This window comes from Schistocerca gregaria, chromosome 6 (assembly GCF_023897955.1).
Source record: "Schistocerca gregaria isolate iqSchGreg1 chromosome 6, iqSchGreg1.2, whole genome shotgun sequence".
In the NCBI taxonomy this organism is placed as follows: Eukaryota; Metazoa; Arthropoda; class Insecta; order Orthoptera; family Acrididae; genus Schistocerca; species Schistocerca gregaria.
The window spans coordinates 10,974,977-11,047,065 of NC_064925.1; the positions used below are offsets into that span (position 1 = coordinate 10,974,977).

At 43.1% G+C, this 72,089-nt stretch overlaps 4 non-coding genes across 4 annotated transcripts; 3 read left to right on the forward strand and 1 right to left on the reverse strand.

The window, feature by feature from the left end:
- Positions 1 to 27,303: 27,303 nt before the first annotated feature.
- Positions 27,304 to 27,378, reverse strand: Trnas-cga (transfer RNA serine (anticodon CGA)). The gene has a single exon. It is a non-coding gene; the product is annotated as a tRNA-Ser (tRNA).
- Positions 27,379 to 27,679: 301 nt separating this feature from the next.
- On the forward strand, positions 27,680 to 27,754 carry Trnas-cga (transfer RNA serine (anticodon CGA)). Its single transcript has one exon. It is a non-coding gene; the product is annotated as a tRNA-Ser (tRNA).
- Positions 27,755 to 27,979: 225 nt separating this feature from the next.
- Trnas-cga (transfer RNA serine (anticodon CGA)) lies at positions 27,980 to 28,054 on the forward strand. The gene has a single exon. It is a non-coding gene; the product is annotated as a tRNA-Ser (tRNA).
- A 225-nt stretch (positions 28,055 to 28,279) lies between these two features.
- Positions 28,280 to 28,354, forward strand: Trnas-cga (transfer RNA serine (anticodon CGA)). The gene has a single exon. It is a non-coding gene; the product is annotated as a tRNA-Ser (tRNA).
- The last annotated feature ends 43,735 nt before the right edge of the window (positions 28,355 to 72,089 follow it).

Genomic DNA, 72,089 nt, shown 5'->3' on the forward strand with positions numbered 1-72,089 from the left:
GAGTATACCGCAGACCCTGCTGCAACAACTTGCTTCGAGTGGACGTCAGAGAGCGAGCACCACAGACCGCTAGATGAGTGAGGAACCCTCGTAGGCCTGATGAAAGGAAGCCTCCAGGAGAGGGCATTGCCTGCTCTTCCGAAATTTCCCCCGCGTGCCGTGATTAATCGTGTCGCGTCGTCCAGGCCAGTAAAATGTATGTTCCTGCCTGGAAGTTAATCGGGAGAAAGATAAGTTGCTCCCTTTCTCCTCCTCTGCCGGTATTCTCGGCAGCTACCAGCTGTCGCACCGCAACGACAGAACTAGAGAAAGAGAGGAAGAGAGACAGCCGGAGAGAGAAATGAATGCGCCATGAATAAGGTTGAGGTGAGGGCATAAACTTTATGAAGAAGTCCGACGTTAAATTTGATCCATAATGGACAGTGCGTACGAGAAAGTGCAGGAAGGCGGGACCTTGCAGCTTCGCTAGGTGAACAGAATTTCAGCTGTCTGTACTATATCATGACTGACACCGTACTGCAATGAAAACTACGTGGTGGAGCGTCCAGGCATCTCATTTAATGAGGACTGTGTTAGGTCAGGCTGTAAAGTGGTTTAGAAGAGTGTCACAGATTTATGCAGGTGGTAGTATAGAACAAAATGTGCAGAGGCCAACGCCTTTGAAATATGAATTGTTTTACTAGAAATGAGTAGTGCATAGTATTCAGTGGTTTAAATTAGTCAGGATTCACTAATGCAGTGACCTACCACAACACGCTCGTGTGGACAAATGCAAATCCTCGAGTAGTCATGGAGGTGGGTCTACACTGATAAACGCCCAGGGCGCGCACTTCATCAAACGTAATAACAGGTGCTGGGTGTCACCGATTTCTGGGTGATGAACTACCAGTGCTACTGGAAAATGTTTCCCTGGCTTAAAAACGACGACTGCACCCCACGCACAACGTGTCCACACCCCATTTTCTAGGGATCAGGCGACTTTGGTTGAGGTCCATTAGCGTGGCCTCTCCGTTCACTGGACCTGAATCCGTTTTCTGGCCACGCAAACATTTAAGCGTACTGGAGTGCGCCCAATCCACCGACGAAATCTATACGTTACAGGAGAGTGTGAACAACGCCTACGATTCCCATTCGTGAAGACGACGGTTCAAATTCTCGTCCGAACATCCTGCATTAGGTTTACCGTTATTTCGCAAGATCGCTCCAAGCAAATGGCGCGATGATTCCTTTTAAAGGGCACTGCTGATATCTTTCCCTGTCCTTCTCTAATGAACTCGACGTCGACAGAACGTTAACCCTAGTCTTCCTCCCTTCCTTCCTTACTAACTCGTATTACTCAATCAGAATGAAGCAGTGTGTCTTTCAAACGGAGTGTATTACACTGGGAAAAAAGTCTAGCGGATGGGTCAGGATGTGCGACAACTTTATGCACCACTGTTTACAGTGTCCTCCATTTAGTAACAGACAGATGGGAATGAGAGGATAGAGTAGCCCGTATGTCAACAGGTGATTGTTTCCTGACATATCATTAGTTTAGCTTTTCCTCTAGTTTTGACCAATAGTAATATGTGACATCAGTATTCCAAAGTAATCTCGTTTCACCACTATGTGTCAACAGTGTGAGTTCGAAGGCAGTAAGGTTGTAGCTATGCGAATTTGTGTACAGTTCCACTGCTGCCGGTGTTTTTACAAAGTGGTAACGGCGGGATCAACTTGACAGTTTGTTCTGGTGGACGTAAGACGTTTTATGAAGAGAAGAAATACAAAACAAACCGTCAGATTTTCTTAACCACTGACGAAAACTTCGTTAAAAGCGGAGATTTGAGACCGTAGGCTAATATGGGAGGACATGTGGTTCTGTATTATTGTTGTTAAGAAAGTTTTGAAACTACCGAAGCATTGCAGTGTAGCAAGCGAGTACGCCAGTAGTTGGAGAAGAAGTAAGACTTTCACAATCTCAACCCCACAGGCTGAAAGCACCTTGTCTGACGTAAAATCGTTTATTACTTTGTGTCGACAGTGGAGTGGATGTAACCAACGTGGCGGCAAGGGGAAGAGGAAGGGTGAGGCAACTGCTATTCAAAATTTTCTTCAAAAACTGCACACTGGTCCTGTCTAATCTCAAAACTAATTCGCCATTCACCACGAAACTAATATGGTTGTCTGCCCTCACCCCTCGCCCTCTCACCCTTAACATACATCCGTGGCTCAGACCACGAGAGCACAGTTGACCACAGCTACCGGACTTACCGTCCGTTACCGGCACATAACGTCATAAAATAGGATGATAACCAAGCATGTATCAGTTTAATAGTGGCTGTGTTATACATTTTTTAAAGCCATCTGCCAAAAACAGCTTTCACACGACGTATTCGTACGCGGATCGACAATCACTTGCATGCCACAAAGAAAAAATAGTCTTTCATCGGTTAGAGTAGCTTAACCATTGGTTGAGAGCGACAAAGGCATTTCTCAAGCACGCTACTTAAATTATTAAATTAGCTGGACAATATACTTTATGAAACTTCCAGCCAGATTTATACTGTGCGCCTGATAGAGACTCGATCTAGCTACCTTTGCCTTTCGCACGACTCAAAACCCGTCCTCCCACCTTTACTTCCACCAGTACCTCGTATCCTAACTTCCAAACTCCACGATGCTCTCCTGCGAATCTTGCAAGACTAGTTAGCACTCCTGCAATATTGTCCTCGCAATATTCTTTCTTCCAGGAGTGCTAGTCTTGCAAAGTTCGCAGGAGAGCTTCTGTGAAGTTTGGAAGGTAGGAGACGAGGTATTGCCACAAGTGAAGCTAAGAGGACGGGTTCTGAGTTGTGCTTGGCGTAGCTCAGTCGGTAGAGAACTTGCCCGCGAGAGGCACACGTCTCGGTCCGGCACACAGTTTTAATTTGCCAGGAAGATTCACATCAGCATACACTCCACTGCAGAGTGAAAATTTAATTCTGAGTACTCTATATGATCAAAAGCATCCGTGTCCACCCCTGGCCTGTAACCGGCCGTTTTGGCAAGCGGTTCTAGGCGCTTCAGTTCGGAACCGCGCTGCTGCTATGGTCGGAGGTTCGAATCCTGCCTCGGGCATGGATGTGTGTGATGTCCTTAGGTTAGTTAGGTTAAAGTAGTTCTATGTCTAGGGGACTGATGACCTCAGATGTTAAGTCCCATAGTGCTTAGAGCCATTTGAACCATTTGAACCTTGGGCTGCATAACAGCTTGAACTCTGCTGCCGCGCGGTATTAGCCGAGTGGTCTAAGGGGGTTCAGTCATTGACTGTGCGGCTGATCCCGGCGGAAGTTCGAGTCCTCCCTCGGGCATGGGTGTGTGTGTTTGTCCTTAGGATAATTTAGGTTACGTAGTGTGTAAGCTTAGGGAGTGAAGACCTTAGCAGTTAAGTCCCGTAAGATTTCACACAAATTGGAAAATTTGGAACTTTGCTGGCTATTCTTGGGTGCGGTGTCTGAATGTCTGTTAATGAATGTTATCCCATTCTTCTTCAAGAGCCGAAACCACACAAAGCAGTGAAGTTGGACGTTATACTCTGGAATGAAGTCAACATTCTATTTCGTCCCAAAACTTCTTCATTGCTTTTAGGTCGGGAGTGTGGGCAAGCCAATACCTTTCTGAATGATACTATCTAGGAACCACTGCCTCGCCGACGCTGCTTTATGACAGGTTTCATTGAAATGCTGATACAGACCAGCGTTGTCCCCGCTGTGTTACTCTACTGCAAGCACTACACAGTGTTGTAAAATGTTTTCATATCCTTTCGCTTCGTCGTTTTCTTAAGCGTAATAATGAGAGGACCAAACCACTACCACGAAAAACATCCCCATACCATAACACAGCCTCCTCCACACTTAATTGTTGGCACTACGCATGACGGCAGGTAACGTTTTCCAGGCATTCGACAAACCCAAACCTTTCCTTCGGACTGACACAAGGTGTTATATGCGGCGTTTGCAGTCATCCATTGTCCAGTAGCATCGCTCTGTACTCCACCACGAGCACAGCGTAGCATTCACTAAAGAAATATAAGGGTCATGACGAGTTGCGTGACCAATGTAGCGCATTACTTTTAAATCCAAGGCTGGACTGCTGGTAGCACTTTGGAACCACCGAACGATTCTTTCTTCCGATTTCACGAGATTATTTGTATCACCCCCAGGATGCCCACTTCCATTAGCTATATGAAGTCCGTCTAGCCTTGGTTTAACTGTGCTTGTTTCTTCGAGTATCCACTTGACCACATCACGAAAAATCGACTCGGGTAGCTTGTGAAGCGTTTAAATGTACCTGACGGACCTGTTACGCAGGCTACATCCAGTGAGTGGTCCACCACGTTCCAAGTCACCGAATTCTCTTGCTCGACCATTTCTGATGCTGCTTCTACTTCCCTACTCGCAGCAAAGTATTCGTCGTGATATCTAACGGTCAGTTCCACATTACACAGTGTGTTCGGTTACCTCCGATCAGACAGTGTGATATTGCATGGCGTGGAGAATCGTTTAGCTAGTGTACAAGTGGGACACAGTATTCGCTTCTGCGTACTGCCATGAACCGGCTATGCTCTCCATCTGGGACGTCGTGAGCTATTTTATGCAACGCTTGTCATGTGATATTGAAACGGGCACATTAAATCACCCGGAATTTTGGTAGGATGTTTGCTTGCTTGCGCAGTCTCTGCATAGTTATAAATTATACCATTCTTCACATTTGTTCACTCGACATACTTAGGAATTGGGCTTCGTGGGAACAAAGTTGATTCGTTGTTCGCTATCACGACGCAGCTGGAATACGTGGGAAGCTGTATCCATTGTCTCTTCACTCATCCGTATCCATGAGTACTATATAGCAGTGCTTTATCACTCATTAAATATTATGGGCGTTGTTATGAATTTGGTATCATTTTTCTGGCTTTTGAAACTGTGTGGGCTTGTAAGGTCACGTGTTCCATTGAATGTCACTTGAATATCGGATGTAAGACATTATATTATTTTACTGCGTAATATATACAAGCTTTTTCAGCTTTCACATAATTTGCTAGTCCTACGAACTCGTTTCCCACTCCTCTGATCTTTGATTAAATTCTTACGTAAGTACAGTTAAGAACCACGTTCTCGATAGATTCACATTCCGTTTCATGACACTTGAACAAGGGGGAGAATGATCTGCCTCCAGCAGAGATATTACATTATTTTTTAATTTTCAGTCTAGATTATAAAACACAGTAGCAAGCTTGCAGTTGACTGCAATTTAGAGGCATCTTTAATGAGAATGGAGAAGAAACTTGATCAACGAAAGGGAATGGTGTCTGGACTAAAAGGAATGGAGGAGAAAATTACTGACACGAGGACGGACATAAAAAGTATCGGTGGTCAGGTAAATGAGATGTGAGAGAAATACAAGTCATGGGCAAATAAACTCTCGGAAAACCTACGGAAAGTAAACACCAAAGCTATGAAAGGTTTATAGATTGCACATGATGCTAAGAAGACGGCAGAGAGCGCTAAGACAGTTGCAAGTTTCGCAAGACGAGTAGCAGCTGAAGCATCGAAATCTAGTAAAAGCATAGGATTGCAAAGATGAGAGGCAGTGCTCAATTTGAACAACAAGGTCGAAAGCGTTGAAAAGCGGCAAAATGACTCGGAGCAGCGCATCGACACAACATTACGTGAAGCCACGGATTATTATGGAACAGCGGCCATGGACAAATTAGAATGTGATTTGCGCAAATTAGGGACTGGTTCTGAGGTAACAAGTGCAGCTCCAGCGAGCGAGACTAAAGTGGCCCGGACTCTCCTTTCGTCCAAATGGCAACAGGAAGCGATCAACACGCGTGTGGAGAAGAAACTGGAGGAGGCGCTAAGGAAACAAATTCAAATGCGGCCAAGCACGAACGCAACAGACGGATAACTGCATAACGTTAACAGCGAGCACAGTACATGGTGAGATGATCGTCGCAGTTTCTCGAGGCCGGGGAGGGAGCACAAATGAGGGGACGTCGAACGAGGACACCTAAAGGTCCGATAGTTTCTGTAGGGCGGAAGTTGTCGTCGAAACGCCATTTGAATGTCAACATTTCTTAGAAGTCCCAAAATTCTAAATTTTACGAGATGAGTGCAATTTTACTCACCCACGCACTTGGATATCACAATATGACTTTTCTTTACCTCCAAATTGGCCTTTAAAATAAAATACAAGCTGGACTTAATTTGCGGACGCTTGCAGGGTTAAGTTGCGGAGAAAATGCGCGGAATGTCAGCAACGTGTAAGAGTTACCAGGAGTTCAAGGACAGCTTCCTAAATATCTACTGGTCCAAGGCGACGCAAGAGCGCATAAAATACGAGGTGATTGTTGGCAAAGATTTCGAGAGTTCAGGCTAAAAAATGCCAGTCAAGTTCATTGATACAATGATTGTCAAGAACCAGTATCTTGACGTACCAGTCAAATCGTTCGTCATTGTTACACCAAACTTCCGTCAGCATATCATCAAGTATTTGTTGGCAGGTGTAATGTGGAGCTCAGTACTTTCCGCCACACACTTTACGAATTAGAATACGCATTCAGAGCAGAGAATATCAGAGAACACAAAGGAAAGTCTGACAGATGCGTCGCAGGCCCTATGTCGCGTCAACAATATAACCATTACAATAATAGGAACGGAAATGCGCGGAATGGAGCTCCTTAGGGAAACCATTAACGGTCGGGATATTTCGGGAGTAATGAAGCTGAACAACGAAGAGACTGGAATGGAAACCGCAATAATTATGTACTACTCAACAGAGGCTGGAATGGAAGGAGGAATGAAGGCTACTGTCCACAAAACAACTGATGGTGAAACCACGGCTGCGGTTTCAATGGCAATATAAGATGGGCACAATTGAACAACGGAGGAAACGGAAGTGGGGCTCAGATCCAGGAAATTGAGAATCGGGGATTGAACCCAAGTCGAGGGGCACGAGGAAATGACAACCTACACCTCTGACCTCCTTCAGTAGCACTATGAATGGCAAACAGCCGCAGCAAATGCTATAACTTATACCTAAACATGACAAAGCTCAATCAGAAAAATTTTACACTAAACACAACAATGCAGATAGTGTAATAGTCGTTGACAGCCGAACATAAGCATAGTAGCATAAATTTTGTCCAGTTATAATAGTTTTACACACAACAATCATTTCTTAAGATTTTCTTTGTAATTCCACCATAGTAATTAGCATAGCAACTTCTCACATAACTGCTAGTCGTAAGAGTTGGCATTTTTAGAATTTCACTGTACAAGTATTTCTTCGTAACATGTAGCAAGTTTATAAATGTACGGTTGGTCATGCTGAATCAATTACAGTTATTGAGAGTAGAAATTGAAACGTGCCCTTTGAAAAATTATACACGACTGTGCTTAAACTGACACACAATATCTTCAGCGCAACGCAATCTGACTTCCAAAAATCCCTACGAAAGAATGGCCCCGACTAGCATTAACCTATACGTTTCACAAATCACTTACCTCACAAAAATCTTCGTTACTCGAACTACTGCAATACAGCGAGCGCCACTACTGCCAGCTAACTAAAAGATTCACTAACTACTGATAGGCACAGTTAGCAAATGAAAGATTTTAATGGAGACCAAACAATGTATTTACCTTTATAGTCATAATATATATATATCAGTTCATGACACCAATTCTTACAAATTTCAAAACTCCGCCATCTCTCTCCCCACGTCCACCACTGCTGGCGACTCACCTCCAACTGCGCAACGCTACGCGCTGTTAGAATCCAGCTGCCGCTGCCCAACACTACAATGGCAGACAACAATGCAAACCAGCCACAGACTGCACGTGGCACAGCCAGTGATTTTTATACAGAGCGCTACATGGCGGCGGCGTTACCAATTAACAAAAACTAAACAGCTTACTTACATAGCCCCCATGCTCCCCACAAAAAAATTTACAAATTGTTTTGAGCAGTGACCAATACAGATTTGAAATTTTTTTCATAATTACAATAACAAAGAAATGAAATGCACACACTTATCGATACAATGTTGGTCAAAAGCTAAAATTTTCTCACAGTCCATAAAGACAGTCCTGATCATTCATCAAAGTAAAATTGCAGTGTTTTTTTTTTTCAAAGTCTAAGTAGTAAAAGAAAATGCACACGGAAGTAGTGGATTTCCATGCAGTCTTGAAGAAGTAGTGTTGTCCTTCCAATGGAAAGACAGTGCTGACTCTTGACATGCAGACAGGTAATGGGCCACAACAGAGCAAACCCACAGCAGAGTCAGTCGAAGTTTTAAAGAATATTGGTAGGTAGGTCATCACAGAGTAGACCCATTGTAGTCCTGGTAGAGATTACGGTTTTTGTGGGCCACCAGAGGTGCAGACCCACTGCAGTCCTTGTAGAAATAATGGTATTGGTGGGTCATCAAAGGTGTAGACCCACTGTAGTCCTTGTAGGGATGGCCAGCAGCCATCTGTTTGACTGTGCAGGCGCACAATCACCATTGAAGAGTCTTGCTGATAATATAGCAAGTCCATAACCACCACTTGTGCACTCGCAAAAATTGTTTTTGAAATGTCCTTAGAACCAGCAATACTGTTATCCAATCCCTTATTGAATTATTAATACACGTGCAAACACTATCAGTCCCTACTTCTCACATATTGTCCATATACTATGACCAACAGAAACATGTGCAATGAAATGTAATTTACAAGTTACATAATTTGATGAACTGGTGTCAATTACAATTTTATAACATAAGAATACAATAACAAAGGACAAAATATATCATTAAAGAACATAATAGTACAGATAACATTTGCTGTAATACAGGCTTTACAAAAGAATCGAAATAACAAATGCATCAGTGTCACAAAATTTACGACATAAGTACATACATAAAAGATCAGAATAACTTTTGAAACATCAACTTCACACAGAGCATTAAAACAAAACACAATGTATAATGTCTGAACATATTTACAAAGAAAATAACACAGTATCTGAAAAATTCTACAACATAAATCTTATTAGCTAAACACATAAAGGCAGGAAAAAGACAAATACACAAGGGTACATAAACACATAGAGGGATAACACAAAAGGAAAGGACAGGGTTTGTTTTACTGCAGTATTTTGCATAGAGATCTCCCTTAGATCATCATTATTCCGAAAAAGTCCTATCTAAACCTGCTTCCTGTATTCTGTTCACATTCTCTTTCAAAAATAGTTTTTCTCCACTGTACACTACTTTCTTTGGCCAAACCATTTTCTTATAGCTTGTCAATGCATTTCTTCCAAATTATCATAGTTAGTTTCTTATATAGTCTACCCCCTCTTAAGCTAACTTAAATCTACTGAGCTCAGGTGATTAACTAAGGGATGAGGCAATGCAGCAACACAAAACAATTTACACAAACAGCAATGTTAAAAAATGGAAATTGGCAAAAAAAGGAAGCAATATTACAACTAATATAAGGCAATGCGCAGCAAACAAGAAGAATAAATCAGTAATAAAACTGGCTTAACCTAGTAATACAAAGTGACATTCAGTAGCACTATGAATGGCAAACAGCGGCAGTAAATGCTATAACTTATACCTAAACATGACAAAGCTCAATCAGAAAAAATGTTACACTAAAGAAAACAATGCAGATAAGGACAATGTCTATTCACATCTTAATGTCTACGCAATTAAAGTGGTGCACCACAAAAATGTATTGTAAAAAAATATTACCATGTACTTGAAAAGACAATTCTGTATGCAATTTCTGTGAAGGGAAATTTCTTTTTGTGCTACTTCGTTTTTTTTTAAGTACATCATAAAGTTATTATTTACTGGATCTTTAGGCATAAAATATTTATATTAGTACATCCATAAAATTTATTTTAACCAATGCTTCAGTGCAGTTAGAAACTAGATATTAAACAAAATGAGTAAATAAATGCATAAAGCATGCCACAGGGCATTTCTCTCAACTAGCAGGACAATAGCCATGAAATGTTTCTCGTCGTTTCATTAGTCATTTTAGTAAATATCATAAATTAAGAGCTCCACAGTGTAATCATATGTTTTCAAGTTTGGGCGTGTAGTATTTGCGATGCTTTCTACAAAGGAATCTCAATAGTGAGGATAATAGCCTCTTTTTTTTTCTCCACCTGTGCCTCTGACAGGCACACACTAATGACTTTCTTTTGTCAGGTGGTTGTCACGCAGCTGGGTGTCCACGACGCATTACATGCAGGTGGTCACTTAACTGTCTTATCGAAATATTTACGACACCAGTTTCCGCTACAGTGGCAGGCTCATATAAAAAAAAATTCACAGGTCAAGAATTTGCGTTACAAATCTGTAGAAATAAAATCATTTAAATATAATAGTGTCCAAAAAATTTTCGCCAGCATAGTGATACATTCACGAATATACACTCATTTCATAACTTTTAAAGTACGATTCTCGGTTTCCAACATCCTTTTCCATAAACTAGAGTTCCTAACCACTACCCATTATTCCTTACCTTATTCGTCGACACTTCTTCAATATTTCACCATAACAGATACGTAGCATAATCAAATAACTCATACAGCATCAGCTTATTGATCATAAACATACCGCAACAGCATAATACACATAGTCATCGTAATAATAACATCATAATACCTCAATCAACTCTCAAAATCGTCGTAGCTTCCTCCAATATTTTCAAAACCTAAAAAAAAATTCTCTGCTCATGTCAAAAGTGTCATCTGCCTCAAACGTACTTTAACAATCATGATCCCATACCAAACACATATTCAAAGCTCTCATAGTATCACAATAGTTCTGAAAAAATATGAACATTTCACAAAGTACAGACAAAATACAATTTCATTAGTTTGAAGTTATCCAACGGTGTAATTACATAACATCTGTCACTGATGTAGTATAATAAATGCTTGTCTCTCTCAGTTAAATGATCAGATAGCTGTGTAATTTATGTGTTAGATAAATATGGTACCGATGTGTACAGTTGTATAAGCAAATACCATATTAGCTAGGGCTCCTTGTGCTTGCCAAACACATGGTACACAAAGTAAGCGTGTACCCCCTGAGGATTAATGTAATTATATCCTCAGGTGTTACAGATTACAACAATGGAATGAAATGTATCATGGAAAACTTTCTTTGTAATTCAAATATGTTGAAAAATAAATAGTTTAATGTGTGTCCTGTAGCACTATATGTGCGTCTTGCTGTAAGAAAATCTCTGCGGAAGTGTCGTAGTTATTGTCCTCTGAAAGCTAAGTTCTGCAGATGTCAATGTACTTACCTCATGATAAACGAAATTGAAATGCTTTGCGTATAGATATCTTAGTTATTACGCTTATTGCCATGATGAAGTAAGTACTGTACTGTACGTATTGTTGTGCTACAGAAAAGGCTGTCTCATTGTAGCTATACCACAAACGTTACTACTAAAACAAGTTTTACTTTCCAGAAAAATTCAGAAAAACTGTGCAGATATAAAACAGATAAACTGCAAAAGCAACATTGTAAATTGTCACTCATTAGTAGCGTCGTGATAAAATCGTGCAGCTGTCACATAAACTAACCACTGTATCATCTGGTATCTCACAGAAAGTACTTTAAATCCAGAATGTACTTTCAAGTAAACCAAAATGTTGCATTAAAATCTCATTAACAATACTGGTAAATGTTCTAAGTATGTGAGCCTTATAGTCGTTACGTAATCGTGCAACTAACAAGCAAGAATGTACACACGAAATAACACAGTGATGTCTGTTCACTATAACAATGCACTCGTAAATACTGACTAAATATGTTCCGTAGGTTCTAGACTGGATAGTGAACTTCAAAACATTGTTGCATGTTAACAGTTTCTAAGTGTGACAAAGCATACTAGAAATGTGAAGTGAAATGTTTTATGGCAAAGAGAAAGTTAAAAAGCAGATTATCTTTCAATAAACGGTCTGTCCCAATGCTGATGCTTTCTGTGACAATAAAGTCTGCAAAGCTTATTGAGTTCTTTCATAATCCGTTCAGACGGGTTACAATGTGGTGAGTACAATGAAATAAAAACAGATTTGATTTTATGGTTACGAAGCATGCGTGACCAAACAGCAGATCTGAATTGCGGTCCGTTATCTGAAATTACTTTACTAACGTGTCCAACTTCACGTAAGAAATTTCTAACAAAGGCGTTGGATACAGACGGAGTGAAAGAAACAAATTTTGAAGTAAGTTCAACAGCGACTAGAATGTACGAAAATCCATTAGATGTTCTGACAAGCGGTTCCAAGAGATCAACAGCAGCAAATTCTTTTAATTTAGAAGGAATGATAGGAAACAATGGAGCACGATGAGAGACAGTAGATGGTTTCGCCTTTTGACAAAGTTTACAAATAGACAAGACTCTTCGAATTCTCTTTCCCATATTGTTAAAATAACAAGTCGTTCGAAGAATATGATAACATTTTCGTGGACCAAAATGTGCATAGCTGAAATGAATGTACCAAATGAGCTTATTAACAAAATCGTCTGGAATGCAAAGTACCCATAGCTTGTCATCAACAGTGCATCGTTTGAACAGTATGTTGTTTCTAACCAGGTAATAATGCCGAATCTGTGTGTGTGCCTTTTCATGCCATTTACTTTTGATGTTTTTCCCAATCGGATCTTTATCTTGTTCATGAGCAATGTCCTTTAAAGATGTGGTGATTAAGTTTTCAAAGGCGACTTTCTGGATGTAAAGAATACTGAAATTTCTCTCGTGGTTGCTTTCTGTGTTACTTTTCTCAAGCCCAGCCGGTGCGCGTGACAGTGCGTCCGCAACAATGTTCTCCTTGCCGGGAATGTAGACTATTGTGAAGTGGAATTCTTGCAGAAACAATGCCCAACGTTTTAACCTGTCATGATTTAATTTTGAAGACATAAGAAATTGTAATGCATGATGGTCACTGTATACTTTTACGTGCTTACCATAAAGAAAGAAACGGAATTTGTTAAATGCCCAAACGATAGCTAAAGCTTCTAATTCAGTAACGGAATAATTTTTTTCAGATTTTGTTTGCACTCGGCTAGCAAAAGCAATGGTTTTCTGAATAGTAATGTCATTTTCTGTGGCTTCTTGAAATAAATGGGCACCAAGACCGACTTTAGAAGAATCTGTGCTAAGGCAAAAATCTTGTGAGAGATCTGGATGAGCTAGTATTGGCGCGTTAAGTAACGATTCTTTCAAAGAATTGAATTCCAACTGTGCTTGTTCGTCCCAGTTCCAAATAGTATTTTTTCCAGCGAGAGAACAAAGTTTTGGTGTAACTAGAATTTGCATATTCAGAAAACGACGGTAAAAATTTACAAGACCTAGAAAACTGCGGAATTGTTTTTTTGGATGGAACTGGAATGGCTCTGATTGCCTCTAACTTTTCAGGATCCGGCTGGATACCTTCAGAAGAAATAATATGTCCCAAAAACTTCACTTTTGTCCCACCGAATTCAGACTTTTCCAAGTTAACTGTAATTCCAGATTCTGCAAAAATATGTAACACGCTGTTGAGGATGCGATTATGTTGTTCCCATGAGGCTTCTGCTATCAGAATATCGTCCACATATAAGGTGATGTGACGTTTTAAGAGCTCAGGTAATATGAAATTTAGCCCGCGAGTGAATGCTGCCGAGGAAATGTTCAAACCAAAAGGAAGTCTCCGAAACTGATAACAAACGCCGAAACAAAGGAAAGCTGTGTATTTTCTACATTCTGGATGAAGTTCGATCTGATAAAAGCTGGATCTGAGATCAATGGAAGGCAACACTTTTACACCATTAAAATTTTGAAGAAGTTCTTCCAACGTTTGCGGCCTGTCTGTTTCAGGAATAATGATAGTATTGATTTGTCTCGAATCTAACACAAGCCTGATCGATCCATTTTTCTTCTCAACAACATGTAATAGATTGTTGTATGAGCTTACTGCAGGCTCAATAATGCCGTCGTCAAGCATAGATTGTATTTCTGTTCTAACACGGTCCCTATAATGTGCTGGAATTACGTATGGTCTAACACAAAATTTAGTATGCTCACGAACACGAAATTGGTATTGAAATCCCTTGATTGTTCCTGTTTTGTGAGTAAAAACTGTGGAATATGCTTGTAAAATCTCAAAAAGGTCCTGCCTATCAGTGTCATTACAATTCTCAATTGTTTGAATTTTATTCTGAATTAACTCATTAGTTTCAATTGTGCCGTCGATGTCATCCCTGTCAGTACTTGCAGAGCGACTGTTAGTGTCTAGTTCCGTAGAAAATTCCGAACTGTTGTCTATCAGAAGGTAAAGCCGATTAATTTCCTCGTCATGGTTTGAGAGCCAATCTTCAAATTTCAAAGCTATTGACTTACCTTCTTTCTCTAAACTTATTTCAGCATCGTGAAAGTTTAAGATTACTTTGTATTCATTCAAAAAGTCTATTCCCAGTATAATTTCCGGCGACAACAATGAAACAATAAGAAAGTTCATAGAGAAGCTGTGGCTCTGACAAAAGAATTCTAAGTTGGTTTGTTGGCGTACATCTACACTTTTTCCAATGACTGCACCTTGTAATTTAATCTTGCGTGACGGAAGTGTGGGGCAATCGTTCGATTTGTTCCATTTGCTAAAAGCTGTTTCACTAATTACTGAAATGGGACTGCCTGAGTCAAGTACTGCCGTAAATTTTACGTCATTTACAGTAATGTGAATCACAGGAAATGCAATGTTGTTATGTTTTACGTCGTGTTCCTGGAGTAATTTGTCCCTAATGTCTTCCATTTTAACGGAATTACTAGCTACAGCAGCTGCGTCGTCAGTTTCATAAGTACGTTTTGAGGCTGCCAGCGGTATGAGTCATTGCCTATTGTGTCTTTGTTGGCGCGCGTCGTTATTGGGATTTGGAGACCTAACTTCTACAAATTCACCTTGTCGAGAGGGCCCTGCTCTGTTTGATTCCCGCCAGTTCTGCTGCAATTCAGGTCTGTCGTTACGATCATATCGTCTGTCGTCATGTCGGTAGATTCCATAGTTCCTTTCTTGTCGGTCACGTGGTGGAGAATTTCTCTCTGAATCGTAACTGCGCTGGACCGTTGCGTCTAAAGTTATTCTGTCTCCCTTGATAGTAATTATTTTTGTTCCCATATTGTCTGTTTCTCTGATTGTCTGTGTGATAGTCATTACCGCGGAGAGGTGACCTTTCCCTGTAATTATTACTACTCTGCCAACGGTTGTCGTACGGGTGGTGTGTGTTTCGGTCACGATTTGTATTGTGAGAATAGCCTTGTCGTGTCCAGTTATTATTTCTTTCATCGCGGAATTGCGACGGATGTGACCTGTAATTGTTGTGTTCCTGTTTTCGCGTTCCGCGATTGTCAGTGTCAATTTCTAATTCTTGTAAGAGTCCCTGAAAAGCTTCAATGTCGTCTTTGCAACGGCCTGCCAAAATAATATCCGTAACTGTTCAGGCAATTTGATTAAGCAAATGTGGATGAGTTCTGACTGGCTGTATGGGTTTGACAGGTACTGATTCTTGTGCAACATGTCTTCAAAATATTTCACAAGACTGGAAAATTCAGATTGTTCGAAATGTTTCATCATCATGATGCCATGTTTTACTCGGTCTTGTGTGGCTTGGGACCAATATGCTGAGAGGAAGGCATGGTAAAATTCTCCTTCACTGTGGCAATCGTGAATGACCGATCGCATTCTTACAGCTGGTTCATTCTCTAAGTAGCCACACATAAATTCTAATCTGTGCTCTAGTGACCAGTTGGGAGGAAAACAATGACAGAATTGATGGAGCCATGCTTGTGGATGAATGTCGTTGCCAGAATTCTTAAATGTTTTGAATTTCGTGTAGTAATGAACAGCTTATAGTCAAAATCATCGTGTCGGCGGGTCGCGTATCGGTCATTGTTACGTCGTTTCGGCGGTTCAATCTCAAAATTCGGTGTACTTTGCCAATTTCTTTCATAATCTCCAAAGTGCACTGTGTTGTTATTTTGTGGTAGTTCCGTATTCTTATGTCCCTCTTGCCGTATTGGAGTGCGAGTGTCCTCTGAAATACGTAATTCTTGTATTACCTGTGTCAACTGATCTTGTACTTCCCGGATTTCTCTTTGGTGTTGCGTATTACTTTGATTCTGATTTTGTTTGAATTTCCTAATTTGTTCGAACTCTTCTGTGTCATTAAAGACTACCGTTTTTGTGTCATTCAGATTATCATCTACCTTCGTAGATAAATTAGTGAACTGATCCGAAAGTTCGGCTACTTTCTCCGATAGTGAACACATTTCCTCAGTGTGTTTTTCTGAACCAAGTTTCAGAGTGTCCATTTGTGTTGAAATCGAATCTAATGTGTCCTTTAAGTTTTCCTGAGTTCTTGCAAGTTGCGTAACCGAATCGGTGGATGCAACTGAGTCCATTTTAGCTTGCAAGGTGTCGTGATTTTCACGAACAACAGTTTGCAATTCTTTTATGGCTGCTTCGTGATTCTGTAATGAGTTTTCATGCCGCGAAAAAATAGGTTGAAAATGCTCACAAATTTGTGTTTTTACATCATTACAGATTTTTTGACATTTGGATTCAATGTTATGTAACTCAGTAGTTAAATCTTCACATGTTTGTTCAAGTGTGGTGTCTAACTTCCGAAGATTATGTTCCATTGTGTCCAACTGTTGCTGTGTTTGTCTCTGATTTTATTCCATTGCGTCTACCTTTTGAAGGTTATGTTCCATTGTGTCTAACTTTTGAAGATTATGTTCCATTGTGTCCAACTGTTGCTGTGTTTGTCTCTGATTTTGTTCCATTGTTTCTAACTTTTGAAGCTTTTGTTGTGTTTGTCTCTGATTTTGTTCCATTGTGTCTAAATTTTGAAGCTTTTGTCCCATTTGTTGCATTAATTTTAATAACAATGCACTGGTGTCTGAAACATGTTCCTTAGTGCTATTCGGCAATGCATTTGAATCGGCAATATTCGCAGTTTGAAAAACAGAAAATGTGTCTTGATTTATTTGAGAAAGCAGTGAGGACGCAAAACCTGAATCTACAGTATTTGCAAGAATGTGTCCTGTCATTTCGGAATCCTGAGGCGAGCTGTTGCCGATTGATCGATCGATAATTGTTCCCTGTTCACTATTTGTTTCACTGTCTACACCATTGTTTGCAGCTCGCTCCATTTCCCTATGTACAATTACCGGATTACTACTTTGACATTAGTTAATCCATTACATGGTGGCGCTAACACACTGCTTTCGTCTTCACTATCATTTCTCAGTTTACTTTGGAGCCTAGTATTACGTTTTTCACACGCCATTATAGTCACAATATTTCACACGACAACACAAAAAAGCACAATTTGAAGAGAAAAACAAGAAAACACATTAACATAACATTGAAAATAATATCTCGTTAATTGGAAGCGCAGCTGCGAAATACTTGGTGCAGATCTACATGCATGCCCCAACTGTTTCACTGTACAACAATGAAAGACTGCAACTACGAAGGAAATTCTCTCTATGATTACGCGCTAGCAATAAACAAAAGCTACACTAATTACACAAACTACAAGAAAAAATCAGAAGATTCCAGTAAAGTATCCTCGGCTAAGGGTCGACATATGAAACGTGCCCTTTGAAAAATTATACACGACTGTGCTTAAACTGACACACAATATCTTTAGCGCAACGCAATCTGACTTCCAAAAATCCCTACGAAAGAATGGCCCTGACTAGCATTAACCTATACGTTTCACAAATCACTTACCTCACAAAAATCTTCGTTACTCGAACTACTGCAATACAGCGAGCGCCACTACTGCCAGCTAACTAAAAGATTCAAACTACGGAAGTCACTAACTACTGATAGGCACAGTTAGCAAATGAAAGATTTTAATAGAGAACAAACAATGTATTTAACTTTATAGTCGTAATATATATATCAGTTCATGACACCAATTCTTAGAAATTTCAAAACTCCGCCATTTCTCTCCCCACGTCCACCACTGCTCGCCGCTCACCTCCAACTGCGTAACGCTACGCGGTGTTAGCATCCAGCTGCCGCTGCCCAACACTACAATGGCAGACAACAATGCAAACCAGCCACAGACTGCACATGGCACAGCCAGTGATTTTTATACAGAGCGCTACGTGGCGGCGGCGTTACCAATAAAAAAAAAACTAAACAGCCTACTTACAAAATGTGCCGATTTCACGATGTAAATTTCGTTGTTTATTTGACTCCTATTTCGCCTGAGTTAATATGTCCTCATAGGAATTTTTAGGTTGCACGGAATGTCACAATCAGGTGTCACAACAACGATAGAATTTTATATCTTCGAGTACCAAAAATGTGCACGAGTATTGGGGACGGAATTCTTCTCGAAACATCTTAGAGATCAGGTACAATCATATTTCTTCTGTTCATTGTTTGTGCAGAGCAGCACACTCCCTTGTACGATCCGGTATATAATTCGTAGTGTAGTGTGTGAGAGGGGCGTCATTGAGATTAGTTTGCGAGATTCTTGGAGGTACTTTGCGTGATGGTCGTGTAATGCCGACGCAAAAGGCGTGTTGAATTTCTTCTGTGTTTCGCTGTGGTCTGTGACCAGTGACCAGCGGAATATGTCTTCGCTGTGGGCTGATTATGTTGTCGCTAGTGGTACGATGTATTTGTGGTGTGTTTTTTGTCTGTGGACGTCGCCTTTGGTGCGTTGTTTCTCGCGAATGGGATATTTTATTGGAGTGTGGTTACACAGATGAGCTATCGCGTCTAATGCAATTGTTCACTGTGGTTATTCGCTTGTTGTTTTCACATGTGGTTTACCGCGATGATATTTGTGTGGGCTTTCGCGAGTAGTTCGCGAACACCTGAGGGGTAGATCTTGGGCAATAGTTTGCACTATGGGGCGTGAGCATGGAATGTGCGAGTATGTTTTTACAGTGAGCGAACCGGCCAGTGTGGCCGAGCGGTTCTAGGCGCTTCAGTCTGGAACCGCGCGACCGCTACGGTCGCAGGTTCGAATCCTGCCTCGGGCATGGATGTGTGTTGATGTACTTAGGTTAGTTAGATTTAAGTAGTTCTAAGTTCTAGGAGACTGATGACCTCAGATGTTAAGTCCCATAGTGCTCAGAGCCATTTGCACCATTTTCTTACAGTGAGCGAGGCAAACCATCAGTTTGTGAAAAAGTGATGAACGAATGATATGTAGCTTTGCAGTCAAATGTCGATAATATCTTGTGTTTTTTATGTTTGTTTCAGGAGCTAGAGCGGAAAATTTTGTACACAAACGTGAGATAAATTTGTGTCAGATTCAGCAAAAAAGAGAATTTCGCAGCAGTTGTTTTAGGAAAGACAGCGAGCAGACTGGTGGTGTCGGTACTCATCGAGATTCACGCCATACACCAGAGTTAGTGCCACCACAACGACAACAAGATTGGAGTATAGTGGTTTGAATATCTTTTATAGAAGTTGGGCTGCATGAATAAGTAGTATACCTAGATGGAATGAGAATGAGTGAATTGAATGTATAGTCTAAACCGGCTTAGTACTTTGAGTGCAGGAAAGGATGTGGGAAATTAACACTACACTCTCATTCAGTACAACACCTCACCACTACATAAGATTATTAAGGTTTAGATACAGAAAATGAATCATTTAAAATTATTGATGTAAATATAGCAAATTATTTATCTAATAGAATAAGATTATGATCTTGACAAGAGCTATAAACCATTATAATTTTTGATCTTTGAGTAATCATACACTGTAAAAAAAAAAAAACTCTATGTTTCCTTGTAAGGATTGTGCAGGCTATGTGCAGCTGAGTTGTCAGGCGTTTGTAGGGGTTGTAGACACCGGAGCGGCTGTAGCAGGTGGGTAGACGGGCCGCAACACAGACAAGTCGGTCAAGGCCATACGCCAGCCCTGTGAGCAGGGGTGACGAATCAGGCGGTGGCCGACTTACCGACCGCAGGGCAGCTGGTCGACATGAAGTCATCGGCTACGTGAATGGAGTTGGGAGTAGACAAGCCCCTTCGCGCTTCCAAGTGTCAACAGAAGGCTGGTGCTGTCGACACTGGAGCACTTTTGCTGCTGCTGCCACTACAAGGTGCTGACGGACCTACTGATGAATGGGAGCCCGAGGCCCGCACCAGCAGGGCGCACTTGGCTTCCGTGTCTGGAAACATGGTGGACGGCGATGGCTGGAGGTGATTAACCTCAAACCTGTGTCCATTGTTGTAACCGCGACCGGAACGGTCTCTGGGTTGTTGTGAGAGAAAGCACCCACAGAGTGGCTTGCAAACAACAACACAAACCTGAGAGGACGGACACAACAATGAAAGACAACCAACCGAGACCTTTACGAACAACAAGCAAGAAACAAAGGAGTCACAAGAAAATTACACGAATCAACCACGTCCACTTATACATGGAACAAAGTAACGTAAACACTCTGTCTGAGGCGAGATGTCGATAGACGCACGCAAAGATTAGACTGACTGGCAGAGCGAGAGGATGGCACTTAAATACGTGATTGGAAACGCCGTTATTGGCCGCTGCCCTCACATTAAATATGGGCCAGGAGGCGCGCTCCGCCACAGCTTACGGCACGACGGGGCAGAGACCTTTAGGGGTCTTCGACGCCCATGCCATCTGGCACGGATTAAAAACCCGTGGCGCATGGCACCAGAACAGTATGCTGCACGGGTCTTCCCATGAACGTCTTCAGCAACGGCAATGCATTGCTGACCACCACGTCATCCAAGACAACCACTGATTGCTGCCAGAAACAAGGTCCTGCCATACTGAGGGTGCTGCCTGCACTCTACATGTTGAGAAAGAGTGGTAACCCACCTTGGCAAACTCATTCCACATAGCTGCCACATCCAACCTGTTACATGACAAGTGTAGTGCGGTGTTTTCGTGTGACAATTGTAAATTTGAAAAATCGGTCACCCTGAAGACCTTAAAGTAGGGAACTCTAGAAAACATTGATTTCATTAAGTGCTTTGTGTATGTTTATTTTACATATGTTTTATGTATGTTTTATATGCACATTGCTCTTTTCATTTTTAAAAGGTCGCATGTATTTGCTATGTCTTATTATCAAGTTTTACTTTTTTCTTTAATGAACTCATGTTTTATTTTTTTTTGTTTCGAGTAAAGATTCACTTGTTTTATGACAATCATATGTTGTTTTGTTGTGTTGACACTTATTCTTTGTGCTTAAAGGACAGAATTGGTTTGGCAGACCAGCAAACAGATCCACCTGCACACTGGAATACACGGGGACTTCAGAGGACCATAGGGAAGAACCTGCGTGCCAAATTAACCGAACTCGAGACCGCGTACTTGCATTTTTCGGGTGCACGCCGTTAGTAACAGATTGCGGCCATCCATGACTTCAATCGATGAACGCATCATGGTGTGCAGCCTTGACCTGGAGGAGGGTAAAGTATTTTCTGCTACAGCGTAGGGCTCCAACATATATTTGTCAGCACCTGTTCTTTCGAACCATATTTATCTTTTTTTGAATAGTAGACTATAGATGCTTGATGGTGGCGTTGATCTTGTACCATAGCGCGAATTCACGTGTATGAAGTCCGATGAAGCGATTGGTGGGTTGGTTAGTGTCGTGTGTCGATCCCTAGCTGATCATTTTGTCCATCATAGACCCCATGTTAGTGAAAGCGTTTGTCAAATAAAAATGTTTGTGTGACGGTTCCTTAGTCTTTTTTGTCTTGTGATGTTAAGAATGGATAAATCTATTGTCATTTAGATCACAACTTATCCCTGTGTTCTGATTAAAAGTATCTTGCCATTTTTATTAAAGTCTAGATTCTAAAAGAGGGTAGCAAGCTTGCATATGTCTTACACCGTTTTTGATCCCAGCACTTCGTTCTTGGTTTTGTCTCTTATTGTATGTTCTTGGCTCTTGTACATGTTGTATACTACCTGTCTCCCCCTGTAACTTACCTCTATTTTCCTCAGAATTTCGAACATCTTGAACCATTTGACGTTGTCGAACTCTTTGTCTAGGTTGACAAATTCTGTGAATGTGTCTTCATTTTTCTTTAGTCTTAATTCCATTATCAACCACAACATCAGATTTCTCTCTTTGGTGTCTTTAGCTTTCCTATAGTCAAACTGGTCGTCAACTAACACACCCTCAATTTTCTTTTCCATTATTTTGAGTATTATTCTCTCTGTGTATATCTTTTTTATCCTTTGGAGCGGTAGTAGCTTGGTCACATTCCTCGGTTGATATATTTGTAAACTGGTGAATTCTGATAAGCATCACACGGCGTGCCAATTATGTAGATACGGAATTTTATTAGGCCTGCACGTCTCGCACTGGCTGTCAGTTCCGCGCTGATGGAATTTTTGAGGCCCCCACTGGACGCTAATTAAATTTAATTATATTTATAAATAATAACATAATTATGCAGAATTTAAAAATAAGTAATAAATACAGTATTAGGTGCAGCAGCTACAGGGGCGTACACTGATAACCATTAAATCTGCAACAGCCAGGAAGCATGACAACAAAATTTTACTGATGTGTATATTTGCATATACTGAATAGTAGAAAGAATATAAGATAAAATTTGTAAATAACTTAGGAGTCTATAAGGTACGAAATTTAGTATCCAAATTGACCATTGTGGCTGCAACAATGACTCTAGCACCACGTAACACTAGTGTAACCGAGTTTAGATGACAGATACGGGTACGACATTCCGTACTGCCGGAGCCGATCTGTGGTAGTGACTGGCTAGTGGGGGCGTGTCAGTCACTCGGTAACCGTGCCCAGACTGTCCACTGGGTGACTGATCCGGATGGGGGTAGCTGTCGAAAATCCTCGATAGCGAGGTACGTCAGGACAGCAAGGACAGCCTGCACTCTGGCGTTGTCTTGCCGAAAGATAACGTCACCGGGGCCTCGAAGGTAGGACACAGCCAGAAACCTCTACAGCAAAACAATCTTTTGGCTACTGTCCAGATTCCGACGTGCCCTAAATCGTCAGCAGAGGAAACTAAAGTAACACCTGGTGGACGGCAGTGAGGCATCAGGAACATCTTAAGATTGCACGAAGTTAGCTTTCCATAACATCGCAATATTTAAATGACGCCACCCAACTAAATAATCTAGATCATTTCAAAACTCGAAACGCAATCACTTTGCAAAGTGGGCCGCTAGAGACTGCAGGTACATTAACAAAATTTTCATCAAATATCTTGGAACAACTTCTGAAATTATGACGCTGGGATACAGGTTCACCCTGAATACAAGATGTAGATAGCGTCACCACTAACTACCACGTGCAGTTGCGTTGAAGTGCTTATCATCTGCATAGCATGCAACTGTTCCATTTGTAATGGTGTGCAATGTAAATATGTTAGGTTGCAAACTCTTATATAAAACTGTTGAGTGGCTATAGAATTTAACTGTCAGTTTACAAAAGACAATTACGAAACAATTAACCACATGAGATCTACCTATCGTTTATCTGAAATGGCATCAATATCAACCCACGGTAATAATATAGAAAGCCAAATCCATAAATACAGGATGTTTCAAAATGAACTTACCGGTTTTAAGGCGTTGTAGTATTTATTACGTTCTATTTGCAATTGTAAATAATACACTAAATGAAAGAGCAACTCAAACAGTTTTATTTGTATACCTGTGCGCAACGGGAAGAGTGTGGAATGACAAAGAGTGACTGAAGAACGTGTTAAACGAGTGCGAGTCTTTCACGCTCAGCCCCAAAGAAACATTCCCGCGGAAGGTTTATGGGCCTTTCTTTTTCGGTGAATCAACTGTAACTGACGTTCCTTATCCAAATGTGCCACAGCTATGGCACGGGCCTCAATGGGAAGAAGCTGAACAACACGTCTTTATTTGGGAGCAAGTTGGTGCGCCGCCTCACTGGCGTAACTCAGTACGCGACTGGTTAAACGACGTTGTGTCCGACCAGTGGACTGGGCGCAAGGGGCCTGTTGACACAGCATTTTATGCATGACCTCCACGTTCACACACGATCTGACGTGATCATCTGTATGTGCCTCAGATACCAGCCGATCTATCCGACTTTAGAAACAGTGTTATTTCCAAGTTACTACTGACACATTGATCAATATTTGAGAACAGCTCGCCTATCGACTCGATATGTGATCGGTGTCCACACCGAATAATTGTAAGAAAAACTCTTTATGTTTCTCTTTCATTTTATGTATAATTGTAAGGCCTTAATACCCGTATATTCACTTTGAAACATCCTTTACTAAGCGTACTATAATCGCTCTCCGTTTGTATGCATTTCTTTAAAATATTGATTGTAGAGAATAAGATAAGTAGCAATGACAAAGGAAAATTGTAATTTTGACCAGCCTGAATCGGCGAAGCCTATATTGGGAGCCTATCTTTAACACGATGATGTGTGACAGTGAAAAGATGATCAAAAGTTTTCATCGGTATTGAGCTTTTACTTACTTTAAAAAGGAATCGGACTTCGTAACGAAAATTCTAAGTGGATATGGGTTCTAATAATGATCGTGAAATATGGCCTAGAAGCTGCGACAGTGGCAGCCGATGAATTGTATTGTCGTATTAAGATCACCGACCTAGAACAATTATTCCGACTAATTTGCTCCAAAGTATTTAAAAATCAGATTAGGACAAGGAATGTACGAAGTGACAAACAAGGTTAACATTTGTTACATTGTAATCTAAGCTAAATCTTACATCATAAAGGACGCAACCTTTTATAATACATCCGATCAGGATGAACGCAAACAAAGCAAGAGAGCAGAAAACGATGCTGGAAGCGCCAGAAATTGAATTCAAACAAGGAACTAATTATATGCAGTAAGAGGACATACTTATAGAAAATTCATGCTATGAGAGCTGTGAGGATGATAATAAAATGCGGGATTACAGTAGACTTACCTTGTGGTCGTTGGTTGTCTAAGGTTGCATATCCAATGATCCGTCATGTATGCTTCATAAATAATAAATAAAACTTGGAGTATTGTTTCTTTATATTTATTTGGTATGAAAATTTAGTGTATTATTTACAATTGCAAGTAGAACGTAAATAAATATTACAACGCCTTAAAACCGATAAGTTCATTTTGAAACATCCTGTATTTATGGATTTGGCTTTCTATATTATTACCGTGGGTTGATATTGATGCCATTTCAGATAAACGATAGGTAGATCTCATGTGGTTAATTGTTTCGTAATTGTCTTTTGTAAACTGACAGTACACTGCAGTGCCGGTCGCGGTAGCCGAGCGGTTCTAGGCACGCCAGTCCGGAGCCACGCGGCTGCTACGGTCGCAGGTTCCAATCCTGCCTCGCGCATGGATGTGTGTGATGTCCTTATGTTAGTTAGGTTTAAGTAGTTCGAAGTTATAGGGGACTGATGACATCAGATGTTAAGTCCCATAGTACTTAACAGCCATTTGAACCATACACTGCAGTGAAATATCTCGCTGTCGCCACTTTCACGATAGGCAAAAACAGTACAGTGCAGTCTTGAAAAATTTGTACATCTGCAACCGTCAAATCATCTGCTTGCTTCTCCGGTCGATACCGTGTGGAGACTCTCACAACTGCTGCTGCTGCCACCACTCAGATGAGGCATCCGTTTTTATTGTAATGGTTTGTGACGTCAGTGCAATGGCTTGATATAAGACCTTCGTCATAAATACGACCTATCTTATGAATCAGATTAAGTAACACATAATTTTAAGCTACATTGATTGCCAGTTATGCAAATAATTGAATGCTTTCTAACGACATTCCGTGTCTAACTATAAATTCCCGGTTCTGGAAGTATGAAACTCCTCGTTGCGATATATGGGAGGGTGTTGCACCTTGGTACGCTGTTAAGTCTTTCGTCTCTAGCCAGTCCTGTAGTAGAAATTTAATACGTTTTCTTATTTTATTTTTATGTTCTACAGTCCTTTTTTTTAAGTTACAAAAATCATTCCGAAAAATTAAGGTTCCTCAAAACGTGAAAAAATTTCCAAGATACAACATCGTCATGTGCCTGGGGACAATTATTCTTTTACAATTTGAAAGCGTTGCAATCGATAAAAGCTAACCAATGCTGTATATAATCGTCTATCTTTTACGTTGTTACGTTATTGCACAGCAATAATCTGCACCTGGATTAAACACAATTTTTACAGAAAATCAGTTGCTAATTAAGTATATTTTGAAACTGCAAGTTTTTGAGAAGTAACCCAATTTACCATTTTAAAGAGATGTAAAATTAAGGAAACACAATTAATTTGGAAATATCTCATGTTCCACGGTAAAACGCCTTCTTCTGTTTCGAGGTACAAGATGGTGCACGACCGACCAAGTGCAGCTTTCCTCTCTTCATACTGCACACACACACACACACACACACACACAGATATATATAATATATATATATATATAGCATTTTATTCACTACACATTTCTGTACATGAAGAATTAGCAATATATTCCTAATAGCTTTAATATATAATGCATTACCTAAATACGAATACATAGAATAGAATTATAAATATTTACAAATGCGGCAAACAACAAAACCTCTTGTCTAGCAACAACAAAAACTGGGGAGAACGGCGGAAACGGTTTACGACGGCCTAAAGTGTGCATTACCTGGAGTGATCGTAGAATCGTTCGCTTGAATGAAGTAGCAATCAAAAAACATCACCTGTTCCTTGGTACACTATCCTCCAAATACAACACTCTCCTTTTTTTATTTCGGCGTTTAGAAGAAGTCGAAAACAAACGAAATGGAAATCACTAGATGAATGCTAAAATGAAAATCAGAAACAGTATTATCGTGATGTATGTCGAACGATTCAGTTTCAACAGAGGATTACGAAATTGAAATTGAATTTTGTGCAGTCTAAGTATTACAATAATTGTCAATGTGTCTTTATCGATTACTTAATTTATGCATAGTAATTAAAACATCGTTTATTTAATAAAACTAATTACGTGAATAGAGGTATTTTAACCTCGTGCTTCACTTTTCTAAAATAGCTTCGAAATTAATATGAAGTGTGCGCTGTTCCAAGCTATGCAGGGTTAGTTTGCGGAAGCTACTCCTTATAAAATCTAATATGTCGTGCGAATAAGTGGTGCTTCTAACTTCCAGTATAAGTTAGTACAGAATGAGATTTTCACTCTGCAGCGGAGTGTGCGCTGATGTGAAACTTCCTGGCAGATTAAAACTGTGTGCCCGACCGAGACTCGAACTCGGGACCTTTGCCTTTCGCGGGCAAGTGCTCTACCAACTGAGCCACCGAAGCACGACTGACGTCCGGTACTCACAGCCTTACTTCTGCCAGTATCCGTCTCCTACCTTCCAAACTTTACAGAAGCTCTTCTGCGAAACTTGCAGAACTAGCACTCCTGAAAGAAAGGATATTGCGGAGACATGGCTTAGCCACAGCCTGGGGGATGTTTCCAGAATGAGATTTTCACTCTGCAGCGGAGTGTGCGCTGATGTGAAACTTCCTGGCAGATTAAAACTGTTGCCGGACTGAGACTCGAACTCGGGACATTTGCCTTTACTGGCAGAAGTAAGGCTGTGAGTACCGGACGTGAGTCGTGCTTCGGTGGCTCAGTTGGTAGAGCACTTGCCCGCGAAAGGCAAAGGTCCCGAGTTCGAGTCTCGGTCGGGCACACAGTTTTAATCTGCCAGGAAGTTTCACATCAGCGCACACTCCGCTGCAGAGTGAAAATCTCATTCTGGAAACATCCCCCAGGCTGTGGCTAAGCCATGTCTCCGCAATATCCTTTCTTTCAGGAGTGCTAGTTCTGCAAGTTTCGCAGAAGAGCTTCTGTAAAGTTTGGAAGGTAGGAGACGGATACTGGCAGAAGTAAGGCTGTGAGTACCGGACGTGAGTCGTGCTTCGGTGGCTCAGTTGGTAGAGCACTTGCCCGCGAAAGGCAAAGGTCCCGAGTTCGAGTCTCGGTCGGGCACACAGTTTTAATCTGCCAGGAAGTTTCACATCAGCGCACACTCCGCTGCAGAGTGAAAATCTCATTCTGGAAACATCCCCCAGGCTGTGGCTAAGCCATGTCTCCGCAATATCCTTTCTTTCAGGAGTGCTAGTTCTGCAAGTTTCGCAGAAGAGCTTCTGTAAAGTTTGGAAGGTAGGAGACGGATACTGGCAGAAGTAAGGCTGTGAGTACCGGACGTGAGTCGTGCTTCGGTGGCTCAGTTGGTAGAGCACTTGCCCGCGAAAGGCAAAGGTCCCGAGTTCGAGTCTCGGTCGGGCACACAGTTTTAATCTGCCAGGAAGTTTCATAAGTTAGTACAGGTGGGGGTAATTTATGAAAAATAATTCGAAAATGGTATCTAAACTCAGATGAAGACAACTGATGAGCTAAATAGAAGCAAAAAACTCGATATGGAAATGGAGTTCCTTATGGAAATGGACGGATAGTTTCTGAAACAATTTTATGTAGTGGCCCGAAGTGTCTGATATGTTCGTAATTACACAGATTTTTCAGTTTTCACCTGAAGCAGTCGATTTGGAAAACAATCATTGGATCGCAGCCGACATCGCATTTATGAAAAGAACAACAAATAGAATTATATTACGGACTTTCACCACCACGACTGAAACAATAACAATCTATCCCTTACGAATACTTTGAGTCAAATGCTACACTGGCAATCCTTCGATCAATGTGGAGTGCTGCAGTGCATGGACGGGCGCTTTCTACCGCCACCTGAGTGCTCGAGAGTTCGGATATCTAATTTCAGTTGTCGTGTGCTGCGGAACTTCCTCGAGACGTGCTGCAGCGTTAGCATTAGTGACTCCCACTCAGTGTCACTGTGCAAGCAGTTAGCTCTGCGAGCTCGGAGCTGTAGCGAACTGTGTCTGGCCACTGCTCGCACCGAAGTCTCTCCTCTCAAGTCCAGTACTTAAGATTCTCTAGAAAGATGCCTCCTCCTGCATTCTACAGTGTTTTGACAAGTGAATATATACGTCAGATTGGCTAGCTCAGGTTCTTCTTCCCGCCGATTGAATTATTTACCAGTAGCTTTCGCAACCATTCCGTAACTCCGTCCTTTCTCACTCTTAAAGGACATGTACGCTCTACAAGAAACATGTTCACTGAAACCCTTCTTCTTAGAATGAGTTACGCTTTCTCTGATACGTTCTCTGACAGTCACGTCAGTTTGACTCCTCTGTCGTTGAAAAGTGCCGGTCCTCGGTTAATTATCTGCTTTACTGTTGCTGGACAAGACACGAGTTGCGTGAGTGACTGTCCCTTCCGGTCAGACAATGGCAGTTACAGGCCCTCCTGCTGTGGTATACAATGTCTGACTCCAGACTCCACACAGATACTGACAGCTAAGGCGCCCTCTGCATCGGGTCGGTATTATGGGGTGACAAAGCTCAACTGCTGCCCCATCCTCTCCCCCCTCCCCTCCCCCCAGCCGCCCCACCATCCAACCCCTTGTGTCTAAGCGGCAGGGGTACCGTCTGTTGAATACAATCTTCAGCCGATTTACAGTATATAAATTTTCCCAGTTACGAGGACGGGTTGTCAAGTACAATTTGATTCATATCAACAGTCAAACTATCTTCGTCTGGGAATCGTCTCCTATGCTGCAGGTAGCCATCGTCACTATACTGTGTTTTATGCCTGGAAACAACTGAAACTGCCCCACGGCTATATCTCGTACATAATTTCACTATATTCCGATCCTCTGTGAGAAATTTTGAGTTGAATATTTCCTCAACACACTTGGAGGTAGGCTATACGGTGTAGTTTTGCAAATGTTCTCGGGCTTCAAGCCGCATCAAGTGGCTAAACTGCCATGAGCTATCTCCACGGCCACGATCAAGTGGTACGGCTGTCGTTGGCTACTGGCATGCCCTTATATACACTAACTGCCCGCTATGAAGACAATGATGCTCGCTGAATCGTTATATGTGGGCTTAAGTCGACTCGGCTTTTGATGCCCCGCTTCAACTTCGCGTTCGTTGGATAACACGCCGCACTGAGCTGCTGGCCGCAATCTGTACTAAGGATGTTATTTGCGACTTCTTGTTTCGATGGCTTCTGTACTTAGTCCCGTACAGAGTAACTACAAAGTTGACCCAGTGACCATGTTCTAGAGTAAGTCCAGCTAAAGCGGATCTCCCTGGACAGAGTAGGCGATAAGAAGCCTCGCGCTCCTTCCTGTGTTGCTCTCCAGTGCGTACTGTTAGTCAGTCATTAGACTAACCATACGTGCGAGGTATCAAAAAATGGTTAAAATGGCGGCTCTAAGCACTATGGGACTTAACATCTGAGGTCATCACTCCTCTAGACTTATAACTACTTAAACCTAACTAACCTAAGGACATCACACACATCCATGCCCGAGGCAAGTTTCCAACCTGCGACCATAGCAGCAGCGCGGTTCTGGACTGAACCCCTCTGTCACAGCGGCCGGCTGCAAGGTATCCTGCGGACCCCAGGTGTTCTCAGACCCGATGCATCTTAAACTGGGTAACTAACGGATTTCTGTCGTAGGTCTGTCGATTTGATTTCGTTACTTCTTAGCAGGTAACATATGTTGCCCGACACGAAGACACAGATTATTGCTTCGTAGCCGTTGCTTATTCCTGAAGAACTTGCGTAGGTGACTTACCCCAAGGGGCGGGTTATCTCGCCCTGAATCACCCATGCACGACGTACCAATGTTTGCAACGCGGTGCGCTTCCGTGCCGGGTGATGACGGCTAATGACTTGCAAGTACAGGTCGGTGTTCATAGGTTTTATGTAGACGCTGTGGCCAAAGAACACATTTCTTTTTTGGGATACTACATCGAAGGAGGGCGACACGTCGTCTTCTTCTACTTCCATAATGCTGTTACTGATAATGCCGTTGGGAAGTTCGAAGAACTCGTCAAGCTTTTTACATCCATGGACCTAAACGGAGGACGTGCCACAACATATCAAAAGGAACCAAAACCTTTGATGCACATTGTCTAATGCAATATCCTCGAAATTCTCCGTTAAGGATATATCTGGCTTCCCATCGAAGTACTGTCCGTCTAATCGTAATTCCGGCCGTTGTCCAAAGAATACGATGGCGTAATAGTATACCTATGCAGTTCGATCACGTCACCTACAATGAAATGGGATACTACATCCAAAAAGCCTTTTATAAGCACATTCGCAAACAGCGGCACCATATCAAAAGCGACCATAATGTTACCAAATCTAAAACGGTTACCTCGGCTGATAAAACCGGCTAAGGTTTTGATATGATGTTCACAGTGACCCGTAAGTAGTGGAGTGAGGAAATAGACCAAGGACATCACGACCTTGCCTGGCGGTGAACCACTATATATACATGACACCTCTCCTTACAAGCGAAACTCCCCATTGTAGCCCCCCTCCGATTTAGTGGTAAGATGACGCAGTGGACAGCACGTCAAACACTGAACACAGATCAAGCAGGAAAACAGCAAGAAGGTGTACTGACCTATGAAAAAAAGCAAAATAAGAACAGTGAACTGTCCAAGAACAAGAAGTGTAATAAAGAGAAGCTTTATATAGCAAATGTGTCATGAGTATGTGGCTTGATGTTGACCTGCGAAGCTCACGAGCCGTGTTCAAAACTCCGTCGAGACGTATATAATTTTCTTGTTTTTTCGCAGTATTCTGACATTGACGTCCATTGAAATCTTTGTATTCTTCCTGTAGTCTTGCCAGTTGTCTTACTATACATTGGTTATGGAATACAAGTCATTTGGTAAAAATCGTTACCGTCGTATGCAAATCTGATGAATAGGGAGGGAGAGCAGGCGAGATATCACACACGTCTTACAGGAATCAAAACAACAAATAGACGGGCGTGAACTATGCTGCAATAAAAGAATTCAGGAGTGAAGACTTCCAAAACGGAACACAACTTCAGAAACTTTAAGATCATATGTTTTGACACAGCACAGAGAAACTGTGTGATTGTGAAACTGTTGCTTTCTTCTGTTGCAGCATATGTAGCAAACTATTATGTTTTCATTATTTCCATGGTAGTGACCAGATTCATACGAACACCTGTATCGGAAAGGAGCCATATCTAACGCACTTACCAGTTCTACAAATTAGGTGAATTGATAAGAGATTACTATCATATGACACACTAGTGCTGTGTATGACACACCAGACATTATTTCCGGTCGAGGATTCGATTGCCTTGTCGCCTTGTCGTCAAAGGCTTGCGGTTCCCATTCGAAAGCCAGTTAGTTTCCCCTGATAATAGAGTCGACGTGCGGAACCAGCTGTCTTTATAGATTCCTACCTTACACGTCACTGTTGTAAACGGACGTTACACCACGATACAGACTCAAATTTGCATAAAGGGAAGAGTGGAATTTAAAAAACTGGCACTTATAGAGGTTTGAAAACGATTTGCCCGCTTGCTAGCCCAACACCGTAACCACTTAACCACGTCGCAATTGCTTTCGTACAGTCTCTATATTACAGTTTTTCTCCTTGAACCGTTCGCTGTTTCTACTTTGCTTTTTTTGTCACTGTCCAGTGCGGCGTATTGCTGTTTTCGTGCTTGAGCTTTATTAAGGTTTTGACAGGATGTCCATTCGGTCCTTTTATCACTAAATCTGAGGGGGTTGCGATGAGGAGTCTTCCTTCTAAGAATCGCTAGGTGCATTTTCCCTGGTGTTTCGGCCGATAGTTACAGTTTCGTTTCTGCACTCTTTAACTGGGATCAGCCCAAAGAAATTCTGCTCTTCACGTCTATGATGCGACGCCCAGCACTGGCGGAAAACGTCGGTCTGTTTCCCAATACGAACAAACTAATTTTAAAAGCGGCATTTTCTCCCACATTAGTCTAGTGCGATATTTTTCCGATCGTTATATATTAACAGACACAGTAAAAAAGGAAGCACAAACAGCATTCCAATAGCGATTCAGCAGCTCTGCATACTTGACGGTAGGATTCAGCGCGGACCTAGGCACTGCCATTACTGCTGGAGTAATGATTAGTTTCAGAGCTTAGGCATTGAAATGTGTTTTCGGGGTCTCCGTATCTTTGTCCAAAACATGAAGGTTAACGCAATGTCCAAAAATTCATAATGACCAATATGATATCTTAAGGGCGAACGTTGATGAAAAACACACACTTTTTCAAAAATTAACCAAATCCACAGTTTTGGAGACATGCCCATGAAATTTTGTATCACGCTTTACATGAAAGTAATACATTTACATATAAAATCCTTTTATTAAATATATTCAACTTTTTTAATGAAATTTGAAGTTTTATTTAAAAAATAATGTATGTTCCTTTTTCTCAGTAAGTATTCAAGAGATTGCTACAAAAATTTCTCTGTTTCATCTTTTTATGTGTTGTATGCTTCTCTCATGAGGTTTTTGGAATAAGTCAAATAGGAGAATTTTCATAATTTTTAATTATATTTCCACAAGTACAATTTTAAATTCATGCAAAATCCCAAGCACTTTGCCCCATATCTCAGCCTGCAAACAGAATTTCAAAATTTGCTCTTGAGAAAACGTGTATCAGGTTTCCAGAAATATGTGTACAAAATTTCATAATTCTAGTATTCATAGATCCTGAGAAAATGGTACATAAACTTTAAAAAACAAAGTTTTCAGGAAACGCAACTTGAAGTCAAACCTAACTTTTTCCCTTATGTCACTTCTTCAGTAGGCACCACATTTGTACTCTGGGTCGTCTTTCCCTTCACGACTTCTCTTCTGGTTTCTTGTTGTCTGTCATCTCTCCTTTACCAGGTCCTCAACTGACTTTTCAGCTGCAGAGACGGGCTGTAAATCTATTTTTCTCTGGATGTCTTGAATAAAATTTCCTATCTTGAAGCCGATTCTTTCTAATAATTGCATCATAAGTTGCAATTCTGACAACTGTAGTAGATGCAAAAGTGTTTTTAAGGCATCTTTTCCATATGAGTGAATTTAAAGACTCATTTTGGAGCAGTGCAGGATCGGCCATAAACCTGTAAGTGGGCGTGACAAGATCCACGATACAGTTTGGAAGCCTGTCCTGGTGAATGCAGAGGTTGCTATTTCTCTGAGCTTCGCGTGGCAGGGAGGCCGTGTCACACTTTTAATTAATTTTCAGGCACTTCCGATGCGATTTCAACATTGAAGCTTTGGGAACATCTTGTCCATGACTTGCACTAACAAACAAAAAAATTGAAATTTTTGGTCAATTTCATCAACGTCCCCTATTAAGTTCGCGACTGAACCTATTACGCACCACCTCTGAATAATAAAAGTTTAGTTGGTTTACTTAATATTGGCATATTAGTCTAATAAATATTCACTGAATAAAAAAGCATTATACAGGGTGATTTTTCCCCAGTGTAAAAATTCTGGCGATTGATCGATGAGAGGATACGGAACAAAAAAGATCTAACTAACTTACTTCGGAAATACGTGGTTTCCGTGCTAGAGACTATTTATTCAGTCATACTTTGTTACAGCGAATGCGATCTAATACGCGCAGTACTATGCAGACAGAGTTACAGTATGCGTGATTTCCCCATAGAGGGTGGTGCTGTCCCTCACACGTGATGCCCTTGCGTCCTCTCCTGTCTTAATCATTGTTATATTGTGTCCGATTCACTTCTCTTGCTGACTCGGCTTGTAGTGGATGTGATATAGCGTTGTACACAATGGTTCCGTATTCGAATCGAGAATTTGCCGACGTGGTGTTTACTTATGGAAAGGCAACTGGCAGTGAGCAGCAAGGTAGTATCAGGAGACCTATCCCCGCCCACAAGAACCACAGGATTCAGGGTTTGCAACAGGGTTTCACCGTTTGTCTAAGACAGGGTCGTTTCAGGAAGCAGGAAATCATGAAGGACCTACCCAAAATATTCGGACACCAGACTTGAAGCAAAATATGATTAACACCGTGGAAAGCGTTGCTGTGTCAGTACCAGGCAGTCAGCCCGCCAGTACAGGGTAAGGCAGACGACCGTGTGGAACATTCTCCATGACAACTGCTACGACCCTTATCAGTTACAGCTTCTTCGGGGCTCACTAGCGACATACTTCTCACATCGGAAGTAGTTTTGTTACTGACTTCTTCACCAGACAACCACAATTCCAGGATATGTGTCATACATCCTTTTCATAGATTAGATCACCTTTACATGGAATGGTATATTCAACTCTCATAACAATCATCTGAGGGATAGTATGCAGAACCCTCATGGTATGGTGACAGCGAATCATCACCGTTGGTGCATCCGCAATGTGTGGGTCGAGAAAATTGGCGACAGTACTTTGGGACCAGTCTTCCATCGACGTCGCCAGACAGGCCGGAATTATCGGCGTTTCTTGTGGGTTACTTTAACTCACCTGCTGGAAGGAGTGCCACTGACGACTCGAAGGGTTATGTGGCTACTACATGACGACGCTGCAGGCCGGATGTCCGTTGATGTCCGGAAGCATCTCAGTCGTGCCTTCCCTGGTCGATGGCTCGGAGTGCAGTCTCTATTTTGTCTGTTCACATGGATGGAGTCAAATCCATTTCTATTCATGTAGAAAATGGGGATCTCTAGGGTTTGGCTTGGGAAAGCTAAAGCCAGCAGAGAGGCAGTTGGCTGAGGTTGCACTTGATAAAGGACACAAGAATTAAGAAAAATCAATACACCTTCATAGGATTTGTGGGCCTTCAAAAGCGCTTGAAAATGTAATTAAAACATGAATCTGTAAATTCTGAAGAAAATAGGTTTAAGCTGTAGGGAAACAAGCATAACATATAATATATACGAAAGCAAAAAAGGAGAGTAATTATGGATGACTAGGAGGAAAATGCCAGAGTTAAAAAGGGTCTAAGAAAGAAACGCATTCTTTTCGCACTATTGATTGACCTTTATATCGAAGATGCAATCACGGAAATAGAAGAAAGTTTCAAGAGAGAGATTAAAATGCAGGGTGAAAGGCTATCAATGAAACGAGTTATTAACAACATTGCTATCCCCAATAAAAGTGAAAATGAATTGCAGGACCTGTTGAGTGGAATCAATAGTGTAATGAGAAGCAAAATAACACGTCACTGAAGAATCAAGAAGGACAGTAGAAGCAAACCAACATAGGCGATACGGACATTCCTGACGAAAAGGAATCTCCTAGTATCCCATATAGGTTTTGAGCTGAAGAATATACACTCCTGGAAATGGAAAAAAGAACACATTGACACCGGTGTGTCAGACCCACCATACTTGCTCCGGACACTGCGAGAGGGCTGTACAAGCAATGATCACACGCACGGCACAGCGGACACACCAGGAACCGCGGTGTTGGCCGTCGAATGGCGCTAGCTGCGCAGCATTTGTGCACCGCCGCCGTCAGTGTCAGCCAGTTTGCCGTGGCATACGGAGCTCCATCGCAGTCTTTAACACTGGTAGCATGCCGCGACAGCGTGGACGTGAACCGTATGTGCAGTTGACGGACTTTGAGCGAGGGCGTATAGTGGGCATGCGGGAGGCCGTGTGGACGTACCGCCGAATTGCTCAACACGTGGGGCGTGAGGTCTCCACAGTACATCGATGTTGTCGCCAGTGGTCGGCGGAAGGTGCACGTGCCCGTCGACCTGGGACCAGACCGCAGCGACGCACGGATGCACGCCAAGACCGTAGGATCCTACGCAGTGCTGTAGGGGACCGCACCGCCACTTCCCAGCAAATTAGGGACACTGTTGCTCCTGGGGTATCGGCGAGCACCATTCGCAACCATCTCCATGAAGCTGGGCTACGGTCCCGCACACCGTTAGGCCGTCTTCCGCTCACGCCCCAACATCGTGCATTCCGCCTCCAGTGGTGTCGCGACAGGCGTGAATGGAGGGACGAATGGAGACGTGTCGTCTTCAGCGATGAGAGTCGCTTCTGCCTTGGTGCCAATGATGGTCGTATGCGTGTTTGGCGCCGTGCAGGTGAGCGCAACAATCAGGACTGCATACGACCAAGGCACACAGGGCCAACACCCGGCATCATGGTGTAGGGAGCGATCTCCTTCACTGGCCGTACACCTCTGGTGATCGTCGAGGGGACACTGAATAGTGCACGGTACATCCAAACCGTCATCGAACCCATCGTTCTACCATTCCTAGACCGGCAAGGGAACTTGCTGTTCCAACAGGACAATGCACGTCCGCATGTATCCCGTGCCACCCAACGTGCTCTAGAAGGTGTAAGTCAACTACCCTGGCCAGCAAGATCTCCGGATCTGTTCCCCATTGAGCATGTTTGGGACTGGACGAAGCGTCGTCTCACGCGGTCTGCACGTCCAGCACGAACGCTGGTCCAACTGAGTCGCCAGGTGGAAATGGCATGACAAGCCGTTCCACAGGACTACATCCAGCATCTCTACGATCGTCTCCATGGGAGAATAGCAGCCTGCATTGCTGCGAAAGGTGGATATACACTGTACTAGTGCCGACATTGTGCATGCTCTGTTGCCTGTGCCTATGTGCCTGTGGTTCTGTCAGTGTGATCATGTGATGTGTCTGACCCCAGGAATGTGTCAATAAAGTTTCCCCTTCCTGGGACAATGAATTCACGGTGTTCTTATTTCAATTTCCAGGAGTGTATTTTTCATTATTATTGTCCAATGTGCGAAGATTTGCTTTCTAAAAGTTCCATTGTAGTCAAGTGACGTATTATGGACCTGGGTGTCAATCCCAATGAGGGCGGCTTGGTGCTCGCTGCGTCTATATTGACGAAGGACTGTTCGTTTTGTATCTAAAATAACATTACGGTTTCTATGGGAACAAAGCAGAGGTCACGGTTGTTCTCTGTTTGTCACGCAGCGTATCTAAACCTTTGCATGATGTTCTAACAAGACAGGTAGAATCATACTCTTCATTTTGTTGCTCATATCCTTCCACTCAAATAATGTTTACTCAAGTCACTGCCCCATAAAATAATTAAGTGGTTACATGTGTTTTGAAAGCCTGGTAATTACCAGCAGCACAGAAGCAGACACTGAAGAGCCAAAGAAACTGGTACACCTGCCTGTCTCCGCCAGCATCAGAGGTGCCGCAACACGAATTGGCATGGACTCGACTAATATCTGAAGTACTGCTGGAGGGAATCCACATCTTGAAACCTGCAGTGTTGTCCACAAATCCGTAAGAGTGCGAAGGGTCGGAGATTCCTTCTGAACAGCACGTTGGAAGGTATCCCAGATATCCAGAAGGGAGAACGGGGCTTGAGTCGTGCTTGGGTAGCTCAGTTGGTGGAGCACTTACTCGCGAAAGGCAAATGTCCCGAGTTCGAGTCTCAGTCCGGCAACAGTTTTAATCTGCCAGGAAGTTTCATATCAGTGCACACTCCGCTGCAAAATCTCATTCTGGAAACATCCCCAAGGCTGTGGCTAAGCCATGTCTCCGCAATATCCTTTCTTTCAGGAGTGCTAGTTCTGCAAGGTTCGCAGGAGAGCTTCTGTAAATTTTGGAAGGTAGGAGACGAGGTACTGGTAGAAGTGAAGCTGTGAGGACGGGGCTTGAGTCGTGCTTGGGTAGCTCAGTTGGTGGAGCACCTGCCCGCGAAAGGCAAAGGTCCCGAGTTCGAGTCTCGGTCTGGCACACAGTTTTAATCTGCCAGGAAGATTTTATCTGAAATATGCCCAATAATATTCGTGTCTGGGGAGCTTTGTGGCCAGCGGAAGTTTTTAACTCAGATGAGTGTCCCTGGAGCCACTCTACAACTATTCGGGATGTATAGGGTGTCGCATTGCCCTGCTGATATTGCCCAGGTTCGTCGGAATACACAATGGACTTGAATGGATGTTTACGTACGGGTCATATCACTCCAACTGCACACAGCCCACAGCTTTATGGAGCCTTCATCAGCTGAACAGACCCCTGCTCAGCCTCCATACCCGTACACTTCCACCTGCTCGATACAATTTGAAACGAGACTCGTCCGACCAGGGAACATATTTCCAGTCATCAACAGTCCAATGTCGATGATGAAGGGCCCAGGCGAGGCAAAAAGTTGTATGTAGTGCAGTCATCAAAAGTACACGAAATGGATCTGCGGCTCCGAAAGCACGTATCGATGATGTTTCGTTGAACAGTGGTTGATGGCTCAACATTGAAATCTGAAGCAATTTGCGGAAGGGTTGCACTTTTGTCACCTTGAACAATTCTCTTCGGTCATCGTTGGTCTCTTTTTTGTAGCATCTTTTTCCGGCCGCAGCGATGTCGTAGATTTTATGTCTTACCGAATTCCTGATATTCACAGTACATCTGTAAAATGGTCGGGAAAATCCCCACTTCATCTCTACCTCAGAGATGCTTTGTCGCGTCGCTTGTACGCCGACTATAATACCACGTTCAGACTCACTTAAATCCTGTGAACCTACCATTGTAGTAGCAGTACACTTGTTGTCTTATATAGGGTTGCTGAAGGCAGCTACTTATTCTGCCCGTTTACGTATATCTGTATTGGAATACAGATGCCTATTCCAATTTATTTGACGCTTAATTGTATCTTAGCCAACGGCTGTGTCAGTTAATGCCAGCAGTCAACATTTAAATGAGGGTCCTGTTGGAATGTTTTTCTAAGCGATGGAATATAGCCTTGTACGCAAGTGAAACGTGAATTATAAGCAGTTCCGACACGAAGAGAGAAAGAGGTTTTTAAATGCTTCAGGAGATTGCTGGTGGAGTTGAGTAAAATAAGTGATCGATTAATGGGACATATCCTCTGGCATCAAGAATTTAGCAAGCAAGCATGCAAGCAACGGGAGTAATAGTTGACTACAGTAAGCAACGTCAAACGGGTATAGGCTCCTGTAACTATGGGCTTGCACAAAACAGAGCAATGTGAAAAACTGCTTGAAACGACTTTTGTGTGACCATTTTATTAGATTTATGCTGTAAATAAAGAACTGGAAAGTCCAGAATTTACTTAACATTACCACTGAAAACACGCCCCCAGTAACTGCCATGAAGGTAAAACAACTTGTATTTCAACATAGAAACACTGCCACGTCACTGACTACCAACGAATAACCCCAGACGAGCTACCAATTGCAGAGGCGCTGAGGCTCGGTAACGGACTGAAGATGAGACTTTGCTGTCGTCAGCATTAATTCACTGTAGCCCAACCATCAGAGAGCGAGTACACCTTGAAACTGAAAGTGGCTCATCACTACAAAATATTGCGGTCATGTGCTCTAAACCCCTACAAACAAGAATAAATCATGAGGCACCTTAGTTTAGCGTAGACAAATAAGAGAATACTTAAATAAATTAAGAATTAACGGTGAAATATATAGGAAATATATGGAGAACTTGATTCCGTAGGGTAGAAAGGCACACCACGATCAAACAGTTGGTATTAACCATGCCTTTGCACATATCAAAAAGATATCTAGTGCTGGTAGTGGCTTCAGACAAGTAGTTGCTAAACGCACTCCACACAAATTACAAATCTGGATGTATATATGTATATACGAGGATTGGAACTTTAATTATGGCAACTATTTATTTACAGTTCGTACAAAATATATACGTATTTCAAAGGTTTACTGACATTCAGAGTAGTTACCAGCATTGCGTATAACCCGTTGCCAGCGATATGGAAGTCGTAGGATACTCTTAACAGTGGCAGTTGTGTTGACAGTTCGAGCGGCGCGGTGTATTGCCCGACGAATTTGTAACAGTTCTGAAGCGAATGCCGTGAAGTGTTTCCTTCAGTTTAAAAATCAAGTTGAAGTCACGAGGGCTTAAGTCAAGGGAGTGCAATAGGTGGTACAGCACTCAGCAGCCCCATCAGTCAAATAAATCAGTGACAGCTTGCACTGTACGTGCTTGAGCATTGTTCTGCAAAATGATGGTCAGGTGCTGCAGAAAGTGTCAGCACTTACGTCTCTATGCTGTTCATTTTTGGAACACGACCAGCTGGCAGCGGGTTATACACAATGCTCGTGACTGCTTTGAACGTCAGTAAAACTTTAAAACACGTATCTATTTTGTACGAGCTGTAAATAATTAGTTGCCACTACTAAAGTTCTAATCCTCGTATATTCCTCATCTCCTCCTAAGCCACTGCACTGATGTCAACCAAACTTGGTACACATGTCTTTTACAGTCTGGAAAGAGTCACTGTGTTGGTAAGAACCACCCACCTATCAAGGGGTACTGGTATAGATTGTATAATATGGGTGATCACCATATGTAGAGTAATAAATTTGTATATTTCAGATCATATGCTTGGGTGTGGCCCCAGAGTTATTGGCAACCACTTTGTAGATTTTTGTGAGGTGCCTTAGCTAAAGAACATTATATTAGTCTGGTGGGTGCAATATACAACTACAGACTGGATCTCATATATGAACTTGTGCAAGACTGTTTATATGTTATAAATTATAACAGACACTACGTACAATGTGCTCCTCTGTACTCTCTAACAATCACAATAATGTGCTGTCAGCTAACAAATACGTTGCAGAACAGTTGCTGCATGGTTCTCAACAACATTCTGCTGTATGTCGCTTGAGGTACTAGGGATACATTCAACTTGAATGCTGCGTTTGATGCTTTCTCGGGAAAGAGAACCATCTTGCCTCTAAACTGACATGTGACTGCGTTAAAGGATGATAGAAAGTAGATGGAGTAATTGGTTGAGAGGGGTTGTACCGAGATATGATATAGTGGTGGATTGATTATACATTCTAGACAATCGGAGATGGTGTGGCATATCATTTATAACACATTAAATTATTTTTTTCTGTTGCTCTCTCGGGGTGTATCAGTTGTTTGGATTCAGCTGCATTCGACTGTTATACAGTTGGATGTTCTATGTGTGGCTTAGAGCAGTATCTACCTGATAAACTTAACAGCAAACCTCTACATACCACAGTCAACAGAGGACATCCAGCGCATGTGTGATTAATCGTGTCCACCAAACCGACGGGAAAGATATTTTGGCACCTTTTTTTCTAGACATACGAAGACTTATGCGACATACTCAATATCTGCCGCATATTGGACGTAGAGTCATCAGTTTCATAACTGCCTGCAGTGATTCTGTATTATTAGCGGGAGTCTCTGAGGTACTGCAATTCCTGTGTATACTTTTTCTAGACAGATGTAGTGGGTGGAAGAGAGTGCGTTCTGTTCCCACAGGTAGAGGAGCATTGCGGGTAATTTCAGATTTCCAACACCACACCTATGCGATTGTCTATTTCATCATACGAAGTCGTTGTTTCATGCATTTTCCTTTGCTGGTTGTCATTTCATAGGACTGATACGAGCAAAGTATATTTTCAGATCAGACGTGAGCAGTGGGTGCTGTATACTTCCTGAAAGCTATATAATTCGTGGTTAACAAAGAATCTATGTTACTTTCTTTCTATTTGGTGTGGAAGGTAGTAGTTTTATCATCTTAAAGTTTCTAAACGTTGTGAGTAGGATAGAAAGTTGCATTGTTAATGTGTGTCAGGTGTATGTCAGACTCCCTCCATCTGGACCTCTATTATACATATATCATATATCATACATTTCTCCTTGTTCTTAACCATCTGTTATCACCACAGTAATTTCAAATGTATCAGGCTCATTCAGAAATGTCATGTGTAATTGGACCTGTGATGTAAGACTGGTATGGAACAGTCTTCGCCGGCCATTGGTGGCCGAGCGGTTCTAGGCGCTCCAGTCTGGAACCACGCGACTGCTACGGTCGCAGGTTCGAATCCTGCTTTGGGCATGGATATGTGTGATGTCCTTAGGTTAGTTAGGTTTAAGTAGTTCTAAGTTCTAGGGGACTGATGACCTCAGATGTTAAGTCCCATAGTGCTGAGAGCCATTTGAACCATTTATGAACAGTCTTCGCAATACGGCTGTCACAGTTTTGGAATGAGAATACCAGTCTGTATCACTATCGTTTGTCAGTACAAGTTTGGAAAGCTTGTTATACTCTTTCCAAAAACAAAATTTCGAAATGTACTGATTACATGGAATTCAGCTCATTACGTTCCTTCACGAAACGTCGAATGTAGTGGGTATAGTATCCTTCTACTTCTGGTCAGTTACATATTATACTAGAGACAATTTTGCACGGAAGGTTGGTTAAAGACAGAGGAAGAATTATGAGATGCCTAGAGAGGAACCATCTAGAGTTCTGCTCTGGGTCCTTGTCCTATATGTTCAAAGAAGGGGTAGTTCGATTCGAAATAGAGGGCTCAGTTCTAAACATTCATGGCGGTGTCTGCTTGTTCTACACTCCTGGAAATGGAAAAAAGAACACATTGACACCAGTGTGTCAGACCCACCATACTTGCTCCGAACACAGCGAGAGGGCTGTACAAGCAATGATCACACGCACGGCACAGCGGACACACCAGGAACCGCGGTGTTGGCCGTCGAATGGCGCTAGCTGCGCAGCATTTGTGCACCGCCGCCGTCAGTGTCAGCCAGTTTGCCGTGGCGTACGGAGCTCCATCGCAGACTTTAACACTGGTAGCATGCCGCGACAGCGTGGACGTGAACCGTATGTGCAGTTGACGGACTTTAAGCGAGGGCATATAGTGGGCATGCGGGAGGCAGGGTGGACGTACCGCCGAATTGCTCAACACGTGGGGCGAGAGGTCTCCACAGTACATTGATGTTGTCGCCAATGATCGGCGGAAGGTTCACGTGCCCATCAACCTGGGACCGGACCGCAGCGACGCACGGATGCACGTCAAGACCGTAGGATCCTACGCAGTGCCGTAGGGGACCGCACCGCCACTTCCCAGCAAATTAGGGACACTGTTGCTCCTGGGGTATCGGCGAGGACCATTTGCAACCGTCTCCATGAAGCTGGGCTACGGTCCCGCCCACCGTTAGGCCGTCTTCCGCTCACGCCCCAACATCGTGCAGCCCGCCTCCAGTGGTGTCACGACAGGCGTGAATGGAAGGACGAATGGAGACGTGTCGTCTTCAGCGATGAGAGTCGCTTCTGCCTTGGTGCCAATGATGGTCGTATGCGTGTTTGGCGCCGTGTAGGTGAGCGCCACAATCAGGACTGCATACGACCGAGGCACACAGGGCCAACACCCGGCATCATGGTGTGGGGAGCGATCTCCTACACTGGCCGTACACCTCTGGTGATCGTCGAGGGGACACTGAATAGTGCACGGTACATCCAAACCGTCATCGAACCCATTGTTCTAACATTCCTAGACCGGCAAGGGAACTTGCTGTTCCAACAGGACAATGCACATCCGCATGTTTCCAGTGCCACCCAACGTGCTCTAGAAGGTGTAAGTCAACTACCCTGGCCAGCAAGATCTCCGGATCTGTCCCCCATTGAGCATGTTTGGGGCTGGATGAAGCGTCGTCTCACGCGGTCTGCACGTCCAGCACGAACGGTGGTCCAACTGAGGCGCCAGGTGGAAATGGCATGGCAAGCCGTTCCACAGGACTACATCCAGCATCTCTACGATGGTCTCCATGGGAGAATAGCAGCCTGCATTGCTGCGAAAGGTGGATATACACTGTACTAATGCCGACATTGTGCATGCTCTGTTGCCTGTGTCTATGTGCCTGTGGTTCTGTCAGTGTGATCATGTGATGTATCTGACGCCAGAAATGTTTCAATAAAGTTTCCCCTTCCTGGGACAATGAATTCACGGTGTTCTTATTTCAATTTCCAGGAGTGTATATCGTGTCTCCCTACCACTTTCGCGCAACGACGCCCTGAGCGTGTTTTTTTAGGGAATTGATTAGTTTGAACCTGCGACCTGTTGCTGGTAAGGAGACGCCAGACCACACAAGACATTTAGAATTCAGAAGAGTTCAGTGAGACTAGCGATGATATAACCAAATACTAAATGATCTCAGCGTCAGCTCCACTGCACTCCCTGTAAAAGAATCTTAATAATGACTAAATTTAGTGGAAAGGGTTCAAGGCTTTCCTATTTTTAGTTAGCTGGTAAAATAACGTAGAAAAAGCAGTTAAGTTTACCATTGGAAATTTTATTGTACTAACAAAACATCGTTTATAAATTGCACTATTGATAAAAGGAAATGTTTTAATACAGGATGGTAAAAACCAACTGCGTTCAACAAAAATGTGAACGAATATTCCCTGAATGGGTTTCCACGTTCTACAATCGATTGAAGGATGACCTATGCTATGTCACATCTGTAATCTAGGTTTAAATTAAGTTTCACAAGAGAGAAAACTATCAAAATGGTCTACAGTGACCCTCAATTATCTTTAATTACGTATCTAACTTGTCGTAAATTACAGTGGCTGATGTAGCTTCTCAATAACTATATAACAGAAAAATAATCACGTTTCAGATTTTTACCTCAAGTGGCAAATGTGAACACCATGAGCTTTAATTTACGATCGACACTAGTACTACGCAAAAAGAGGGTGTAACAGATGAGACTTCTGCAGTTCTGAGTGAAGCCTTATGCGCTCGCAAATGCGGCATCGCGTGCGTTCATTACCTTGTCGTTGGTTAGGCAGCTTCAGGGGGCAGCGGCCGGCGCTGCAGCCATCCAGCCCGCCGTCTCAGAACTAACTCTCCTCTTAACTTCTCCTTTCTACAATTTACCGAAGTTGGTTTAAAAAGAAACTATCTAGCTGTGTTTTCATCTGACCAATCAGGGTCTCAATGTTAACCTTAAGCTCCGCCTACAAAAATTCTGTCTACCCAATGAGAAACGTTATACTTTTCGTGGTGGGGCAATGTTTTTAAAGTTTGCAACGTAACAGAGACGCGAAAAATCTCACGCTAAAACCTGCAGCTGGTGTGGCCCTTTTAGCGTTATCGTAATATCTATACTGTTCTTCTGGAGGGCTCTATCTTTTAACATGGGCTGGGGGGTGATCCTAATGTAACAGACACGCGAAAAAGTCTCACGCTAAAACTTGCGGGTGGTAGTCGCCCTTTTTGTGTTATCGTAAGATCTATACTGTTTTTTTGGAGTGCTCTAGCATTTAACATGGGCTGGGGGGGGGGGAGGGGGGTGGTCCTTGACGTAACAGTGACGCGAAAAAGTCTCACGCTAAAACTTGCGGGTGGTAGTGGCCCTTTTGTGTTATCGTAAGATCTATACTGTTTTCCTGGAGGGCTCTAGCTTTTAACAAGGGCTGGAGGGTGGTCCTTGATGTAACAAAGACGCGAAAAAGTCTCATGCTAAAACGTGCGGGTGGTGTGGCCTAGTGGTTAGCTGGTGACGCGGGTGTCCAGTCCGTCCCTTATCGTAGGACCTTCTAGCTGACATGTCAGACGCTTCCTGTGTTGCTAACTCCGCTGTCTGGTGTGCTGGAGCTGACCCGTCAGATGCTTCCTATGCTGCTAACTGCGCCGGCTGCTGAGAGCTGCTGCCACACCTGTTTGTGGCTGCCTCACTCTGCTCTGCACGCTGCGTAGCATAAAGAATCTTAAGGTTATGAATTTTAACGTAGTCCCATGGACTGCACACACAACTTTAACTCTTATTCTCGCACTTCCCCTTCCTGTTTTTACCGATACTACTTTCACTGTAACGAAAAATTTTATTTTGCCGCAACATTTATTATAGTTCAGCTGAAGTTCAAAAACCATTCAAACACAATTCTAAGGCAAATTATAGCTGTGACTGTACAATTCTCTGGTGATTTACAGTTCACACCAGTCACAGTCGTTACACAGTTGGCTGGTCGGTTACAGTTCACAGTTCTCGCGAATAAAATCTTGCTTCACAATTCCAATTCGACTTCAGAATTCCCCACAAGCGATGCCATGTACGGAAACTTTAAAAAAGAGACGGGGATACGCGCATGTGATAAACACTTTCCCTTGAAAATTTCTCTCCTTCATACCACCTCTGTGTTACCACAGATGATATGTCACTGATCTCATTTGTGCTGAGACCACGATAAACTCTAGGTAGTTATTTGTTTTCGCTGCACTGGGGTATGAAAATTTATAGTTTCAATTAGTCTGTTTATATGGGGTGCCACTTCCTTTTCATTAGCAGAATACGAAAAACTGCAGAATTATATTTCGCTTTATGAATCACTAATAATTTCCATTCTTCATAAATTCACAGAGAACAAACAAAATAATGAACTGTGTGTTTGCGTAATTACTGTCACATTGTTTTCGATTACACGTCCACATAACGAAAGATTGCTTATTAAGTCCTTAACGATACAGAGCAAAGTAGACCACGTGTCTTCTTCCGAGAGCGCTGAATCAGCTCTGATCTTACAGCCGAACCACTTCACGCACCATCCAAGAAAGGCGCCACGCGAAGATCTCCGAAGTGTTTCGTCTGCCTTTTAGTTTAGCAACTGTTTATTATTCTGCTTGTAATTAATAACTGAATGGTAGCTTGCTATTGAGAGATGCTCTTATATGCAATACAGGTAAATTCACTGTTTAGTATTTGTAATATCAATAACAGAAATTTATCATAATGGCGCGCTATTTCCATCGCAATAGCCCATCGCAGAGGCGGTCTTTCTCACGATACCCGTGGCGAACAAACCATCTGCCATTGGTACCTCATACCACATTACATCTTCCTACTGCTGCCTTCTCAACTGCTCCCAGCAGAGCTTCTTGCAGATGAGTAGATGGTTGTAAAGCCAGGAATACGAGTACAGTAATCCAGCTGCTGGGTATGTTTACTGACCGTGCAAAGGGACACTCATGATCAGTTTACTTAATCACCCTGTCAATTTTATAACAATGACGTGCTGCCGGACGGGCGGAAGCGATGGCGAGAGTACCACTGATATGGTACAAGAGCTGGAACGGTAATCAGCGGTATTTCGTTCGGCGAGGTATTTTAAAAGAATTTCAATCTTCCTCCTACAGAGGGAGGGATAGTGATCATAATTAAATCAGTTGTATATTCGAATTTATAAAGTGATTTGTCTTATAATCCCGATTTTTACAACTTCTCTTTGCTGTAATCTTGAAAGACTACGTATGTGATGAATCATTTGTTTACTTTAAGAGGGTTCGAAACCGAGGAGGCATCCTTTGAGACAGGTAGAGCACTTCGTCATGAGCCAAAAATTAGTTCAATATTCTAGTCCTGTAGAGCAGAACGCAGCAGATATTAAGCTGGTTAGATCAGATTTTTCTACCTGTTGACAGAATACTTAGAGGAAATATAGCCTATGCCACGGTGTCGTACAAGATTTTCACAACAAATAACGATGCTTCAGCGATGCTGAAACGCGTGTATAGTCATTTCTTCTGTTTTCGAAAATAGTTCGTACAAAAGAGAAGAATTTACATTTCGTGTAATAAATACGAAGTGTATTGACAAAACAACATCCCCATTTCCGATTTTTTTAACTGCGGAGTCTACGTCAGGGGAGCAAATGCAGTTAATCCAAGACTGACCGCGCCGCATTGTTCCACAGTCTGCGGCAGGGGTGGTCACGAGGAGTCTGGAGATCGGAAGTCGAGGCTTAAGGCTGTTGCCAGCTGCAGATTCTCGGCTGCTAGGTGCTAGGTCCTTCAGGTAAACAATTCACTCGGTAGGTGGTGCTGGACTGGAGGTAACTGGTCAGTTTTCTCTTTTTCATCTGGAGATGTTGTGTTCAGGTAAGGTATTGAGCACTGCATTCGTAAAAAATATCGTACAATATATTTTTCATGTGTCTGTTGGCTACGATGCGACTTGCGACTTGTATGTGTTTCATTCAGAAACGATGTCGCTACACGAGTCCAACGTAGGGGGACAGGAGTTACACTCGCACTGACCATCACTCCCGCCTTGCCATTCCTCCAGAAGACCATCTTTGACGCTGTGGCGGCCCCCGTTCCCACCTCCACCCGCGTTCCCACCTCCATCGTCCTACCCTTCCTCCACAGGCGTTACTCCTTCTCTGTGAATCTCGCAAGCCCCATCGTTCTTTTCCCCGCACTCGCCACTGGGACACACTCTTCCGCCTCTGGGAACTACAATGACACATTCGAAACATTCTGACAGCAAAGAAACACCAGAACTGCCACCATACATGTACACGACTCAACGCCACCCACCCTGTCAACTACTCCAAGTTCTGGTCCGCCTCCCACTGCCTTACTAGTAGCCATCCCACCACACATTATCCACCCCTCCATGACAGTTTCCCCTTCCCTGACAACCTCAGTAACGCTAACCATTTCACTTACCACCTCTCTGAAGTCTTCCCCATACCTGATTACCCTAACTTTGATTACTCCCTCTTCCCTGATGTCCTCGACTACACTGATACCACATTCCTGCCATTTGCTCCCAGTTTCCGTTACTTGGACCAGACACTGCAATCAGAGTTGACCAGTCCTATCAGAGCCCATAACATTAATCTCATCGTCCACTCCAAACGCAACACCACCCCTGGTCAACATTGCATTACCTACTTCCATCTCAAGAAATGCCCCCTCTCCTTCCTCGCTGTTCTTGCCAACCTGTACAACACCATAATCTCCACTGCCTTTTACCTCGACCTTGGAAAGACCTCCTGCATCCTGTTGTTCCTTAAACCCAATAATTCCCCTTCTGACACCTCCTCCTATCGCCCCATATGCCTCCCCACCATATTCATCAAGGTCTTCAAGGCCATGCTCTCCTCACATATCCATCATCATGTAACTCACCATTACTTCCTCCCTCTTACCCAATGTAGTTTCTGCTCCCCCCCCCCCCCTTTCTCCACTGTCAAAGACCAACTTCTCAACCTTACCCAACTCCTCTCTGTCCAACACAACTGCTGTTGCTCTGCTATTTTTGTTTCCCTCGACTTCCAAAATGCCTATGTCCATGTATCATTCCAGGCTTCTATCCAAGCTACAGACCTAGGCCCTTCCTATCAGTTTCATTCATATCATTGCCTCCTTGGTCCCCCACTATCACTCCAATGTCACCACCCATAATGTCAACTCCTGACCTTTCACCCTACTGAAGGTATGCTCCAGGGCTCCGTCTTTTCTCTTGCCCTTTACCTCCTATACACCACTGATATGCCACCTGTCCACCTCCTTTAATATGCTGATGACACTGACTTCCTTGCCCTTTGTCCTACCCTTCAACAGTCTCACCACTGCCTTCACACTGGCCTAGGCCAGTTTATCATTTGGTGCAACCACTGGCTCCTTTGGATGAATCCTTCCAAAACTCAGGCAGTCATTATAGGATCGACGACGCCCTCCCTCTGGCTCCACGATTTCTACCTCACTATGACCGACCTATCCAACTTACTCCCACCTTGGCCTCACCGTGACTGCCACCTCACCTGGACACTCCATCTCCTTACTATCCAACAGAAAGTTCACAATAGTATACTCCTCCTGAAAATCCTGTCCAGCCACACATGGGGTTTACTTCCTTCCACCTTCCTTTGTACATACATAACCTTGATAAAACCTGTCCTTTGTTATGCCAGTGTCACCTGGATCTCCACCCCACCTAAATTCTATAAATCCCTCCAAATCCTTGAATGCCATACCCTCTGCTTCACTTTGTGTATCTGCCTCCTGTCCCCCACAAGTATTCTCTGTGACCTCATACCTTTCTCAAATCTCTCCCTTTTCCTTGAACGCATCTGTATTCTCTACCTCTGCCTCAACCCCCTTCCTCCCCGTAGTGTTTCCTTTTCTCTGCACTCTTCTCCTGCTACCCTCTTCTTTCCCTCCCCCTCTGCTCTTTTCTAGCTCCTAGCCTCCCCTCCTCCATCCTTCTCCTTTCCCAGTCCTAGCACATCTTCGTTGGTTGCTCCCTTTCTTAATCTCCCTATCTCCTGCCCATTGGTGTGCAACTGGTTCCCCACTTCCATCCCTCCTGCCCCCCCCCCTCCGCCACTTCTCTCTTTCCTCTCTCCCTCCTCTCTGACCTCCTGTCACTTGGCAGGTCCTTCCAGTTTTAATCCACTTACACCCTGTCGTGTTTTGCTGTTCGCCATGTGTGTTACATAAGTGCAGTCTGTGTTGAGTGTCATCACCCCATGTTGCTTTCATAGTGTGAACGCCATTTTTAATTGTGCACTTTGTTCCACCAATATTTATGTGCTATGCCATTGTCGTTTTATATTTGAATTTTATGTAAATGTGCCTCATCAAACTATCCTTTTATGTATATTTTAGCTCCAATTGTTTCTCCACCTTATGTGTAGAATTCATCTTTTATAACATTACGTATGTTATGTTTCTCCTCTGATACTTCGTAACCTCTCTTAGCTGAAGAGCGGCGAATTGTGCTGCTGCCAGCCCAACCCTGCCCACATGGGGCAGGGGTATGAAATAACAATAGAGAAAAAGACAGATGCACTGAGACAGTGTGTCGCTGGTCTAATAGTATTACCTATTCTTAAATTCCTCGTAGCAGCTATTCACTTATCGATTGGCAGGAGCTACACTTCTGTATTTTAGTGACAGCTTGCTGTCGTATCATTATTACACATAATTCCCAAACAGAGCTACTGAGTAGAATGCCTGGAACAACTATCTAGAGCTGCACCAACAGTTATTAACTTGTAGATTGGCAGGTGGCTACTCCTTTATACTTCAACGATAGCTTGCCATCCTATTATTCTCATTAGCCTTCTTTCCCAGATAGGGCTATGGTTTAGACTGGCTGGAGCAACACTCTAGTGCTAGACTAATAGCGAACATATCCACTCAATATCTTTCAGTTATTGATGTAATTGGATAGAGCTACTGTCTAGTGCTCGATCTATTCAACTAACCCTGTCCAACTCAGATGGTTTAAATAAACAATATTCTGGTCTGTGTACAAAAATACTTTCATTCATTCTACACTCATGCTCATAAATTAAGGATAACTCTGATACATGGTGAAACAAAGTTTTGGTGGGCGGTTTGCAGGTTTAAATCACCTCGGGGTATGACTATGCAGAACATTTCACCTGCAGTAGTCGCATAGTGGCGCTCGCAGCAGTCCACATACGCAGAGGTGTGTTGGTGCATGTCAGAGTACAGTGCAGCGAGTAAGTGTGTATACGTTTTCAGACGTGCTAATAGTGACTGTGTGTTGATAATGGCTCAAAGAACACATATTGATGACGTTATGAGGGGTAGACTAGGGCGACTGGAGTCTGGTCAAACACAGCAGGTCGTAGCATGGGCTCTCCGTTTGCCACAAAGTGTGATCTCAAGATCATGGCAACGATTCCAAGAGACAGGAAACGTGTCCAGTGTATGGCAATCCGTTGTGCATCCTGTGTACGTGCGCATGGTGATCATATCCCATATTGATCTCAGGGTACAAGCTCAGGAAAGAGTGACGTTTTGTCCTGGGAGCGGTGGTATATCCTCTGGTGGCGGTATTCCTAATTGTTTAGATAAATAAATTAACAGGGTGAAATTGTTTAAATAAATACTATACTGATACACCCAGTCTGGCAGTTCAACACAGAACCAGTTTTCTGCCATTTTCAGGGATGGAGGTGTGGGCAGGTGTGGAGGTGGGTGGGTTGGGGCTGAGGGTATGGTTGAGGGTGGGAATGAGGACGAGGTGGGTGAGGGGAAGGAGAGGGGGAGTGGGAAAGGGAGAGGAGGAGGGGAGAGGGGGGAAGGCTTGTGTGAGGAGTGGTGAGGAAAGGGACTCATGTGCCAGTTGTGGAAAACCCACGACTTCATCAGGGGTAGGAGTGATTAATTGATTGATTAATTAATTTACATAAACAATTTGATATTAAAAGTGTCGAAGTTTGTCTTATTACTCATGGAGAGGCATTGAGGGGAAGGAGTTGACAGGAACAGGTAGGAGGACAATGAGATGGACTGACTTTGGGAATGGGCAAATAGATGGAGAGAAGAGAGAAGAATAGATCGATTGTAAAGGGAAAGAAGAGGGGACAGACAGAGACAGAGGAAAGAAGATATAGGCAGAGAGATTTGGGAGGAGGAGATGAAAGGAGGGAGGGAGAAATGGACAGGTAATGGACAGGCAGAGGGGAAAGAGGGAGACAGGAATGGAGGAAATGGGTGGAGATGAACATGGAGATGGAGTGGTGGAGGACATGGATAAGGGTTGAGAAGATTGACATAGAGAGAGGGAGAAAGAGATGGAATTACAGATGGGAGGAGAGGGTGGTCAGAGGGGGTAGGATCAGATTAACAGAGAGAGAGAGGGGGAGGAAGACATGGAAAGCGTGTGGGGGATGTGGATAGAGAGAAGGAATGGCGGAGATGGACCGAGGCTGGAGTAAGGAGGAAGACAGGAATAAATACATACCCAGGCAATGATAATTATTCAGCCAGTACATATACAACAGCAAAATCGTTCGACTTGACTGTGCAAGCAGAGAGGTCTTAAACAGTGATGACCTCAACTAAGCATGGACCTATGTATTAAGTGAACTAAACAGCAAGAAATCTCGTTTCAGTTACATACTCATGTCCTTCACACTATTATTTTTTTTATTATTGCTCGTGATTACGCGTTTCGCTTTAAAGCATCTTCAGATCAAACCTGTGGTCCAGACAACTAATACATTACCTGCGATTGCTGTTTTCATGATTTTTAGATGATATTTTTTCCAGTCTAACAGTGTATCTCCGGTGTCATATATTCTAAGCACAAATTTCAAACTCCTCCATAATTTCAGAAATCCCGAAGGAATATTTTCTGGACCTTCAGCCTTGTTTGAAAATATGTCTTCCAAAATACTCGCTCTTCTGTTTCTATCACGTCATCAGATGGTTCTCCCTCTCACAGGCGACCTCAGTGAACTCTTTTCGTTCACCCACACTCTCTTCCTTCGTTTAACAATGGAATTTTCGTTTCAGCTCTGATGCTGAAGCCCTATCTTTTAATTTAACTGACTTGTTTTGATGTTATATATGTTGAACTAGTCCTTCGATTGGTCATAGACAGTCTTACCTGATTAGGCTTTCATTCAATTTTGAACAGGTCTCTGTCATCAATGTCGGCAGTAAGTATGTGATCAGGAATACACCCGTCTATTAGTTGTAGACTGGACGCAAGTAGCCTCCAAATGTTATACTGAGCAGCTCTTTGCCTTTCCTGGCACGTGTGCTGTGGCAGTTTATGAGTTTGGCTAGCTGCCGGCTGATATGGAAGTATACCCTCGCCCCCATTGCGTCACAGTTGTTCCCTATTAGTGAAACAGGGGAGACCAGTAATAGATCCATGCATTCCTCAAGGCTTTAGTGGTGTGAACTGCATTCTGCAGTAATTCATCATGTGAAACGCTTGTGATCAAGGGTACGACAACAGGGTCTACCATTCTATCCACACACTGACTAGCATGCAGCCTCTCTTCAACGATTACTATATCGATCATGTGTTACATCCAATACCTTCATGTAATGTGACTCCAGGATCTGGGAGGTGTATATAAATGGTATTTCCTGTGAAATTTCAGCGGGCCATCCACTGACAGATGGGTGTCGATATGATTAATATGTACAGAAGCGAGACTCAGCTCTGAATCCCAGAGCAGATCAACTGCTTCTGACCCTAAACCATGTGAGTCAGTGTAGCCTATGGTATGGCGTCAGCGGTAAAAAGCATAACAAATAGAGATCTCAAACGAGCTTTCACTAACGATTTCCGAATGCTTCGTGGTGACACTGTGACAACAACTGTTGTCATTCGTCCACTCACCAGAGCCCGTCAAATGATCCTACCATCTCCTCATGATGCGGACTTGCTGGAAGGACCTGAGGCTATTCTTACTGTTGTAATGTTGTCCAAGGTTCGTCTCTTCACCAACCATTCTAAAGTTACTGTATTACAGGTAGCTGCCTGTGCGTTCTATCGCTATGATGCTCCCAGATCACGTGTTTCAGTGTTTCAAAATGTTCGAAATACAGCCGTAAGATGCACGTGTATATCCTGAAGGACTGCTGCCACTTGAAACGTTCCAGTATCGTTAAACAAACTCTATAGCCATCATGTATTCGCAGCATTTTCCATTTGTATGAATGACTTGATTCTCTATAGGAAATACTTGAAGTAAGTTCGCAAAAGCAAGAAATTTTGTTCAACATATACGACAGGCACTGATATTCTGGAGGGTCTGTTTGGTAGTACTTGGTCAAGATGTTCATGCTGTAATACATTCCATATCCGCCAGGGCGATTGTAGAACTAAAGGAAAGTGTTGTCTTCGTAGACGCAGCAACAGAGAATTCAGTTAGCGACCGTCAATGAAATTTGTTTATCACAGTTTAATCAGTCATATCTTTCACTCTTTCGTCTTTGATGGTCTCCTTCTCGATCCTTTATATTTTCATACTCCTTCACAGTCAGATCACTTTCACAGGTGCCAGTCATTTCCTGAGATCTGTTTTCAGAATGCATATTTCTTCTCAGTAGGCTTTTGTGATATACAAACTTTAATGGAAAAAATGACGACCCACAAAGGAATTATCCAAATGAGATGTCCTCCTGAAGGACATGTTGGCACATTCTGTCCAACTGGCACAGTAGATCGCGAGAATCGCTAGCTGGTTTGAGAGCCCTGCCCACAATGCTCCAAACGCTCGTAATTGGTGAGAGATCCGGCGATCGTGCTGGCCAAGGTGGCGTTTCACAAGCTTGAAGACAAGCAGTAAAAACTCTCGACGTGCGAGCGTGGGCATTATCTTGATGAAATGTAAGTCCAGAATGGTTTGCCATGAAGGGCAACGTAACGGGCCGGAGTATGTCGCCCAAGTATACTGCTGTCCTGTAATGGTGCCGCGTACGACAACCAAAAGAATCCTGCTGTGATATGAAATGGCACAAGTAGCACCCCAGACATCACTCCTGCTTGTCGGGATATATGGAGAACGACAGTCAGGTTGGAATCTCACTGCAGCTGGGGTGTGTCCACACACGTCTTCGCTAGTCATCGGGGCTCATTTCGAAGCGGGACTCAATTCTTCCCACATTAATGAGAATCTAGGCTGAAAATGTGTATGAAAACGACCTGGTCACGGGTCAGATACTAACTCGACTGTCGCTCCTGGTTGCTTCAGAGGCCCAGCGTCCTTATTTTGTGATTTTTAAACCAGCATCCCGACCATTTACCAGTATTTACGGATGGCTCTAAACAGGGGGACTCTGTTGATTGTGCTGTTGTTTTCCCTGATCGAGTCGTCAAGTTACGGCTTCCTGCGGCGTTTACCATCTTTGATGCCGAATTGTTTGCGATATTGCTGGCACTGGAGCAGATGAGATGTGTTCCCAGTCTTAAGTTTCTCATCTCTTCTGACTCCCTGAGTGCCCTTCAGACCATGCAACACTTGTACCCAGCGGATACGGTCGTCCAGAACATCCATGATGCCCTACTCCACCTGCAACGACAGGGGAAGGCGGTTTCTTTCTGTTGGGTGCGCGGAACACGTGGGTATTAGGGGAAACGAACTGGCGGATGTGGCTGCCAAAGATGCATGTTCCCTCCCTCACGTTGTTGAATGTGCCGTCCCCCTCCATGCTGTTTCCTCCCTTATGCGTTTTCGTGTTATGCGTCAATGGGAAGAGGAGTGGCTGGCAGTCGGTGAAAATAAGCTGCTCCTGGTCAAGGCCACCACGCGGCCATGGCGTACGTCCTACCAGTCATGCAGGCGGGATGAGCTTCTCCTCACTCGGCTCCGCATCGGGCACAGTCCCTTAACACGTGGTTGGCGGGAGGCCCCCCAATATGCAGCGCTTGTGGCGTCCAGATTACTGTCCGCCACATTTTACTTGACTGTCTTTTATTCTCTGGCCAGAGGGCGGTGGTTTCCTTGCCACTGGATTTGCCCTCTATTTTGCAAGACGACGCAATGACTGTGGTTAAGGTCTTACGGTTTTGTGCTCTGTCCAATTTGCTGCCTCGGATTTAATGTGCTGTTGGGTGACTGGCTCACCCAGGTTTTAGGTAAGAGGTCCGCCAGTCACGATTACCTACTTGTTTCACTTCGATTTCTGTTCTCTTTTCCTTGTGTTTCCTTTCCTTTTTTAGTGCGTTTCTTCTCCTCTTGCTTTGCCTCTGTATGCTAGGATTTGGAACTCAGTCAGGTCTCTGTCTTTCAGCCGTTCTCCTTGTTCATTGTCCATCTTCGTCCCTTCACAGCATGTGTTCCTGTTTCTATGCGTTTGGGCGCTGATGACCACGCTGTTTAGCGCCCGAAAACCTCAAACCACATACACAACTTGACTGTCGCCCTCCATACGGTCCGATAACCAGCAGTGATGGTCTGGGGTGCCAACTATTTTCACACCAGGACCCCTTTGGTTGACTTCCGCGGCACCCTTACAGCACAGCGGTACACTGACGATATCACACGCCCCGTTTCGTTACTCTTGAGGGCAAGCCAGCCTGGGGTTACATTTCTGCAAGGTGAAGCCCTTCATCATGCGCCGAGAGTTTCTACTGCTTGTTAAGACAAATACCTACCTTGAGCCACCGGATCTCTCCCCAGTTAAGAACGTTTGTGGCATTATGGGCAGGGCCTCCGACCATCTCGGGACTTTGAGAATCTAAAGCACCAGCTGCAAAGGATCTGACACGGTGTCCCTCAGGAAGACTGCTAACAACTATGTCCATCAGTGCCAAGCCGAGAAAATGTTTTCATAAGGGCCAACGTTTGTCCAACGTATTACTGACTTGCTGAATTTGGGAAGGGCCTTCTCTAGGATAAGAGACTTATTTTTGAATCATCAGAAGAGACGATTGTAAACGAATGGATTTAATCTTTTGTCGGGTTAGTTATCCGATTCCAGTGGTGAGCCTCACAAAACTTACGCCAGTGAAAATTATTATCAATTATTGACATCAGCAGCACAAAATAACCAGGCTTTTATGTTTATGTGTTTTATTTGTAGAGATTGTAATTAATTAAAAAATAGTGAGATGTTTCGCAAATATGTTTTTAACATCAGTAATTATGTCAGTAGAAGAAGGGGGAGTTAGCTAAATGACGAACACTATCTTCACTTAACGAAGATTTAGTTGGCGCTTGCGCATGGAAAAGCGCGGAGCGAACTGCCTCCGGCCAGAACACAATACAGTATACATACTGCTACGGGACATTCCGGTACAATGATTCTTGACATTTGTGGATACTTCTATAATGTACTCGAAACTGATATAAAAATTAAAAAATTGTATAGTCCAGGTGAGTTTTCAACTCACGACGCTCCATGTATCTTAACCACTACACCACGGTGCTACTCGGCTTCTTCTGCGACACTGCTCCCTCCCTAAGATAACAGAATCTCGCTGTTACGTCCTCCTTGTTCGGGAACGAGTCATCGGTCCTGCATACTCCGACTCCCGATGACTGAAGCTCGCCCTGTCGCTGATCTTCTTAGAACTTCCCTTGCCGCTACCCTCTTCGTCAACTTTCAGCTTGATGCCTCTCGCGGGAGATTCGAATTTACCCTGGGTTGCAGGATCCTTGTAGGGTTTCATTCGAAGCACGTGGACCGTATGTCTGACCTTGCGCCGTCTTGTGTCGGCGTCGAAATCTTCAACTTCATAAGTAACATCTGACAACTGTCTTATAACCTATAAGGGACAAAGTAGCGCCTGAGGAGCTTCTCAGAGAGACCAACCTTCCGAACAGCAATGAAGATCCTCACGAGGTCACCAGGTTGGTAGACAACAATGTGGTGGCTAACGTCATACCTTCGGCGATCGTTTCCTTGAGCCTGCAGCGTGCAGAGTCCAGCTAACTGCCGATCTTCCTCAGCTCTGGTTAAGACTTGGCCGATGTAGTCGTCGTCCACGTCATCTGGATGTAACTGAAACATGATGTTCACTGTCGAAGTCACCTCACGCCCATGCACCAGGAAAAATGGCGCAAATTCTGCGGTGTCCTTTTCTGCAGTGTTGTAGGCAAACGTCACGAAAGGTAGCACCTCATCCCAGTTGGTCTGCTCAACATTTACGAAGATTGATAGCATGTCGGCCAAGGTCTTATTAAGGCGTTCAAAAAGCCCATTAGTTTGCAGATGATAGGCAGTTGTCAAGTGATGAGTAATGTTGCACTGACGGTTTATCTCTGTCACAAGATTCGATTGAAAAACTTTCCTTCGATCTGTAATTGACGAACTTGGGGCACCGATTTTAATACAATGTCCTCTACTCTGAATTTGGCTACCTCGGATGCTTTGGCTGTTTTCACAGCTTTTGTAATTGCATAGTGTGTCAGATAGTCAGTGCAAACAATAATCCACCTATTGCCACTAGCAGACGTTGGAAATCGTCCGAGGAGGTCAATCCCAACGCGCTGGAACGGCGTTTCGGCTGGTGGAATTCATATGAGTCTGCCAGGTGGTTTATGAGGAACTGCCGTTCTCCTCTGGCACCCTCTACAGTGTGACACATGTGACGGACACTCCTAAATAAACATGGCTAGAAAATCTTTTGCGGATTCTATCGTAGGTCTTAATAAATCCTAAATGTCCGCCCTCAGGTGTGGCATGGAATTTCTGTAGAACATCTACGCATATGTGTTTAGGAAACACTGGTAGCCACCACTTTGCAAACGGATCAAAGTTTTTCTTCCAAAATAATCCATTAACTACGTTAAATTGTCCTTTCACATACTCTGGCCGATTTAAGGCAAGTATAATTTGAGATATCATGGCGTCCTTCTGCTCAGCAGAGAGATCCTGGAGTGCAGCGACACAGTCACTATCTTTATCGTCTACAACTACATCTACATCCATACTCCGCAAGCCACCTGACGGTGTGTGGCGGAAGGTACCTGGAGTAGCTCTATCGGTTCTCCCTTCTATTCCAGTCTCGTATTGTTTGTGGGAAGAAGGATTGTCGGTATGCCTCTGTGTGGGCTCTGATCTCTCTGATTTATCCTCATCGTCTCTTCGCGAGATATACGTAGGAGGGAGCAATATACTGCTTGACTCCTCGGTGAAGGTAAGTTCTCGAAACTTCAACAAAAGCCCGTACCGAGCTTCTGAGCGTCTCTCCTGCAGAGTCTTCCACTGGAGTTTATCTATCATCTCCGTCACGCTTTCGAGATTACTAAATGGTCCCGTAACAAAGCGCGCTGCTCTCCGTTGGTTCTTCTCTATCTCTTCTATCAACCCTATCTGGTGCGGGTCCCACACGTCTGAGCAGTATTCAAGCATTGGGCGAACAAGTGTACTGTAACCTACTTCGTTTGTTTTCGGATTGTGTTTCCTTAGGATTCTTCCAGTGAATCTCAGTCTGGCATCTACTTTACCGACGATCAAGTTTATATGATCATTCCTTTTTAAATCACCCCTAATGCCTACTCCCAGATAATATATGGAATTAACTGCTTCCAGTTGCTGACCTGCTATATTGTAGCTAAATGATAAGGGATCTTTATGTATTTGCAGAACATTAAACTTGTCTTCATTGAGATTCAATTGCCATTCCCTACACCAAGCGTCAATTCGCTGCATTTCAATAAAATTATCCATTGTTACAACCTCTCGATATACCACAGCATCATCCGCGAAAAGCCTCAGTGAACTTCCGATGTCATCCACAAGGTCATTTATGTATATTGTGAATAGCAACGGTCCTACGACACTCCCCTGCGGCACACCTGAAATCACTCTTACTTCGGAAGACTTCTCTCCATTGAGAATGACATGCTCCGTTATGTTATCTAGGAACTCTTCAATCCAATCACACAATTGGTCTGATAATCCATATGCTCTTAATTTGTTCATTAAACGACTGTGGGGAACTGTATCGAACGCCTTGCGGAAGTCAAGAAACACGGCATGACCTGGGAACCCGTGTCTATGGCCTTCTGAGTCTCGTGGACGAATAGCGCGATCTGGGTTTCACACGATCGTCTTTTTCGATACCCATGCTGATTCCTACAGAGTAGATTTCTAGTCTCCGGAAAAGTTATTATACTCCAACATAACACGTATTCAAAAATTCTACAACTGATCGACGTTAGAGATATAGGTCTAAAGTTCTGCACAACTGTTCGACGTCCCTTCTTGAAAACGGGGTTGACCTGTGCCTTTTCCAATCTTTTGGAACGTTACGCTATTCTAGAGACCCATGGTACAACGCTGCAAGAAGGTCCAGATGCCTATCCTCTTTTGAGTCTTTTTTAATTGTTTCTCTGTCCCTCTGTCGTCTATTTCTATAGGCAATCTAGAGAAGGAACTACAGTACAGTTTTCCTCTGTGAAACAGCTTTGGAAAAAGACATTTAGTATTTCGGCTTTTAGTCTGTCATCCTCTGTTTCAGTACCACTTTGGTCACAGAGTGTCTGGACATTTTGTTTTGATCCACCTACCGCTTTGACATAAGACCAATATTTCTTAGGATTTTCTGCCAAGTCAGTACATCAAAGTCTTGATGGTCTTGCACAGGTTTTCTTGAGAGACATTAGGTGTCTTGGTGTTTTCTTCCACTTTTGTACACTATGGTAATGTCATACTCTTGAAGACGTAGTATGTACCTGGCGTGTTGTCCTGCTGGCTCCTTAAGACCTGTGAGCCAAAATGTGAATGATGGTCTATAACAACTGTGAATGCCCTTCCATAGAATTACTTTCTAAATCTGCAGATGGCCCAGATCACAGCAAGACATTCTCTTTCTGTAGTTGAGTAGTTTCTCTGGGCTTTTTAAGTGTCCTAGAAGCATAGGCTATAACCTTCTCTTTTACATCCGAAATTTCCACCAGAACAGCACTGATCCTATACCCACTGACATCAGTGTCTAGTTTTGTAGATGCTCCCTCATCATACAGATCAAGTGCAGGGTCAGTCGTCAGAGGTTTTTGCAGCACATCGAAAGGCTCTTGTTAAGCAAACCCCAGATAAATTTAGCTACAGCTTTTAACAACTCTTGGAGTGGTCTGGCTTTGAAACAAAGCGACTGTAATAGAACATAATCCTAGGAAGCTTCTCACATCTCTATTACCTTTAGGAATAGGAAATTCCATTATAGGTTTCACCTGGTGACGACCATACGCTCGAGAATGGTGATTGATGTTATTATTCATCATTTTATCTACCTCTTTGCGAATTATTCGAAGTTCTGTTGCTGGTACATGCTCTCTGGCTTATTGGCTGATAGTCTCCAGCGCTAATCCGGTGCTTCAACGTCGATTTGTCTAATTTGCTCTTCACCTGTGGATTGAAGCACTCAGAGAAGTCTTGTAGAATGGCAGATAGCTTCTTCTATTGTTCCTTAGCGAGATCTGGTGAGGGTCGAGCTAGAAGATCTTGTGGAAGCGCTAATTTCGCCCGAAGACTCGTCATGGGAGGTTTCTATGACGCTCATCTGTTACGCAACTAACGGCACAGCGTTTGCTACGCACATGCGTCTTGGAAGGATCTGCGGCTCTTGGCGACAGTTAACTATCCACAATTCACCGACTCTGTTCTTAAACGAGACGACAGAGACTGGAATGACCAAGTTATTCTTCAGTGGTGTGCATCTCTTACATTCCACTACAAGATCCATGGGTTGATGCATGGCATGACTCATGACAGTTACCTTTAGAGTGCTGACTGCAGGAATGATCACTTCATCCAGCACACATATTCTCCACACACTCGGATGAGCATCTTCCTGTCCACAGTATCTCATCTCATCTAGCATAATCTTCCAGCAACCACAATCTATAATTGCCTACGAAACTTTCAAAAAGTACCATCCGAGAATAACGTCATGACTACAATCTTGTAAGAGGATGAATTGTAAGGGCTATGAATGGTCACTTATACCCACACGAATGGTACATCTTCCACTAGGTTTCACATACTTACCATTATCCACCTTCAGCAGAGATGTTTTGTTGTCGACGAATACGGTTTTCTGGAACTGGCGATTGCACTTCTCCGAAATGACTGAATATAATGCTCCAGTGTCCACAAGAGTTTGGGCTGGTCGGCCATCCATGAGGATGTCGACGTCGTTTCCTATCATTTTTGTAGTGATCGACGGCGGAGGATTTTTCTATTTTGCGGCCTCGCCTCCAAGGAGGGTCGCACCCTTTAGTTTTCCAGGTTTCCGTGGCTAGGTGATCGGCTGGAGCTTCTAAACGGCGATGGAGACCTTGATCGGAGTGTTGGAGAGCGTCCTATCCAGCGGCTAGCTTGCGGCGATGGTGACCTACGTCGACCTGCACCCACATCTTCTTGTTCATCTTCGTCGTCCTGGAACTGGCGTCGACTAAGATCGGTCTGCTGTCTTCTGGCGAGGGCGTCGTCAAACATCCGCCGCATATTTCGACAATAGCGAACAACATGTCTCGGTCGTCCGCAGTGGAAACATAGTGGTTGGTTTTCCTGGGTCCTCCAGAAGTCAGTCGTCCTTGGTACCCAAACAGGTTCCTCGTGCGGCATTGTAGGAACATAACTCCGCCTGAGTCTCGAATTTTCACGGTTTTAAATGGAAATGAAAGACGAGATACTGGGTTCAATGTCTGTTCCACTTCCTCTCTTATGACCTCTTGAAGCGTCTCGGATTTTTGCTCGCCTTGCAGTCCAAGTGACTTTTGAACTTCCTCTCTCACTATCTGACGAAGAATACTTGTGAAATCAGTTCCTTCCTCCATCACAGACATCGATAGGACGTTTGGAAGACGTTCAAACGTCTTGCGTGTAATTCTTTTTGGTGCATTTTCTCCATATACTGGCACCATTTTGTGATGTCGTCTGCTGTCGAAACCTCCTTCAGCGGTAGGGCTTGATACATGTCCTCAGCAACTCCCTTCCTGAGATGTGCAACCTTATTTTCCTCCTTCATTCTAGGATCCACTATTTTACACAGCTCCAAGACCTCTTGAATGTAGGATGCTGTAGTTTCATCTGGACGCTGTGCCCTGCACTTTAATTTATTCTCAGCCTTGCACTTCTGTCGTTGTGTATCGCCGAAATACTTGCGCAGTTCCGCCTGGAATTCTTCCCAGCTTGTGAACTTCTCCTCGTTGTTCTCATACCATTGCTTGGCAGTGCCCTCCAAGTAGAAAAATACGTTAGCCAAACACACTGTACCAAACCATTTGTTAAATTTAGCTATACTCTCAGCTACTTGTTTGGATCTTGGCCATCACCACCAGAGAACCCGGAAGGATGTCTCATGTGGTGGCACACAGTTTTTGTCATCGTAACGTCCTCTTCTTCTTCTGTCTCCGGTTGCAATATGGCTCGAACTTGGGTTTCTCGCCACGTAAACGGCGCCTCCGTCGTGGCCTGATGTGAGCCACTGTGTCGTTGATAAAATGCATTTTCCCAAGTTCCAATACCGAGCTTCTTCACCAGAATAATGTCACGCAGAAGAAGGTGTAGTTAGCTGAATGACGAACACTAACTTCACTTAACGCAGGTTTATTCAGCACTTGCACATACAAGATCGCGGAGCGAACTGCCTCCTGCCAGAACACATACGGTATATATACAGCTACAGAACATTCCGGTACAATGATTCTTGACATTTGTGGAATCTTCTAGAGTGTACTCGAACCGAACATAGAAATTAAAGCTGCGCAGTCCAGGTGAGTTTTGAACTAACGACCCTCCATGCAACACAGTGTTATTCAGCTTCTTCTGTGACAGTATTAAACAACATTCTAATTGCCGATACGGTTGAGCAGCTAGAGGCCAAATACACGAAAAAAAAAAACTGAATTGCCTGAAGCACAAGATGCATATGAAAACAAATTCCAAGTGTTCTATATTTACTTGCCATATATATTTTAATCAGCTCTAACAGACTTTTTAAGAGCAGATGCTGAAATTTTTACGTATATTTTAGACATCAGCATGCATATTCCGTTTTTGAAATTACCTTAAGTATTTCACGATCGCTTAGGTAATTATATAATTCATACATGATAAGTTAATTACTTTAGAATTATGTTATCCTGACTTACTTTAATTTCAAAAATAATCTACTGCTGAAATAACATGGTAATCAGAACACAAAAGAAGCTTGTCATCACAGAGAGAAGGCATTGACTGCTACATGTGTCATGGCAGCAGCACAGGCCTCGACTGTAAGTACGTTAACTGTAGTGTATTTCATGTGGCACGCATCTCACTCTGTCTGATTTCAAGGTTCTAGTGAAAATAGTTTTATTGACATTTATAACAGTAATCTCTTTTGTGTTAGGGTTTATAATAAACTTCTAGTTGCTGCGAGGAGGACTAAACACAAATATAAATAGAATACTCATATATTCTTGCAAGGTAACCGCACTCGAGTCGAGTGGATATTGGACATGTAGCTAAGGCACTGTGTCACAGTTAAATACTGAAGCAGCAAAATATGTTATTTACAATAACATATTTTGATGTCAGCGTGTCTTTTGACCAAGCACGAACTACTGAAACAATTCAACTGAAATTTTGTAAGTACGTAGTTAAATATTTGCTTTGCACAAAACACACGTATTCCCATTTTAAATGTCTCCATCAGTTTAATATCACGATGATATTTTCTAGGTTTTTTATTTATTTAGCAGCAAACTAAAAACAAAAGATATTGAATCCAATATTTTCAAACTTTATTAAAAAAAAGAGCTTAGCAGATTCCCCCGTTGCCGTTTAAAGACGGCCTCATAATATACAACTAATTTCCTACAGTGGACGTAATTTAGACTTTTCTGCGAGTTTAATATTTAATGAGTATTCACAAAAATGAAAGTATTTTACAAACCAATAATTTTACAGTTGTTACGTATGGAGGTGTAGTGCTTGGTAATAAGAAAAACATCTAGACAATAACCGATATCAACTTCAGTAATCTTCCAACTCCCAATGAAATTTGGCTGTTCTGTGACCATCATTTGGAGTTTCATTGATTCTTATGTGAAGATCGTTATTGCTTCCACCCTAGTTTAAACTAATTCTGCATGGACAAATATTCTTCATGATATATATATATATATATATATATATATATATATATATATATATATATATATATATATATATATATATGCTCAGCACTGTGTAGCTTCCTTTGTGATGGAAGATGGGGTCTGTATTAGCTGATAGAAATTCACGGTAGAAAGTGCGAATGATTTTTCCATCCTTCTAAGGTACTAAGAGTGATGTCATTTGGTTCTCAGATCGGTCTTATGCTCATTTCACGTCAATAAGTACAGCTGAGTGGAGAAAGAAGAAGGCTAACAGGACAATAAAATAATCATTGTTCAGCCAATGGTTACCTTGATCACGTGAAAGCATGATAAATATAGATAAATGTACCAAGTGAAATTGTTGATGGTTATAGTCTCTTGTTGAGTGGCCGAAAATTCTGAATTTGCATTTAAACATGCACAACATATTGATCTCTATTCACATTAAACAGACAACACTTCCTAATGCTCTCAGTAATTACCTTTTTTTGTCAAGAATTTGGTTTCGGCACATCAAAAGATGCATAAATGATCACGAGTAGAGTATTTAAATAGGAAAGGGTTACTTCTTGTGTCACTCAGGTATCGTTAAATCAACTAAAAATTAGACAAAGTTTTCTCATTGAAATACATTAAACAAATATGAAAAGTAAAGCCGATTTTTTATCTAGTAGTAGTGCTAGAAACATAATTTAACGTGAGGGAAAGAAAAAAGGAAATGAATAAAATGACATCCCTTTGGCACGCTGGCCAATAGGAACTAGTCAGTAGTTAAAAATACTGGTACATAGTCCCTATGTTAGCAAAATTTAAGATAATCTCACAAAGATTTAAAGTGTCACCACTGCAGAACTGTTTTTTATGTCGAAAGCATACCACAATTTGTATTCAATAGTAAATAAAAACGCAAGCCTTGGCACAGAGTAGTGTGTTTGAAGTGACGTACAATCACTGTGGAAAAGCGTATGTTGATCAGCCAGACAGAACTGTGGAAACTTGGTAATCTGAACGTTAGAGAAGCTAAAGATCAAGAATGAAAGATTCAACCATTGCAAAACAACGTTTTATAGCAAAGCAGTAATTTGATTTGGATTGTGAAGTTTTCCATTTCGCTTAATAAAATCAGAATGTTGACCACACCGAATGTACTGGAAATCAAGAAACATATTTCACAGAATTCCTTCTTGGTATTAAATGATCAAACACAATACCCCTTTTGCATTGCGTTCAATTAAGTTTTAGTTAAAATGTTGAACTGAAATCGTAGATTCAGATTTTTTCGACAGTTTTCAGAAGTATGTGTACTTAAAAGACTTCATGATTCGTTTTTAGATGACGCATCTATAAAAGTGCTACACAAAAATGTCATATTTTCCCATGTAAATACTTTTATGTTATCATTATTGTAACATTTGTATCTTCAAGTATCTGTGTAAGTTTTACGTCACTTTATATTTGTTTACGATACTCAGTTGTCGCTTGCAAGCGGCCTAAGAAGCTGAAAGCTGATCTGTGACCAAATTAATACAATTTTACTGAACATTAGGAAGAGTTATATCTATAATTTTGGTATCATATTCGCAAACAGCAAAGGAAAATTCGGTTCATAATACGTAGCTAGTTTGCAGGGTCAGGTCTCATGCAATGATCCACTGGCTTTCTAATCGCAGTTTCCCAGTGAATAAAGTCGACGCGAAGTTTGTGTGACAAGTCGACCCGTGCTCTGGATTTTTATCTTCCACGGGCCCATAGGCCACCAGGACAACATCGTCGTAAACATTTCTAGCGTTAAAAACTACTGTTGGCTCTTCTCTCGCCGAACAAGTAACTTAGACAGCGGTAAGAGGCGCTAGCGACTGTAAAGAAGGGCGGCACGAACCCGGGGTCAGACCCGATGACAGTATTGAGCATTACTGCCTCCGACGTGGGCCGCAGCCCGCCGGTCGGTCTCAGTGAACAAAGACCTCGAGGGCAATTGGTCGCGGTTTCCATTTATCTGCCCCGAGCGCTCCGTTTCCTTTCTCCCCCTCCACCGACCGCTCCCACCGCCGTTCCTCACCCCCTACAGCGACCTCGGCTCCACAGCCCGCTCGGCCTGCCCACTGTGTTGTAGGCAACCCGCCTCACCCCTCCACCACCTCCTCGAACCAACTCACCCGTCTCGTCGTCCCGGCCGCCACACAGCTTTCGCGAAAGGAGCAGAAGGACCGCTTCATTCCGAGGGAGCTCCAGCGCTAGTCACTTGGGGAAGATTCATCTTGGGTTATCTGCAGCGGGCCCGATCGCCCACCCGAAAAGGCGGCGATTCCTTTTTCTGTTGCCGCTGGCCTGGCGCGCGCCAGTTCTCTGGACTGGAGTGGACTGGCGCGGCAGCCACGGCGCCGCGTGCTTTATGTTTTCCCGGTCTCTTTGCACAACGCGGCTTCCGGTGAACAAAGCGGAGGGCCGCCGCATTAATTCCCTGAGTCCATTAGTCGGACCGCAGTTCTCCTCTTATTTCTTTCCGATCGATACTTCTTTACATGCGGCAGCCGGGCTGCGTAAAGTCTGTGCTGGCGTCGCCGCTCGGCGCTTTTGCAGCCTGCGAGGAGCCAGAAGCAGCTACTCCGCTGCCGAGGCGACTGCAGTACGCTGGACGCTGTCAGATAACCTATAAACTGGTGTCCCGTTGTTCTACTGCTTGATACAATTCTGTTGGAATCATGGAGCGGAAGAGACGGTGGTTTTCATTTGCTAAGGGACAATGTTTGTGTATCCCGCAATATGTGTCCTTGGCTGTATTTTCGCACAAATTTGAGGCGAGAGCAGCGTTTAACTTTTCAGAAGAAAAAATTCGTCTCGCAATAATTTTTTCTTACAGCGTGCCTCGGCTCAGGTTTGCTTGTCACAGCCATTGTGATCGGTAGCCGTGAGTTATCGTCATCTTCTTCTTTTCAGCAATGACAATCCCCGTAGACCAAGCGCTACATCGACAATCTGCTTCCATCTTATATCTCTCGTAGTCTCTCTTCACCCTGCTTAATGCTGTGACGGTCTTCTTATGTCATCTTTTCTCTGTGTGGGATGGACTTCCCAGTGGTCTTATTGCTTGGAGAGTGCCCTCAATTCTTAAGAATTCTGTTGGTTTCCACTCTAGCCTCATGCACAGCCCGTTGCAGTCTTCTACTTTTTTTTCTGGACGATAGTGGGTTGCTTCCTTAACTGACAAATTTCGGTGTTCTTTCCAACTCACGGTATGTCATTCTGCATCACAGGTCCCCAGATTTTTCTCAGCGCTCTGTTTCGAAAACATTAAATTTTTCTCTTTCCTTCTTGGTAAGCTTCCAGCTCTGCGAACCATACAGTACTACTGGGTGGATGATGGTGTTATATTTCTTTATCATAGTGGTGACTGTCAAAGTTTTCCTTCTGTGTGGGGTACTTAGAGCGTACAGGCATCTTGAACCTGAGGCTGTTCTCTGATTTCTGTCCAGAGTTATGATATTCTTACTGCTGAAGTGCGTTCCAAGGTATTTAAACTGATGAACGTTTCTGAATCTAAAATGGTGGCCAATTTCAAAGTGTGGATTTCGGTTTATGCATCGACCTATTTCCATATATTCTGTTTCTGCTTTCTTTATCAAATTTCCCATTTTGCTGACAGTGTGCCTGAGAGATCTGTAACGTGTCCTTCAGTTCTTCTTCTGTTTCGCTAAGACTATATTATCTGCATGTGGCAGGAGTTTTACTTCACTGTTATCTAGTTAGCAAAAAGAAGTTATTTTGTCATAAAATGTCGTATTAAGAATACAATATTAAATCAGTGATACTGATGATGTACTGATACACACACTCCCTAATAAAAAGAGTGAAGCATTCAGGGGACGTGGTAGGATGCCAACGAGACTTGGTACACTTATACAACATCGGCGATTATGTCAATGATTAGAACAATTCTCTGTGACAGGTAGAACAGACACCTAAGTGCATTAGTGTTACCCATATTGCGTGTTGGTTACCAGGACTGGTGGAGTATATAATGGGCGAGAACACCGTCAGATGTGGAATGATTACCGTGAAGAACAGAGATGCTGAGTACTCGTATGAGTCAGCATTATCACCATCTGAAGCGGTTTGAAAGGTACCCCATTGTGGCTCTCCACTTCTCCAGTAGGTCGAAAACTGTAACGTCTAGGTTTGTGAGAAATTCAGATATCGGACCGACGATGGAGGGCATGGGAACGTGAGGGCAGGCATACCAGATGTAGAAGTATGAAACCAGAATTTGGTGGCAATAATTACACATCTGTTATTTGCAACTGATAAACCGTATTTTACTCAAAATAATTTGCATTGCGATTTATACATTTCTTTCACCTCTCTGACAGGCTATGAATGCCAGGCCAAAAAAATAGGTCTTCTTTTGAAGCGAACCAGTCAGTGAGCCATTTTCGTACATTTCCATGCGAAATGAAGCGTTGATCAGCGAAACCGTATCCCAGCGATGCAAGCAGATGATAATCGGACGGTGCCACGTCTGGGGAATAAGCCACATGCCCTAGCATTTCCAAACTGAAAGCCTCTGTCGTTTTCCTCTCCGGTTTTGCTGTGTGTGATGGGGTGTTATCATGGAGCAATATGACTTGCCTTTTTCTACATTCCGGTCGTTTTTCACCTTATGCTCGACTTACATCGATCATTTGCTGTTGGTACTGATCGGAGTTAACGGTTCTCCAGATTTTAGCAGCTCATAATAGATGACACCTTTCTGATCCCATCAAACACAGAGCATTGTCTTCTTTCGAAAGAGATTTGGTCTTGCAGCGGATGTCAATGGTTTGCCTCGATTCATCCATGACGTACGACGCGTCGGATTCTCAAAATATACCTGTCACTATTCGATGAAGATACGACATACATTTGTATCTGGCGTGCAGCATTTCACAACTGTTTTTTCGATTTGCTTCCTGTCTTTCATTCAGTTCATGCGGAACTTTTTTCAAACTTTCTGCACTTTTACCATAGCTTTCAACCGAACAGAAACATCTTTCTGCGTCACATTCAATTATTCCGCAAGTTCCTGTTGAATTTGAGTATCATCTTCATCCAATAAGGCCTGCAATTCGTTGGCTTGAAACTTTATCGGTGGTTTACCATGCTAGTCGTTTCTCACATCAAAACCACCACTTTTTAATTTTTTGAACAACTCGAAGAGCTGTGTTTTCCGAAGAACATGTTCGCTGAAGGCTTCGACAAGCATTCTATGCGATTCAGGAGCAGTTTTCCTCAAATGATAGCAGAAAACTAGTGTTGTCCGCAAACCGTAGTTCGCAGGCACATAATCTCGACACGTTTATGGGTTTGAAACAGATACTGATGTGTGGAACGTGGGCTACTGTATGTTGACATTCGTCGTCAGCTGTTACATTAAGCAGATGGTGCTGCAGATGCGATCTCAAGGTCCCGAAACTGACGGCTGGCAGCTATAGGGAAATTCCGCTTCCGTACTTCTACACCTGGTGCTCGTCGTCAGGATTCCGGTAGACCACGTCCAACCACCAGAAGGGAGTATCCACATGCTGTGCACCGAGCCACCTTTTCACATCTGTGCCGCCGTCCGAGAGCAAGTAATGGACTTCCGGCAACATTCTGTGCCCTCCCACATCACTGGTCGGAGGCCAGTAGTGGCAGACTAAAGAATTACTGTCCACACTGCCTTCAACAGCGCAACAGAAAAGCCTGCGCTTGGAATGCTGCCGCGACCGGGAAGCGTGTAATGCTGATGAATGACATCGTATTCGTTATTTTTTTCTTTGGGTCGTCAGTCTTCTGACTGGTTTGATGTAGTCCGCCATGAATTCCTTCCCTGTGCCAACTCTTCATCCCAGAGCAGCACTTGCAACCTACTTCCTCCATTAGTTGCTGGATGTATTCCAGTCTGTAACTTCCTCTACAGTTTTTGTACTCTACAGCTCCGTCAAGTACCATGAAAGTCACTCCTCGACGTCCTATCTTCCTGCCACTTCTCCTTGTTACTGTTTTCCACAAATTCCTTTCCTCTCCGACTTTGAGTAGAACCTCCTCAGTCCTAGTCCACCTTATTTTCAACATTCGCCTGTAGCACCACATCTCAAATGCTTCGATTCTCTTCTGTTCCGATTTTCCCACAGTCTGTACTTCACTGCCGTATAATGCTGTGCTCGAAACTACATCCTCAGAAATTTCTTCCTT